We start from the raw sequence: 60,948 nt of genomic DNA, 5'->3' as shown, positions 1-60,948 counted from the left end.
CAGCCCGCTGACTGATCTCACTAAAAAGGGAGCACCAGATCTGGTCCAGAGGACGGAGCAATGCCAGCGGGCTTTCTCTAAGGTAAAGGCTGCACTGTGTGGGGGGGCCACTGTTACACTCCCCTGACTTTTCTCTCCCCTTTGTTTTGCAGACGGACATGTCAGACAGAGGGCTGGGGGCTGTTCTGTCCCAGGAGGTGGAGGGGGAGGACCGTCCAGTGCTGTACATCAGCCGGAAGCTGTTGGTGCGTGAGGGCAGGTACAGCAACGTAGAAAAAGAGTGCCTTGCCATCAAGTGGGTGGTCCTCGCCCTCTGCTACTACCTGCTGGGGTGCCCTTTCACCCTCTGTTTGGACTATGTGCCCCTGCAGTGTCTCCACTGCATGAAGGATGCCAACGCGTGGATCACCCATTGGTATCTGGCACTCCAGCCATTTAAGTTCAAGGTGGTCCACAGGCCGGGGCGCAGATGGTCGTGGCAGATTTCCTCTCCCGTCAGGGGGGGAGTCAGCTGCAGGCCAGACGGCTCCCCGGCCTGAGTCAGGCGGTGGGGGTATGTGGCAGCGGGGGCGTGGCCAAGCGTCGGTCTGTGAATGGAGGGCGGAGTCGGGGAAGGTAAGTGGTGTAATCATTGCACCTGATGGGAATTAACTTGTGTTTGTGTGTCTTCCCCAGTGACCGCGCCCTTTAAAAGGAGAGAGAGAGAGCAGGGAAAGGGAGCTCTCCCCCAACCAGAACACTTGTGTGTGTGCATGCGTGCCTGGGAGAGTGAATGTAAAAGCTGAAAAGCTACAATAAAAGAGGTTTTTGAGAACTCAGTTCTGGCCTGCTGTGCTTCTGTGCTCCACCCACCTGGTCTGATTCTACAATGGCATAGTGATTTTAAGTTACTACTTTTGGTGAGGTAGTGACCTTGACCCTGAGGCTTTCCGTTTAGATCAAAACACACGATTGTATTGGTTTTGGGTACGCGGAAAATGGAGTTACGATGGTGATCAAATATTTTGCATGATGTTTTATTACGGTTCTGATTATTCTGTGAGTGCACCAATCCTTAAGTGTAAAAAGTTACAACTTAAAATACTATTAGCGATAACTGTAGACTTTTCAGTGGACTACAACCTTTTTAAGGGAATGCGATGTAGTCAACCATTTATCATGTCCCAGATCAAGCCGCCATTTTTCCACGAATTTGCAGAATTTTTGCCAAATTCTGAATAGAGTATTCACATCAAAGATTTAGTTTTATCTGTATTATTTCTTTCATAATTTTATTTCAAATTAAAACCAACATGACCATTCAAAACCGTATAGTTTATTGACTGTGAGTATATTTAGCGGGCTATCCCCACAGTACCCAGTTTCTGAGACAGACCCATATATATATATATATATATATATATATATATATATATATATATATATATAAAATACATTTTAAGCTGGGGTTTTATCAACTGGGGTTTAATTTTACCACATATTAAGAATATATATTTTTTTTATTTAAAAATAAATTATCACGGTTAAACCTGTTTATTCAACCAAAACGCTCGACTCTGTTTGACCTGACAGCTACACTTATCGAGACAACGTCGTCTATCCAATGGTGACGTCATCCTCGGGATGTCGTTCTGAGTCTGGCGAAATCCACTGAGCTCTGTATAAAATGTGGAGAGCTCAGAGCCCATTCCTCCATCTTACCACTCACATCGCGTGTATTTGGCTTGTTAAACCATTGTATCTGATCAAACTTGGCCCAAGAAAAGTATCTCCTGACTTTTTCCTCCCTTTCATTACCTCCTCTTATTTTCTCCACTTTACCTCCATTTCTTACATATCTTTATAGCGCTCCCCTTCACCGTTACTGTTTTTTTCTTTCCAGTCGGGTCTCTGATCATTTTTTAAATGGCCCTTTTACTAGTCTACTATAATTATTTCATCGGAAATTATTTTAGTTTTTCTCTCATATAGTGTATCTTTCTTTTTCATATATTTCTTCCTTTCTATCTATTAATTAATTAATTATACCAACACAGAGGCTATACAATACTTACTTTCAATTTAGGAGAGTTTTTGAAAAAGGATTATTTTTTCATATTATTTGCCATTTTCACTTCATTCTCACAGTCATGTCTTAACAGTATTTATTGGTCATATTGGTCGCAAGCTGCATGAATATTGTGACAGTGAATTATGTGACCAATAAATACCATTAAGACATGACTGTGAGAATGAAATGAAAATGGCAAAGAACATGAGAAAATAATCCTGTTTCAATAACTGTCCTAAATAGAAAGGAAGTATTGTACAGCTTATCTCATCTCATTATCTCTAGCCGCTTTATCCTGTTCTACAGGGTCGCAGGCAAGCTGGAGCCTCTCCCAGCTGACTACAGGTGAAAGGCGGGGTACACCCTGGGCAAGTCGCCAGGTCATCACAGAGCTGATACATAGACACAGACAACCATTCACACCTCCGGTCAATTTAGAGTCACCAGTTAACCTAACCTGCATGTCTTTGGGCTGTGGGGGAAACCGGAGCACCCAGAGGAAACCCACGCGGACACGGGGAGAACATGGAAACTCCGCAAAGAAAGGCCCTTGCTGGCCACGGGGCTCAAACCTGGACCTTCTTGCTGTGAGGCGACAGCGCTAACCACTGAACACTGTACACCGTGCCGCCTGTACAGCCCTTGTGTTGGAATAATAATAATAATGGGCGGCACGGTGGTATAGTGGTTAGCACTGTTGCCTCACAGCAAGAAGGTCCTGGGTTCGAGCCCAGTGGCTGGCAAGGGCCTTTCTGTGTGGAGTTTGTATGTTCTCCCTGTGTCTGCGTATGTTTCCTCCGGATGCTCCAGTTTACCCCACGGTCCAAACACATGCTCTGGGTGTGTGTGCGTGTGTTCACTGCTTCAGATGGGTTAAATGCAGAGGATGAATTTCACTGTGCTTGAAGTGTGTATGTGACAAAGGTTTCTTCTTCTTCTGAATCGAGCATAGGCGTGAGTGTGAATGGTTGTCTGTGTCTATATGTCAGCCCTGCGATGACCTGGCGACTTGTCCAGGGTGTACACCGCCTTTTGCCCAAAGTCAGCTGGAATAGGCTCCAGCTTGCCTGCGACCCTGTAGAACAGGATAAAGCGGCTAGAGATGATGAGATGAGATAATAATAATAATAATGGGCTGCATGGTGGTAGTGGTTAGCACTGTTGCCTCACAGCAAGAAGGTCCTGGGTTCGAGCCCAGTGGCTGGCGAGGGCCTTTCTGTGTGGAGTTTGCATGTTCTCCCCGTGTCTGCGTGGGTTTCCTCTGGGTGCTCCGGTTCAAGACATGCAGGTTAGGCTAATTGGTGGCTCTAAATTGACCATAGGTGTGAGTGTGAATGGTTGTTTGTCTCTATGTGTCAGCCCTGTGATAACCTGGTGACTTGTCCAGGGTGTACCCCACCTCTCGCCCATAGTCAGCTGAGATAGGTTCCAGCTTGCCTGTGACCTTGTAGAACAGGCTAAGTGGCTACAGATAATGGATAGATTGATCGATCGATAGATAGATAGGAAGACAAACGATACAAAAAAGAAAGATACACTGTATAAGAAAAACTGAAACAATCTCCCGAAAAATAATTATAGTAGTAAAAGAGCCGTTCAAAAAAAATTATTGATGAAGACGGAAGTTACACCGTCGAAACATGTCAGGTAAAGGTAAAAAGCTTTTACATGTCTGAAACAAAAGAAAACTAATTATTTTTATTTAAAGAAGAAGACATAATGAACGTAATATATTTATTTAAAAAAATTATTAGAGACTGAACTGGAAAAGGAAAAAACAATAACAGTGAAGGGAAGTGTAATAAAGATATGTAAGGAATGTGGGTAAACTTGAGAAAATAAGAGGTGATGAAAGGGGGAAAAATGTCAGGAGATGCTTTTCTTGGGGCAAATTTGATCAGATATGATGGTTTAACACACAAGCCAAATACACGCGATGCGAGTGGTAAGATGGCGGCCAGAGGGCTTCACTCTGACGAACCTATGAGCTCTCCAGGTTTTAACCAGAACTCAGGGGCGAAATCGCAGTCAGGGAAGAAGAAGAAGCGCCAAGATTTTGTCGAGGACCCAGGTGAGGTGTCTGACTTTAACATAAACATATTTTTATTTCACAGAATTACAAAAGTATAATTAAATCCCGTCGAGTTAAAAAAAAATAGTTTGTGATTAAATATACTGCTTTTTCTTGTCACAGTGCACTATATAGTATATGTGCCCTGTGTAGTGCACTATTTAAACAATGGCACTCCATTTTGTATTGAGCCTTGAAGAACATGTGGTGCATTGAGTTACAGTTCATTAAATCAATGATTAAAACTATAGCGAGTTTATTTCTTTTAAATTCTAATATATTTGAGTTTTGACTGTTGGGTTCAGTGGATTGCTTGTAATTATTAACATAAGTATTGTCACTAATTTTGCAGGACACTATTGTCCTCGTCTGCTGATTTTTTCCCCAGACAAAACATTAGAGTGAAGTTTGTTAGGTTAATGTATTTATTTTATACCATATAGTCCATTTTCTTGTGTGTTATTACTAGAGGATGAAATGATGTGATGAATGCTAAAATATAGAAGTGTTGATGATACAGCAAACACAACACTTCTCATTTAGACCAAAAAATTCTATTCTGGTCTCATCCATCTACAAAACATTTTCCCAGTATCTATCTATCTATCTATCTATCTATCTATCTATCTGGTCTCACCCGTCTACAAAACATTTTCCCAGTATCTCTATCTATCTATCTATCTATCTATCTATCTATCTATCTATCTATCTATCTGGTCTCACCCGTCTACAAAACATTTTCCCAGTATCTCTATCTATCTATCTATCTATCTATCTATCTATCTATCTATCTATCTATCTGGTCTCATCCGTCTACAAAACATTTTCCCAGTATCTATCTATCTATCTATCTATCTATCTATCTATCTATCTATCTATCTGGTCTCATCCGTCTACAAAACATTTTCCCAGTATCTCTATCTATCTATCTATCTATCTATCTATCTGGTCTCATCCGTCTACAAAACATTTTCCCAGTATCTATCTATCTATCTATCTATCTATCTATCTATCTATCTATCTATCTATCTATCTATCTATCTATCTATCCTCATCTATCTACAGAACATTTTCCCAGTATCCATTCATTCAGTCCACCTGATCTTTGGCAAACTGTAGATGGACAGTCATGTTCTTTTTGGAGAGCAGTGGCTTTCTCTTTGCAATCCTGCCATGCACACCATTGTTCAGTTGTCTCAAAAAAGTTTGTGATTAAATATACTGCTTTTTCTTGTCACAGTGCACTATATAGTATATGTGTCCTGTGTAGTGCACTATTTAAACAATAGCACTCCATTTTGTATTGAGCCTTGAAAAACATGTGGTGCATTGAGTTACAGTTCATTAAATCAATGATTAAAACTATAGCGAGTTTATTTCTTTTAAATTCTAATATATTTGAGTTTTGACTGTTGGGTTCAGTGGATTGCTTGCAATTATTAACATAAGTATTGTCACTAATTTTGCAGGACACTATTGTCCTCACCTGCTGATTTTTTTTTCTCAGACAAAACATTAGAGTGAAGTTTGTTAGGTTAGTATATTTATTTTATACCATATAGTCCATTTTCTTGTGTGTTATTACAAGAGGATGGAATGATGTGATGAAATGAATGCTAAAATGTAGAAAAGCTGATGATACAGCAAACACAACACTTTTCTCATTTAGATCAAAAAAGTTCCCAATATCTGTTTCTGTGAATACTGAGAAATTTGTGTCCCAGTGCCACCTCTAGGCCTGTGTAATGTGGAGAGATCTAAAACCTGTATATACAACAAGAATTCCCTGGGGCAGACTGTGAAAAATTCAGCAGACCTCTCTGACGTTTCTCAGTTGTTGGAAAAAATCGAAATAAGTGTGAAAATGGCCAACTTGGCTTGTCCCACCTGCAACCTTGGTTTGAACTAACAGTGTTATTTCTCCACTGAAAAATTACCCTCTGTGCATGTCATGGATAGGAATGTGTTTAAAGAAAATACAACTAAACTTGATGCAGCTTTTAATCATTTTGACTGCAGCTCAGCCAAAGTAGGTGTCCCACGAACTTGTGGTCAACTATGTGACGGGGCTGAATTCAGCACCAGTGTTGCCACGGTTACTCCACTTGGGCAACGGGCAGGTGCGTTACACGGTTACGTGGTGGTTAAGGTTCACCTGCCTTATGTTATCTGGCAGGGCAACAGAACAACACCCCGCACACACGATCGTATGTACTGCTTTTGTTATGTTTTTTGCGTGGAATTGAGTATGTAAAAATTTAAGTGTACCTTTTTTGCGTGTCAACTATGCCACGCTTATAACCTTAGTTGTCAAGCAAGTTCTGCTTACTTAAAAGTGACTGACATTGTCAGTGTGACAATCTTCCCCTTTAATTTATCCTGTTAATTTGGGAAAGTTTTGTTAATAAATAAACACATGAAGTGAGCAATTCCAGCGTTATGGACGTGACACTTGAACTCAAAATGACAACAAATGACCCAGTGCATGTTTTATTGTCTCCCAGTATTTAAACAGGTGTTGCATATTTTAAGGCTGTACCATACTGGAGAAGTGATTGAACAAGAACAATTCCCATAGTACATCTAGGGCATGCCAGAAAATGCCAATAAAAGATGCGTTATGGATGTGACAGAAAAAGTATCACTTTTCTTGGGTGACTGTACATTTTTGTCAAACTCTTTGAAATTGTAAACCTAATGTCAAAATGGAGAGATCCATTTGATAGAGGGGTCCAAGGTGAATATTAAAAAATCTTTGTTTAAAATATTTTGTATTTCATGCAGAGTTTCGGAAGGAAAAATCAGCGTTATGGATGTGACGAAATTCCGTTATGGATGTGACGCGTCTGAAATAGACATGGCATATGTTTAGAAAATCAGCAATTTAATCACCATAACCCTTTGAGAAACACTCTAAATATCAGCTAAAACTATCAAAGCTCTTAAATAATATTTAGGATGGCTATTGTTTTGCTGTTTTGTGGATTTTAGCATACATTTCTGTGGCTTGTGGCAATAATATAGAATTGTACATGATCAAAGTTGATTTTAGCTTGGGTTTTACATTATAAGAAAGACAGACTGACAGTGACATATTAGGTTGGTTACAAATTGGTTCAACTTATTCACATCTGTAAAATACAGGCCTAGGTGATATCTCTGGGAGTGGTTTTGATGTATTACATGTTGCTTTATTTTTGCATGGTGAGGTTGACATTTACATGGAATTGCCCAAATGGCCATTTTGAGGGTGCATGAATTTGTATCGCATTATGCAATTTACAACTGATAGGAGAAATATGGTCTAAATCAGTCCATAGCTCTGCTGTTTGAGGTCACAAAGAGCTGTCAGTAAGAAAAAGAATTGAGTAAAATTTTCTACAGCATACACCAAATACAGAATCAGCAGCCAACTAATGAAATGGGGCACAGTAGCTCATTTTCTATGCCCCATTCAGTTAATGTTAGCTGCCAGTTCGATATTCGGCCTAGGTTGTATCAGATTTTCTAGTTCTTTTTCCCACAGGCAGAACTCGGTGACCTCAAACAAACAAAGGGCTATGGATTGAATCACACGAGATTTCTCCTTTAATGGTACTGGAAAAACTGGAAAATTGACCTTGAAAGTCCTTAAAAAGTGCTTGAATTTGATTGTAAAAAATGTGTACGAACCCTGTTTTTATTTTCAGCTTTTCAGCTTATTTAAACACACTCAGAAACACGCACACACATCAGCCGTCTGGTTCGGGAGAGAGCCCCTCTGCTCTCGCTCTCCCTCCTTAAGTAGGGTGTGGTCACTGGGAAGACACACAAACACAGGTTAATTGCTCTCAGGTGTAGTGATTCTGCCACTTACCTTCCCTGACTCCGCCCTCCTGTCACAGACCGGCGCTTGACCATGCCCCCGCTGCCACATACCCCCACCGCCCAACTCAGGCCGGGCGGCCGTCCGGCCTGCAGCCGACTCCCCCCTCCCTTGACGGGAGAGGAAGTCCGCCACGACCATCTGCGCCCCCGGCCTGTGGACCACCTTGAAATTAAAGGGTTGGAGTGCCAGATACCAACGGGTGATCCGCACGTTGGCATCCTTCATGCGGTGCAGCCACTGGAGGGGCGCGTGGTCCGAACAGAGGGTGAAAGGGCGCCCCAGCAGGTAGTACCGGAGGGCAAGGACCGCCCACTTGATGGCCAGACACTCTTTCTCTATGGTGCTGTAGCGCCCTTCACGCACCGACAGCTTCCTGCTGATGTACAGGACAGGGCGGTCCTCCCCCTCCACCTTCTGGGACAAAACCGCCCCCAGCCCTCTGTCCGACGCATCGGTCTGCAACATAAAAGGGAGAGAAAAGTCAGGGGAGTGTAAAAGTGGCCCCCCACACAGTGCAGCCTTTACCTCAGAAAAAGCCCGCTGGCATTGCTCCGTCCACTGGACTGGATCTGCTGCCCCCTTTTTAGTGAGATCAGTCAGCGGGCTGGTGATGTCCGAATAATTAGGTATAAACCTACGATAATAGCCAGCCAGCCCCAGGAACTGTCTCACCCCCTTTTTGGTCTTGGGCCTCGGGCAGGCCGCAATTGCTGCGGTCTTGTAAATTTGGGGACGCACCTGCCCGTTGCCCAAGTGGAAGCCCAGATACCGTACTTCCACCTGCCCAATTGCACACTTCTTCGGGGTGGCTGTGAGACCCGCTCGCCTCAGCGACCTAAGGACAGCCCTTAGGTGTTCAAGGTGCCTCGGCCAGTCATTACTATATACGATGATGTCGTCGAGGTAGGCGGCCGCATAGGTGGCATGGGGGCGGAGGACCCTGTCCATCAGCTGCTGAAACGTAGCGGGCGCCCCAAACAGCCCAAACGGAAGTGTGACGAATTGGTGTAAACCAAACGGTGTGGAAAAGGCCGTTTTTTCTCGGGATAGTGGAGTCAAGGGGATCTGCCAATATTCCTTCGTAAAATCCAGTGTCGAATAAAAGCGAGCCGTGCCGAGTCGATCGAGCAGCTCATCAATACGAGGCATTGGATACGCGTCGAATTTAGACACCGCGTTGACTTTTCTATAGTCTACACAGAACCGGACCGACCCGTCGGCCTTGGGTACCAAGACCACCGGGCTGCTCCAGTCACTGTGGGACTCCTCGACGATGCCCATTTCGAGCATGGTCTCAAGTTCTTCCCGAACCACCTTTTTTTTTGTGTTCGGGTAGCCTGTAAGGGCGGCTACACACTACCACCCCCGGGGGCGTCTCTATGTGGTGCTCTATGAGGTTAGTACGACCAGGCAGGGGCGAGAACACATCCGAAGACTCGGTCTGCAACTGGGCAACCTCCATGAGTTGGGTCGGGGAGAGGTGGTCTCCACAGGGGACCGGAGAGGTACGTGATGCCAATGCCCCTTTTTGAACCTCCGGCCCCAGCTCCGCCTTCTCCGGAACCACCAACACCACGGGGACCTCCTCATTCCAGAGTTTAAGCAGATTGAGGTGGTAAATCTGTAGCGCCCCACCCCTGTCCGTTCGCCTCACCTCATAGTCGACGTCCTTGACTCGCCGTGTGACCTCAAAGGGTCCTTGCCACTTGGCGATCAATTTGGAGCTCGACGTGGGCAACAGTACGAGTGCCTTATCTCCCGGTGTGAACTCCCTAAGGCGCGTACCCTTGTTGTACAGGCGGGCTTGCCGTTCTTGGGCCTGCCGCAAATTCTCCTGGGTTAGGTGGGTGAGGGTGTGGAGTTTTGTGCGCAGGTCCATAACGTTTTGAATTTCATTTTTGCTTTGTGAAGGTCCCTCCTCCCAATTTTCCTGCAGCACATCTAGAATGCCGCGCGGCTTACGCCCATATAATAATTCGAACGGGGAGAACCCCGTGGAGGCTTGGGGGACTTCTCGCACTGCAAACAGCAAGGGCTCGAGCCACTTATCCCAATTACGTGCGTCCTCACTTACGAATTTTTAAATTATATTCTTGAGGGTGCGATTGAACCGTTCCACTAAACCGTCCGTTTGTGGGTGATACATGCTGGTGCGGATTGGCTTAATCCCTAATAACCCATACAGTTCGCGCAGTGTCTGTGACATAAACGTGGTGCCTTGATCAGTCAGAATCTCTTTCGGGATTCCGACTTGGGAGATAACGCGGAAGAGCGCCTCCGCAATACTGCGTGCTGAGATATTGCGCAGAGGCACTGCTTCCGGGTATCGTGTTGCATAGTCCACCAGAACTAATATAAAGCGGTACCCTCGTGCTGGCCGATCTAATGGCCCGACGAGATCCATCCCAACTCTTTCAAACGGGGTCTCGATTAAGGAAGAGGGCGCAAAGGCGCTTTTGGAATGGCCGCTGGATTCACTAACTGGCATTCGCGGCACGCCATACACCACCTACGGACATCCCCGCGAATCCCCAGCCAATAGAATCGGGCCATTATTCGGGCTAGTGTCTTATCCTGCCCTAGGTGTCCAGCCATGGGATTAAAGTGAGCCGCCTGGAATACCAATTCGCAGTGGCTCTTTGGAATTAAAAGCTGCGTGACTCGCTCTTTAGTTTGAGTGTCCTGCGTCACTCGGTATAATCTATCCTTCATAAACGCGAAGTAGGGGAAGGACGAGGTGGCGTTCGGCTGGAGCGTTTGACCATCGATTACTCTCACTTGGTCAAACGCATGTCGCAGAGTCTCGTCTCGCGACTGCTCTAATGGGAAATCTGCGAGGGATTCCCCAATAAAGAGAGGAGGTGCCGGCAGCTCCTCACTCTGACGCGGAGATGACGTAGACGGCTCTGTGACAGCTGCTCCCGCCAAAGTGACACCGGGACCTCCCCCTATTAAATGGCAGGACCCACTCTCTACTAAGCGTGTCATTAAACCCCGAAATCCCGGCCAATCAGTCCCCAAAATTAAAGAGTGGGTAAGGCGAGGATTAACTGCCGCCTTCACTATAAATTTTTCCCCTCGGAAAAAAATGTGGACTTACACCAAAGGGTAGCTGTGAACGTCCCCGTGCACACACAACACCTTCACCCCCTGTGCACCCCCCAATGCCTCATGTTGCACCAGGCTTTGGTGAATGGAGGTCTGATTACAACCAGAATCCACCAACGCCTGATATGTATCCCCTTAGATACTCACCGGTATGCGATACGCTCCGGCCCACTCGAGGGCGGCTTCTGGCACGTCAGGGATCCGAACCACCGCGCCCACCTCCATTGCCATGCACTGCTGTTGGAGGTGGCCTGGTTCCCTACAGCGCCAGCAAACCGGCCCGGGCTTCCTCTCTGCACCGGTGTTCTGGGGCTCACTCACCTGAGGGGGGGGAGAGACAGACACAGAAGGGCGAAACGGCAGGGCACCGCAGGTGCGGCGGGCCGGGGTGGTGCCGGCCCCCGCCTCCGCGGTGGGGGAATGGGGCGAGGACGGGACACAGAAGGAGGGGGAGAGAGAGAAGAGGAGAGAAGAGACTGTCTGCTGTCCTGCCGCTGTCGCCGGAACAGCCGCCAAATGGTCCTCCGCCAGCTCAATGGCCTGATCCAGCGATGCCTGGCGGTGGCACTGGACCCACTTCGCGGTTCCTGTGGGCAAGCGCGCGATGAACTGCTCCAGCACCACCTGATCGACGATCTCCTCGGTGTCGCAGTTGTTGGCCCTCAGCCACCGCCAGCAGGCGTCCTGGAGTTGCTGGCCAAACGCGAACGGGCGGCCGACTTCTTCCAAGCGCAGAGCGTGGAAGCGCTGGCGCTGCTGTTCGGCGGTGCGCCCCACATGCTGGAGGATGGCCCGGCGAAGGTCCGCGTAGGCCGGTCGGCGGGGAGCTGTAGTGTGGCCAGGTGCGCCTCCCTCGTTAGCAGGGGGAGGAGGCGTGCCACGCGCTGATCCATCGGCCACCCCGAGGTCTCCGCGCAGGGCTCGAAATTAACTTTTTTTCTTTGTGTCCCCCAGTGGTCCCGAATTCTGTGTTGTATTGTCCCGAATGGAAGCAATAGTGTCCCCATTTTTTTCCTCTCTGAAATAACCAGTGGTTAATATTATCAAATCTCAAATCAAATCAAGTTTATTTGTACAGCGCTTTTAACAATAAACATTGTCGCAAAGCAGCTTTACAGAATTTGAACGACTTAAAACATGAGCTAATTTTATCCCTAATCTATCCCCAATTATCATATGAAGTTACTATTATATTTGTAACTATGTGATTTTGAACCCTTTATATCATTTTTACAATAAGTCACAAGCAATGCCGGGGTGGCCCTATATTTAGCCGGGACCATCCCCGGCCCAAACCATCAATGGTGGCCTGCTTGGAGCATGGGGAAAATAATTTTCACTAATTTTGGTCACTGATCTTATTCTTGCATTAATCATCAATTCAACTGCACTCTGCATTTTCACATGGCAGCCCAGACGCCGACAGCATCGCAGCAGATTAAATAGGCGCTACCAAATAAGGAAATTCTCCCCTCCCCTCTATTGCAGTTGGTTTGGTCCAAGACTCCTCCTCTGTATTGCGGGGAACTTGAACAACATTGGCGCGAAACAGCGCGCGTCAGTGATGGAGGGCAGAAAGAGGCCAGGTGGAACCGAAAGGGCGAAGCTTAAAAAAAGGAAGGAGGTGGGAGCAAAATGTGCCAAATTGACAGATATGTTCTCAAGACCAGCTGGTAGGTTACGAAAGATATGGAGTATGATAACCCTGTTTGTCGATTTTATCAGTCTATGCTAGGCCTATAATGTGTCGATAGTTTGCGATGTCAATTCAGCTTTTTGCTGTCATGTGAAATCTCGCAATTTACACGGTATAGATGTGGTGTATGTCTTAATTCTAAGAAGAACCGGACATTGCTTTAGATCCCAGTTATTAACAATTTTAGATGAACAGGTCCCAAATGTGCTGTTGCACGTTATTTCCTCATCCAGCCTATTTCATCTCGCTGTCACACCGTGCATTTCCACAGGCGTGCGCACATTGTGGTTATGAACACATAGGCCTAGAAGTCATATTTGATGTTAAATAATTGTTGTTAAATATATAACTTAGAAGAGGTGTATGCGTATGCCAATATTCTAAGCAGAATCAAACACTTGCTTTAGCCTACATTTCATTTAACCATTTTTGAGTTGCCTAATGCGCCCTCACGCTTTATCTGCCGGTTGCTGAGTACCCAGCATTGTTGATTTGCCATTATTTTCGAGGCGTATGCGGCATGTAATGCACAAGCATTGGTTCAAATGCACGCGAGATGGGTGCTTTCGTTATTTTAAGACTATGTGACTAAAAATGTGTTGTGTAATTCATCTTAAATAACGTGAAACAATCAGCCATACTCGCTGCTTTGCTATTTGGAGTGGCAGTCAGCTGGATTTCGCCCCCGACGTAAAAGTTCATTCCCACACCCGGGCCGAAGATGCCGATTTCTGAAGGTGCATGTCCTTTGGATGTGTTTTCAAATATTTTCACTAAGGAACTTTGGGACATGTTGGTGACACAGATAAATGTATATGCGGATTAGACACGCGGCCACACACCATCCAATTTTAAGTGGAGCCCCGTCTCATACTAGATGAAATCGTTCGTCGGTCTCTGCATTACGTTTGTGGTCATTAAACTACCGCGTAATGGAAGTTTTATTAACCCTAAAGTAATGCAGAGAACGACGAACAACATACATTGTCACTACCTGAATTTAAACCAAATAAAAAGCATTGTGAAAGAACAGTTATTTGTTTTATCTTTTTTAATGTACTCAAATTCCTCCTCCATTTCAAAGTGGCCTGAATGTGAATTAAACTCCCGGACTGAAAACAGGGCCCACTCCGGCCCTGGTCACAAGACACAAGCGACACATGTCCTATACATCATCTACTTCAAAATTACAGTTATTGCATTTTCAGTTTATTAAACTTTGGCGATCTCGCTGTATGAATAGATACCTGTTTATTTAAAGGGGCCAACTACCATTCAGAAAATGTTTCAACTCCCTACATCTGCAGTACACTTTAGTTGAAAATAAGACCCCTTTTACTGTATGTTCATTTCATCTACTTATACCTTGAATATCTGTTGGCACTTATAAGGCCAACTTATAATTTTCACCATTACCGTTATCCATTTTTATGAACTTTCCGTTATCCATTACTGTTATCCATTTTTATGAACTTTCCGTTATCCATTACCGTTATCCATTTTTATGAACTTTCCGTTATCCATTTTTATGAACTTTCGCTGCCGGGTGCAAATGTTAGCAACATCAGCATAGTGCCAGGTCCGAGCCTAGTTGTGCTGCTGACTGACTAAACTTTCTGAACTAGAAAGACACCAAGAAAACTCACTTATTCTGTTGAACGGTATCTTCCGGCAATATCATCCACATCATTCCTGTTGTATTTTATAACGTGTCTAACAGTGTTCATTAAGTTCATTCAGTTGCTAGCGTTGCCTGCAGACCAGGCGAGGACACTTTGGATCCTGAAGGTCCCGGAGACGTTATGTCTGGGCTTTCAGTTTCTTCCCCGCGGTCGGTCCGCTTCAACCACTTAAGCATTTTTGTTCTGGCAAGAGTCGGCGCAGCGTGTGCGGTAGCAATTCCATTCCAAGTCCATATAATGCGGACTCCGGCCGAAGATTCTAGAACAGAATGCGCTGCTCTGTAGCCTACGGATGCAGGTGCATCGAAAGTGTAGCTACTATGTATTTTTCGCTGTTAACGTTTTAAAATTAAAATTGACAAATTAGGTGAATGTCTACGCATGTGTTACGGCTTTGTAAATAATATTAATGTAGAACTTTTTTTCTAGATCTATTTTTTTCCATTGTCCCGGGATTGTCCCAGATATGATAATTTTGTGTCCCGATGACATTTTTTATGGTCCCCGGGACATCGGGACACCGTTAGTTTCGAGTGCTGTCTCTGCGACTTGCTCAAAGAGCGTGATGAAAGTCTCAGGGTCATCCTGCGGGCCCATCTTGGTTAGGGTGAGGGGGGACGGGCCCGCGGTGGAAACATCGATTGTCCCCGCCGATGCGAGGAGGTGCCGGAACGCCTGTCGGTCCTCTTGCTGGGCCAACACCAGGGCCTCGAAGCACTGCTCCTGCTCCTTACAGAGCGTGACAAGCGCCTGGTGCTGGCTTTGCTGGGCCGTGGCGAGGGTGTGGACCAGGTCGGCGAATGGGGAAGACTCCATGGGGCAGTTCGGCGTTCTGCGCTCCAGATCCCAGGTTTCAGCACCACTGTGGCAGTTCCTATGTATGGGTGGAGCACAGAAGATGGCAGGCCGGAACTGAGTTCACAAAACTCTTTTTTTATTTTCAGCTTTTCAGCTTATTTAAACACTCTCACACACTCAGACACACGCACACACATCAGCCGTCTGGTTCGGGAGAGAGCCCCTCTGCGCTCGCTCTCCCTCCTTAAGTAGGGCGCGGTCACTGGGAAGACACACAAACACAGGTTAATTGCTCTCAGGTGTAGTGATTCTGCCACTTACCTTCCCTGACTCTGCCCTCCTGTCACAGACCGGCGCTTGACCACGCCCCCGCTGCCACAGTGGAAAATCAAAAATTGTCCACCTGATCTTTGGCAAACTGTAGATGGACAGTCATGTTCTTTTTGGAAAGCAGTGGCTTTCTCTTTGCAACCCCGATATGCACACCATTGTTCAGTGGACTCATGAGCTTTAAAGGTCATAGGCAAAGGTCGGAGGTGGAACGTAGAATATCAACTTTATTTTCTAGAAGAATGACCCAAAAAGCAAATTCAATCTTTCTGGTGTCTAATTTGCACCCTAAAATTGAATAAAACGGTTAATATATACTGGTTTGCGCAACTTCTGAAGGTTTGTTTACATCTCACTTATGTGCACTTTTACCGCCAGGGGACCGTCATCGTGACGTCATTCAAGGCAAACAGACTGGGAGCAGCTCTGTGTTTACTTGCTAACCGAGCACACGTGTACGGACTTTGGTCATGAGAGGTTGTGTAAAATGTCTGATAGCGATTTTGAAGTAGGAACTCTCCAAATTGAATATTGAGAGGTGAAACCATATATGTATGAACCTATGGCTGTTGCGAAGCAATCAGTGAATGTGGCTCACTGGTTTGACTGTGCAGCCTTGGAATCAGACAGCGACTTGTCCGACTCTGATCGCGGTGACCCCGGACCTCAACAAGACTAGAATAGAATGCCTTTATTGTCACTATACACATGTACAATGAGATTAAAACATCTCCAATAACAGTGCAAAACAGCGTGTAGAGTGAGAGAGAGGGGGAGGGAATGTGTAAGGGGGGTAAGGTGCACAGTTCTGAGGTGTATGTGTTGTGTGACACATTATGGAGTGAGGTATTGCTCATTGCACATATAAATTATTGCACAGAGAGAGTCACATTATAAATTATTGCACAAGAGATTCACATTATAAAATAAAATATTACACATTTATGAAGTATTGCAAGTGCACAGACTTGAGGTGTGTGTGCTGTGTGTAAGGTACACAGTCCTGAGGTGTGTGTGCTGTGTGTAAGGTGCACAGTCCTGAGGTGCATGTGCTGTATGTAAGGTGCACAGTCCTGAGGTGAGGTGAATGTGTTGTGTTTCACATTATGGAGTGAGGTATTGCACATTATAAAAGTATTGCCCAGAGAAAGTCCCTTATAAATTATTGCACGAGGAGAGTCACATAGTAAAATAAATAGACTATAAAGTCAGAGCATATCGAAGTTCAGGGCGGTTATGGCTTTTGGAAAGAAGCTGTTTTTGAATCGGTTTGTCTTTGTCCTGATGCACCTGTAGCACCTCCCTCAGGGCAACAGGTCAAACAGATCAAAGCCAGGGTGGGAGCTGTCTTTGATAATGTTTTTAGCTCTGCTAAGGCAGCGGGAGGTGTAAATGTCCATCACGGAGGGGAGAGGGCAGCCAATGATCTGTGCTGCCTTAACTACCCTCTGGAGCCTCTCCCTGTCTACAGCAGTGCAGCTGTCGTACCATACTGTAATACAGTACGTCAGCAGGCTCTTGATGTTTGAGCGGTAGAAGGTCAGCAGCAGGTTGGAGTTTAGGTTGTACTTCCTGAGGGCTCTCAGGAAGTGTAGCCACTGCTGAGCCTTCTTAATGACTGCTGTGATGTTTACTGACCAGGAAATGTCGGCGGAGATGGGGACGCCGAGAAACCGGAAGGTGTGGACCTTCTCCACATACACATTTTTGATGTAGAGGGGGGCTAGGTCGGTGCTGTGCTTCCTGAAGTCAACAATGAGCTCTTTGGTTTTCTTGGTGTTCAGAGCGAGGTTATTTTCTGAACACTAGGCTGCCAATTTCAGGACCACCTCTCTGTAGGCTGCCTCGTCTCCCTTTGAGATGAGTCCGACCACTGTGGTGTCATCAGCAAACTTGACGACGAGGTTATTGTTGTGGGTCGAACTACAGTCATGGGTGTAGAGGCAGTACAGGAGGGGGCTCAGCACACAGCCCTGTGGAGAGTCGGTGCTCAACGTGCGGGTGGAGGAGAAGTGGGGGCCAAGTCTCACAGTCTGGGGCCGGTTAGTAAGAAAGTCCTTTAACCAGGCACATGTGAGAGGGGGGAGGCCGAGAGTGTCCAATTTTCTAATAAGGATATCCAGGATTATTGTATTAAAAGCTGAACTGTAATCCACAAAGAGTATGCGGACATAACTCTGCTGCTGCTCCAGGTGATTTAGCGCAGAGTGGAGAGCTACGGCAATGGCGTCCTCTGTGGATCTGTTTGTGCGATATGCGAACTGGTAGGGGTCGAAGTCTGGGGGGAGGTGGTCCTTGATGTGCTGAAGAACTAGTCTCTCGAAGCACTTCATGATCACCGGGGTGAGGGCCACAGGACGGTAATCATTCAGGCTGGTGACGGGAGACTTCTTTGGCACTGGGATTATTGTTGCAGATTTTAGGCAGGGCGGGATGACTGCCTGAGCCAGGGAGAGGTTAAAGATCCTGGTGAAGGTAGGGGCGAGCTGGTGGGCGCACGCTCTGAGCACCTTACCAGGTACACCATCTGGGCTGGCAGCTTTCTTGGGGTTCACTGCCAGGAGCACCCGTCTGACATCGTGCTCCTGTACAGTGAATGGAGTGGTGTAGGAACTGTGTGGTGGTGGGGGCAGGGCAGGAGCAGATGAGTGCTGCTGAGATGTTTCAAAGCGAGCAAAGAAGCGATTTAGCTCCTCTGCTAGCGGCGCACTCCAGTCTCCTGTTGGCGCATCACAGTCTCTGAAGTTTTTGATGTCCTGAAATGCCCTGCCACACCTCCCGTGTGTTGTTGCTGGACAGGTGGGATTCTATGTGCAGCCTGTGGTCCACCTTGGCTTTATTTATTCCTCTTTCCAGATCAGCTCAAGCAGCTCTGTACAGAGCTCTATCACCTGACCTGAAGGCAGCATCGCGAACCCTGAGGAGTGAGCGGACCTGGCTGGTCATCCAGGGTTTCTGGTTTGGGAAGACCCGGATGTTTTTATCCACCATCACATTCCCGATGCAGAACTTGATATAGTCCAGCACCGTTCCTGTGAATGTCTCCAGCTCCTGGTGCTCAAATAAGTCCCAATCTGTCTGTTTAAAGCAGTCCTGTAGTTTGGAGAGTGCATTGTCAGGCCAGGTTGTGATAGTCCTTGTGGTGGGCCTGGCTCTGCATCTGAGGGGGGTGTAGGCTGGGGAGAGCAGGAGGGAAAGATGGTCTGACTGGCTGAGGTGGGGGAGGGGTATGGCTCTGTACGCATGCTTGATGTTGGAGTAAACATGATCCAGAGTGTTCTCCCCTCTAGTAGAACACTTAACATGTTGGTAAAACTTCGGCAGTACAGTCTTCAAGTTGGCCTTATTAAAGTCTCCTGCTATTATGTGAACATTGTCAGGGTGGGCCCACTGCTGTTTGTTAACGGTGTTCAGCAGGAGAGAGAGTGCTGTGTTTACACTGGCATCAGGTGGAATGTACACAGCTGTGACAATCACCACAGTTAGCTCTCTCGGTAGAAAAAAAAGGCCGGCATCTTACAGACATGTACTCGAGGTCTGGGGAACAGTGTTTATCTATAATTGTTCTGTTGTTACACCAATTGTCATGCACGTAAATACAGAGCCCCCCTCCTCTACTCTTACCGGAGTTCTCATTTCTATCCCAGCGGAGCAGAGTGCGGCCTGTTAGCTGCAAGCTAGCATCGGGTATTTCCGGATGAAGCCAGGTTTCTGTGATGATTAAAACACAGCAGTCCCGAACATAGTGATTTCCAGTGAGTTGTAATTCCAGATCATCCATTTTATGTAGCATTGGAGAGATACAGGCTCGGTAGAGGTGGCTTATGTGGTTGTTTTCTTAGCCTTAGCATAGCACCGGACCTGCAGCCCCGCTTCTGCTTCCTCTCCCTCCTCCGTCTGCGCTGCCTCCTAGACCTGACAACAATCCATGGAGAGTCTGGCGGTCTCGCTATGTCATCTGGGATGTTATGCGTGAAGAGAAAGTCGTTCGAAACAGATATCTGGTGTTGGTCACCGATGGCTAAAAGTGTCTGGCGAGTGTACTGGATGTTTGCAGAACTGATGGTGCACAAACAAGCAAGAAAGAAATACAAAAACAAAAAAAGAGCACTGACTCGCGCCCAAACGATTTATCCTGGTAGTTATGATAAATTCTTACTTTCGTCGTAATACTAAATAGAGCCCTTTTGAAGAATAATTAAACCACACGGGCACACACAATCCCTATAATATAACGTGGATTCGTTTATATTGCTAATATAATATATTGCTAATAGTAATACAAGCATTATACTATTTATAGCCTACTCTAAGTGAGGAAATATCCCTTTTGTCTCATTTCCACAATGATTGTACAGGATCCCTCAGGATTCTTGACTTGTCAATTGCAAGCAAAGGTAAAAATGTTTACCTCCAATCTTCTCCTTTTTGCTTGAGCGTTGCTGCTCTGTTTCTTCTTTTGATTGCTTGATTTTTGCGTTCGAATTTTGTCAGAACAACATCAGGTTTGAGCCTTCTCTGTCCGACACTGATACCTAAACTCTCCAACAGATGGGGATTCTTCAAAAATGAATCAATGCTCCCCTCTGGAAGTGATCGGAGCACAGCGTGGCATATTTACCCGGCAGCCAACCCACTCGCTTCACGCCCACAATCCACTCTCTCCGCCTCTTCTCCTCTCTTGGAAAAAGGTAAAAACTTCTTCCTGAACCGGTCCCGTTGTTACAGTTTACTGTACAACAATAAGGCATGGTTTTTCTTTGGAAATTCCCGAACGCACGTCTGCACTCAAGCCGACCTGCAATGCAAATAAACTGAAGTGGACTCAACTCAAGCGATTTGTTTGCCTTGAATGACGTCATGCGTCAAGTGGTCACGAAAATCGCCAAGCAGAAATTCTCCGCGATCCGCGCTAACTTATTCTAACTTATTTTAATTATTACTTATTAACAATACTTCTTGGGACCAGAAGAAAATTACAAAGGTTTTTTTTAACATATAAAATTTTAAATGTGCATAAATTGAAAACCTTTGCCTATGAGCTTTAAAGGGGCCTACTCTGTTTCCCAGAATCCAGTCTGTTACCTCGCCTATGATGGAGTAAGCGGGGTGAGGGATTGTAATCAGTGCGGTTTGTGTGTTTGTTAACAATCTAGTGTCTAAATGGTTGCACCGATTGACTTCAGATTTTCAGGGTAGGTAGGCAATGGTCCGTAGATTACCTGATTAAATTTTGGGGGTAATCAGGTTAAGGTCACCAGAAAGGTAAACTTTTCGGTCAAAATAACATATTTTCCATTATAACTCAAAGACTTGGACAACCTTTATTGTCATTCATTATGCAACAAGTGTACACAGGAAGAAATTTCGTTGCAATTAGGCTCAGGACGGAATTAAATATGAAGAGTGTTAAATTAAATTACAGTGGTGCTTGAAAGTTTGTGAACCCTGTAGAATTTTCTATATTTCTGCATAAATATAACCTAAAACATCATCAGATTTTCACACAAGTTCTAAAAGTAGATAAAGAGAACCCAGTTAAACAAATGAGACAAAAATATTATACTTGCTCATTTATTTATTGAGGAAAATGATCCAATATTGCATATCTGTGACTGGCAAAAGTATGTGAACCTCTAGGATTAGCAGTTAATTTGAAGGTGAAATTAGAGTCAGGTGTTTTCAATCAATGGAATGACAATCAGGTGTGAGTGGGCACCCTGTTTTATTTAAAGAACAGGGATCTATCAAAGTCTGATCTTAACAACACATGTTTGTGGAAGTGCATCATGGCACGAACAAAGGAGATTTCTGAGGACCTCAGAAAAAGCGTTGTTGATGCTCATCAGGCTGGAAAAGGTTACAAAACCATCTCTAAAGTATTTGGACTCCACCAATCCACAGTCAGATTTTGTACAAATGGAGGAAATTCAAGACCATTGTTACCCTCCCCAAGAGTGGTCGACCAACAAAGCTCACTCCAAGAGCAAGTATAAAAATGGGTGTCCGGTGATGGACAGGGTAAAGGACTGTATAAGAGGGACACTGGATCAGGTATACAGCAAGCTACACAGGCTGTCCGGTTAGAACAGGAATTAATGGATGTCCAATCATGAGCAACAGTGTAAACCGTGGTTTTACTAGAAAACAGAATAAAATACAATTACAACAAGACATGAGCAATAATATACACACAAGCAATAATGTAAATAATAACAATGATATAAATACAAATACACATCGCATTAAGTATATATTAACACAAATGAATAATAATTATATACAATGTAATACAAATGTAAAACACACAAATGAATACTATATAAGTAAAACAATGTAAAGCCCAATGAATGCTACTTACACCCCATAATAAATAACACAACACACTAGATACTGACTATATACACGATATGTACCCAATATGTACAATGTGTACAACGTACACGGGGGATGAGGATAGCTGCCTACAGCAGCTATCATTACCAAGGTGCGTGGTGCAACTGCTTACAGCGAGTCACACCCGCATGAAGACACAGAGTGTGTCGGCTGAATGAAGGGGAGCGTGGCTCCTTCAAGCGCTGCCCTGCACTGTATTGCGCATAGAAGGTTAGAATATGTGGCGCGGTTATGAACTGTGCATACCACCACTACACTCCCAACACGGCAATGGCTAATAATGAAATGTGCTCCCGTAACAAACCGTGGTCGAGAAAACAAGCGCTATCATTACATGGCTACTGAACAGAACAGAACAAACACATAAGAAAATAGACAGACACAGGATGAGAGAAAAGGAGAAGAAATACTCGCTAGCATTACCGCTACATGTAACAGTTACAGATAGCGAGTACACACATAACACAGTAGCTACGCAACAATAAACAACTTACATTCAAGGACGCACGGAATGCACACACGGCACGAATGATGGACGTTGGATCCTGACACGTCCGCGATAGAAGGATAGAAAGCAAGAAAGAAATGAAACAGAGAGAAAGAGAGAAACGGATCCAAATATTCACTGATGAGAAGCAGGTGTTGCATGGAGTCCCCGTCTGTTGTGTGCCGTGTTTTCCTCGATGTTTGTGCGCATCTTATATAGTCCACGCAGCACAGTGTGATGGACAGTGGCTCCAGGGTGTCTGAAGTTGGCGTGTTGTAAGATGCCCTGTCCACGCGCACAGCGTGTGCACAAACAACGGGTGATTGGTCAGTCCACGTGCACAGCGCGTGCACAACAACAGGGAGGAGGTCGGTTGCCCTGTCAACTAACGAGTTGGGAGCCACTATGTCTGACAAGGGTGCCTGTTTACTACTTTTAAAGGTCAAAATAATTAAGACCTGGCACCGCAATTCTGAACAGCAAGGCATGTAATCGTCAGCGAGGTCACAAAGGACCTCAGGGTAACTTCTAAGCAATTGAAGGCCTCTCTCACATTGGCTAATGTTAATGTTCATGAGTCCACCATCAAGAGAACACTGAACAACAATAGTGTGCATGGCATGGTTGCAAGGAGAAAGCCACTGCTCACCAAAAAGAACATTGCTGCTCATCTGCAGTTTGCTAAAGATCACGTGAACAAGCCAGAAGGCTGTTGAAAAAAAGTTTTGTGGATGAATGAGACCAAAATAGAACTTTTTGGTTTAAATAAGAAGCGTTATGTTTGGAGAAAGGAAAACATTGCATTTCAGCATAAGAACCTTATCTCATCTGTGAAACATGGTGGTGGTAGTATCATGGTTTGGGCCTGTTTTGCTGCATCTGGGCCAGGACGGCTTGCCATCATTGATGGAGCAATGAATTCTGAATTATACCAGTGAATTCTAAAGGAAAATGTCAGGACATCTGTCCATGAACTGAATCTCAAGAGAAGGTGGGTCATGCAGCAAGACAACGACCCTAAGCACACAAGTCGTTCTACCAAAGAATGGTTAAAGAAGAATAAAGTTAATGTTTTGGAATGGCCAAGTCAAAGTCCTGACCTTAATCCAATCAAAATGTTGTGACAAAAATATTATACTTGGTCATTTATTTATTGAGGAATATGATCCAATATGTAATATTGGATCATATTCCTCAATAAATAAATGACCAAGTATAATATTTTTGTCTCATTTGTTTAACCAGGTTCTCTTTATCTACTTTTAAGACTTGTGTGAAAATCTGATGATGTTTTAGGTCATATTTATGCAGAAATATAGAAAATTTTAAAGGGTTCACAAACTTTCAAGCACCACTGTATGAAGCAGCAAAAATATTATAAAATGCACTAGTATAAAGTGACCTGTGGAATTAGGAATTGTTCAAGTTATCAATAGAAGTTTGGATTTGGAGTTCAGGAGTCTGGTGACCTGGGGGAAAAAAGCTGTTATAGAACCTGGTGGTCCTGCACCGAATGCTGCGAAACCTCTTTCCAGAGGCCAGAGAGGAGAACAGTCCATAGTGAGGGTGGTGAGGGGTCACTGATGATGTTTCTGGCTCAAGACATGCCGCGCCTTGGTGCAATGTCCTGAATGGAGGGAAGAGAAGTCCCAATGATTTTCTCCGCTGTCCTCACCACTCTCCTCACAGTCTTCCAGTCAGAGGCACTGCAGCCTCCAGACCACACAGAGATGCAGCTGGTTAGAACGCTCTCTATGGTGCTTCTGTAGAATGTAGTGAGGATGGGCGGGGGCAGGTAGGCTCTTCTCATCCTACGCAGGAAGTGCAGACGCTGCTGTGCCTTCTTGACCAGTGACGCTGTGTTCACAGACCAGGTGAAGTTGTCTGTGATGTGCACCCCCAGGAACTTCATGCTATTGACCACCTCCACAGCCGTGTTGTTGATGAGAAGTGGAGCGTGGCTGGGTTGTTTTTTTCTGAAGTCAACAATGATCTCTTTAGTTTTGTCCATGTCTATCGGTTGCCGATAGACAGATGCTTACTCTTATAAGCATATAGGAACTCCCATATGGCCTTTCACTTGGCACCATGATCTTTGTCCTTGAGTGACTTTGAAAGGTCAAACTCAAGGTCATGGATATTCAGAGGGCTGACACTTGAAAAAAGTTGATGGTAGACAGATATTTACCATTATCAAGTGGTAGGAAGTGCCATATGGGCTTTCATTTGGCACCATGACCTTTGACATTGACTGACCTTGAAAGGTCAAACTGAAGGTTGTGGGTTTTCAAAGAGCTATAACTTTACACCGATTGACTTCAAATTTTCAGGGTAGATGGGCAATGGTCCATAGATTACCTGATTTAAATTTTGGGGGTGATCGGGTTAAGATCACCGGAAAGGTCAAAATCGTTTTTTTGTGATAACTTCCTTCAAATTCATAATTTTGACTTCAAACCAAAATGTGCATCTTTCAATTCTGCTTCCAACCATATGCTGCATGATGGGGTAGCTTGGACAGTCTCCATAGCAGTTGGGGGTTAAAGGTCGGGGGGTTAAGGTCATCGGTCAAAATAACATATTTTCCATTATAACTGAAAAGTAGTTGCTGATAGACAGATGTTTACTATTATGAGCATATAGGAACTCCCATATAGGCTTTCATTTGGCACCATGATCTTTGACCTTGAGTGACCTTGAAAAGTCAAACTCAAGGTCATTGGTTTTCATAGGACTATAACCTGACAGCTGATGATTGAGAAATATTACCATTATCAACATATAGGAATAAAATAAGTGCTGCCGGGCAAGGTTTGTTTTGCTTGGCAACACTTGTTTTTGCTTTGAAAGCATGTGTTTGCTACTCTGTTATCTTTCTGTGCAGCAAAGCCTCTGCAAATTCACTGCAAATTTTCCTTCGAAATCCATCTTGAACCTTTTCTTTATCTACATGGCATACATGGAAGTTTTGAATAGAATATTTCCTTTCCTTCGTGGCCACTCATGAGATGACTGAGGCCGGTTCTTTGTCTGTCTCATTACAACAGAAGAACCATACAACAATGGAATGGATCAATCAAAAGAATTTAAAATTTAATTACTTTGACAAAATATCTTCAATTTCACGTGACAATTTATGATTTCTTGTTTAAGATTTTGTCAAGTGGTTACGGATTGTTTTTAAAACTGTGGTATATCCATGGATGCGAAAATGGTGTCTCATGATGTGGCGCAGAGGCTTCTGGGAAAGGTGAGCCAACCCTTTTCATATTAGCTAATATGAGACAGGCCGTCTTTGCTCAGAAGTTACCTTGGATTACTTTGCAAGGTTTTATGTCATGAAAATCCTGCAATTATTCCAACAGGGCCAACAATTCCCCACTCAACCTACTTCATATGAATTGAGGTTAAGAAATAATATTCATTTAACTGGGCTGTAGAAATAATATTGATTTACGGCAACATTATCAACATCTGTGTTCTTTGTAGGCTACTGGTTGCTAATTGAGAAAGAAATGTAGCTTGTGTACAACATCATACTTGATACATTTATTTACTGTAGTATGTTTGCCTAAGTGCCCACTAGATGGCAGACACAAATGGCAACCTGTTAAATTTTGTGCAGATTTGGAGGAAAAAGAAAGAATTTGGTGTTCTCAAGTCATTGATTTTGATATAAACCTGTTAAGATCCTTTCTGATGAATGGCAACAGTTTTTGTGCAGGCAAGGGGTATTTTTTTTTATTTTTAACATGGTGGTGTGAATTTTATATTTTGCATTTTGACTGTTAGATAGATTGATAGGTAAATAGATAGACTTTTTATTGATACCAAGCTGAGAAATTGTTACAGCAGCAAGTTATTAGAAATGTGAAAAGGACACACTGTACAACATAAAAAAGAATCTAGAGAAAAAAATGCAATTAAAATATTAATATTTTGTAGTCTTGAAATATTATTAAAGTCAAACTGAGATTGATGAGGGTAAGAATACCAGGGTTAACCAATCTGAGGCAGAGCAGGGTGGGTCATGCCTTTTTTTTTTAAATTGAATGCACATGACAGAATATGCAAGAACTCATAGAGCCGACATACTGTACATCCAACCCCAATTCCAAAAAATTGGCACACTGTAAAACATAAACAGAATACAGTGATTTGCAAATCATGGGAACCTGATATTTTATTGAAAGAAATACAAAGACAACATATGAAATGTTGAAAAGAATTTATTTATTTATTTAATTATTAAAATCCATGCTCATTTTGAATTTGAAGTCAGCAACACATTTCAAAAAGTTGGGACATGGGCATGTTTACCACTGTGTTGCATCACATCTACTTTTAACAACACCCTGTAAATGCTTGGGAAGTGAGGAGACCAATTGCTTTAGTTTTGAAAGTGAAATGTTTTCATTCTTGCCTGATGTACAATTTTATTTGCTCAACAGTTTGGGGTCCCTTTTGTCGTATATTTGTGCTTCATAATGCACCAAATGTTTTCAGTGGGAGACAGGTCTGGACTTCACACAGGCCAGTTTAGCACCCAGACTCTTCTGCTACAGAGCCATACAGCAGACATGCCAACCATTACGGTTTGCTCGTAATCATTACGGTTTCGGTGGTCCAATTACGCTATTACGACTTTGAAGTCGATTATTACGGTTTTTGCTCATAATTGATATTTTCAAATTTGCCACCAGAATTCCCACACTTGCGATTTCCCAGTCTCCCGGCAGAGGGTGCTATTACTAGAATGTCAGCCAATGCTTTAGGGGTGTCCAAACTGATCCATGAAGGGCCGTGTGGCTGCAGGTGTTCATTCCAGCCATGCAGCAGCACCCTGATTTGGCTTATTCAATCAACTGACACACCCACCCTTTAATCAAGGGTGGGTGTGGCTGCAAGTATTTGACTGTGTGAAGACAGTTCAGTTGATTGAATGAGCCAAGTCAGGTGTGCTGCTGCATGGCTGGAATGAAAACCTGCAGCCACATGGCCCTTCATGGATCAATTTGGACACCCCTGCTTTAGAAACACGGTCTCCATGGACGGATCTACCGGGGTGGCATAGGAGAAAGCCTTGCCACCCCTGCTGCCACCCCAGTTGGCAGCGACGAATTCAAAGAAAAATTACGGCCAATTTGACATTTACGTGCGCGAATTTCCAGTGTCCGACTGCGGAGAATGCAGCCAGAGATTGGTTGTTTTGGAAAATTGAGAGGCGCTAAGCGAGGGAGCCAGGAGTCGCGAGGAAAGGAGACACGGGAGGACAGAGGTAAAAGCTGATTAACTATCTATCAAGAAATGAAATTATAATGAATGAACAGTGCTAGCATAGTTGCGATGCTGATTTTGAGAGGATAAAAATCAGGTTGGAGAACGTTATTTAGCTAACTAATCATGTAAGGCCAAAAAAAAAAAAAAAAAGTGTGTTTCCGGTAACCTGACTGATTGAGAATTTCCGCGTCGAAATTGCCGACCGTAAAGTTTTTATTACAAATTTCCCTCCATATTTTAGTGTAAGCGGCGTTAGTTTGTCATTTTTTGTTTCAACGCATTCAAGTTGTGAAAGAAACGATAAAAAGTAAAATGTTTCGCCACTTCTATCAGCCCTCCTGCATAAACATGGAAGCGCACTTGTATACTGAAGGAGGAAGGGAAAACTGAGCCGAGGCGCCATTTTGAATCCTCATTCAAGGCTGTAATGCAAATTGCTTCTTCTTCAGTATACAAGTGCACTTCCATGGCAGGAAAAACACTACGTTTTGCCGCCTATGTAGTCCCCTATTTATACAAATAGGAGTCATTCAGGATTCAGCCATGTTTTTGCTCGGTGTTTTTGCTCAACCCAAGTTCTACAGTAGGCTAGGCTAGGCCGTCTGCTTTTAATGGAAGTAGCCTAGCCTAGGACGTTATTTTCATGTTATTTCTTGATAAGGTGTTTTCACGTTATTACATGAAAATATCATGAAATAACGTCATGAAATTACGTGATATGTTATTACATGATATATTGTAAAAACGTGATAACTTTGTTAACAATATTTTTTCACGTAATTACTTGATTCTAAGCCAATTTTTTTTGTGTGTGGCAGCAATACGCTTCCGTAGCTCATAACTCGAACTCTCGCGATATTTTTTATTTTATTCGTTTAAAGATTTAAAACACTTTTATTTTATTATGATGTGTGGTATAAAGGATTCTGTGCCAAAATACTATTTTGTAAGATGTTTACGTGTGTTAATTTTTTCGAACAAAATAAAAAAAATTAAGAAAAAAAACCTTTTTCCTACCTACCGACCTTATTTTAGTATTTCATGTTACCTGAAACACACTTTTTTTTTTTTTTTTTGGCCTAATGTTAGCTAGGTCTGACATTAGTTTTGTGTAAAGTCGGCCACAAAAGTTAATATTGATTCAGTGTCTGTCAAGGAAAACATTGCTATTGGCTGAAGCTTATGATTCAAATATTGAGGATCTTAAACATGAGTTACATCAGACGAGGAGAGTACTAGACAGAAAAAAGGGGGAACAGGAGAGTCCTACCACTCTCATGGAGTTCACTCAGTTTTTGGACCCATACCAAGATGTTTTTTTTGAGTTGTTCAGGTTGTGTAAAATAGCGGTTGTCTTGCCTGTGAGCAGTGCATCCTGTGAACAAAGTTTTTCATCTCTCAGGCTCATAAAGACTTATTTGCGGTCGACTATGACAGAAAAGAGACTATCAAGTTTGGCTGTACTCAGCATTGAATCAAAGCGCACAAAAACATTAGATCTTGATAAATTTGTGAAGTGTTTTGCTGAGCAACATGGAAATCGCCGCATTCAGCTGTTGTAGGCATGACAAGTTCATGTTATGCTCACTGGTGAGCCTTTACAAAGCATGAGAAAAAAATAACTATAAAATGTGACACTGGTGTAAATGGTTTAAATCATGCTGAACTTGAAGCAGTGTTATTGTTGTTGTTTATTAGTTTCTGTTCCTTTGCATATACAGTATAAAACTGTCCAGAAACGGTATAGACCTCATCTGAGAATGCGCGTTCTTCATGAACAATAAAAGTATGAGATTAAGTTTGTCTGTATGAGTTTGTAAATGGCAGCCCGTGCCCTTTTGTAGTGTGTACATACTATTTGTCATCAAACTGCGATAACTGTGATTAAATTCAGTATATATACGTCTGTAATACGTTGCCACCCCTCAAAAATTCCCGCCCCCCTCTTGCCACCCCATAAATATTTTTCTAGATCCGCCCCGACGGTCTCTGATTGGTTAACCTCAGCAATTTTATCAAATTTCGACCAATAAGAGCCCCGCGCACATTTTGTACTTTAGAAGAAGCAAAAAATGGCTGACAGTTCAGCTGATCCGTCTGACCCGCCGCCGAAAAAAGCAAGAAAAACGATCGGCAAAACTAAGACCGTGTACCAAAAATTTAAAGAGGAATACAGTACCTTGTATCCAGTTATCACAAAATTAGGAAAATCCGCGAGTCATGCGTTGTGCACTGTATGTAATGTCCATTTCTCTGTAGCACATTCCGGTGTTTACAATGTCAGACAACACATGAGTTCTGTCTCGCATCAAACTTTGGCCAAATCTGGAAGTGCTAACCGGACGATCACCTGGATGTTCGTTGATCGATCCTCGATTGACAGCGTGACAAAAGCTGAAGTTTTATTCACAAATTTTCTCGTGGAACACAACCTGCCAGTCGCCGCAGCTGATCACAGTGGGCCTCTCTTTAAAGCCATGTTTCCCGACTCCAAAATCGCTTCAAAGGTAAGTCTGTAGATCTCTAGTCTATTATGTGATCAAGTTATGCAATAGTAAATCAGTTGTAGCGACTTGTATTTTCGTTGCTTTAGCAAAATTCTTAGTATTTGCCTACAACTTACAAGATGTATGAATATTAAAGAAACGTTGATAAAATCATGTTTTTAATTTTTTTCTTTTGTGTAAATTGTTGAGAATTAATCAAAACTCTCTCTCTACATACATACATACAGTTGTGCTCATAAGTTTACATACCCTGGCAGAATCTATGATTCTTTGACCATTTTTCAGAGAATATGAATGATAACACAAAAACATCTTTTCCACTCATGCTTAGTGGTTGGGTGAAACCATTTATTGTCAAACGACTGTGTTTTCTCTTTTTAAGTCATAATGACAACAGAAACTACCCATATGACCCTGATCAAAAGTTCACATACCCTGGTGATTTTGGCCTGATAACATGCACAGAAGTTGACACAAATGGGTTTGAATGGCTACTAAAGGCAACGTCCTCATTTGTGATCTGTTTGCTTGTAATCAGTGTGTGTGCATAAAAGCTGAGTGAGTTTCTGGGATCCAGACAGACTCTTGCATCTTTCATCCAGCCACTGACATTTCTGGATTCTGAGTCATGGGGAACGCAAAAGAATTGTCAATGGATCTACGGGAAAAGGTAGTTGAACTGTATAAAACAGGAAAGGGATACAAAAAGATATCCAAGGAATTGATGATGCCAGTCAGCAGTGTTCAAACTGTGATTAACAAATGGAAAATCAGGGGCTCTGTTAAAACCAAGCAAATGCCACAAAGTATCTCGCCTACAATACGCCAAACAGCACAGAGACAAGCCTCAAAACTTCTGGAACAAGGTAATTTGGAGTGATGAGACCAAAATTGAACTTTTTGGCCACAACCATAAACATTACATTTGGAGAGGTGTCAACAAGGCCTATGATGAAAGGAACACCATTCCTACTGTAAAGCACGGAGGTGGATCGCTGATGTTTTGGGGAAGCGTGAGCTACAAAGGCACAGGAAACTTGGTCAAAGTTGAAGGAAAGATGAATGCAGCATGTTATCAGCAAATACTGCAGGCAAATTTGCACTCATCAGCCCGGAAGCTGCGCATGGGACATACTTGGACATTCCAACATGACAACGATCCAAAACACAAGGCCAAGTCGACCTGTCATTGGCTACAGCAGAACAAAGTGAAGGTTCTGGAGTGGCCATCTCAGTCTCCTGACCTCAATATCATTGAGCCACTCTGGGGAGATCTCAAGCGCGCAGTTCATGCAAGACAGCCCAGGAATTTACAGGAACTGGAGGCTTTTTGCCAAGAAGAATGGGCAGCTTTACCATCTGAGAAAATAAAGAGCCTCATCCACAACTACCACAAAAGACTTCAGGCTGTCATTGATGTTAGAGGGGACAATACACGGTATTAAGAACTGGGTTATGTACAGTGGTGCTTGAAAGTTTGTGAACCCTTTAGAATTTTCTATATTTCTGCATAAATATGACCTAAAACATCATCAGATTTTCACAAAAGTCCTAAAAGTAGATAAAGAGAACCCAGTTAAACAAAGGAGACAAAAATATTATACTTGGTTATTTATTTATTGAGGAAAATGATCCAATATTACATATCTGTGAGTGGCAAAAGTATGTGAACCTCTAGGATAAGCAGTTAATTTGAAGGTGAAATTAGAGTCGGGTGTTTTCAATCAATGGGATGACAATCAGGTGTGAGTGGGCACCCTGTTTTATTTAAAGAACAGGGATCTATCAAAGTCTGATCTTCACAACACATGTTTGTGGAAGTGTACCATGGCACGAACAAAGGAGATTTCTGAGGACCACAGAAAAAGCGTTGTTGATGCTCATGAGGCTGGAAAAGGTTTCAAAACCATCTCTAAAGAGTTTGGACTCCACCAATCCACAGTCAGACAGATTGTGTACAAATGGAGGCAATTCAAGACCATTGTTATCCTCCCCAGGAGTGGTCGACCAACAAAGATCACTCTAAGAGCAAGGCGTGTAATAGTTGGTGAGGTCACAAAGGACCCCAGGGTAACTTCTAAGCAACTGAAGGCCTCTCTCACATTAACATTAACCAATGTTCATGAGTCCACCATCAGGAGAACACTGAACAACAATGGTGTGCATGGCAGGGTTGCAAGGAGAAAACCACTGCTCTCCAAAAAGAACATTGCTGCTCGTCTGCAGTTTGCTAAAGATCACATGGGCAAGCCAGAAGGCTATTGGAAAAATGTTTTGTGGATGGATGAGACCAAAATAGAACTTTTTGGTTCAAAGGAGAAGCGTTATGTTTTGGAGAAAGGAAAACACTGCATTCCAGCATAAGACCCTTATCCCATCTGTGAAACATGGTGGTGGTAGTATCATGGTTTGGGCCTGTTTTGCTGCATCTGGGCCAGGACAGCTTGCCATCATTGATGGAACAATGAATTCTGAATTATACCAGTGAATTCTAAAGGAAAATGTCAGGACATCTGTCCATGAACTGAATCTCAAGAGAAGGTGGGTCATGCAGCAAGACAACGACCCTAAGCACACAAGTCGTTCTACCAAAGAATGGTTAAAGAAGAATAAAATTAATGTTTTGCAATGGGCAAGTCAAAGTCCTGACCTTAATCCAATCAAAATGTTGTGGAAGGACCTGAAGCGAGCAGTTCATGTGAGGAAACCCACCAACATCCCAGAGTTGAAGCTGTTCTGTACGGAGGAACGGGCTAAAATTCCTCCAAGCCAGTGTGCAGGACTGATCAACAGTTACCGCAAACATTTAGTTGCAGTTATTGCTGCACAAGGGGGTCACACCAGATACTGAAAGCAAAGGTTCACATACTTTTGCCACTCACAGATATGTAATATTGGATCATTTTCCTCAGTAAATAAATGACCAAGTATAATATTTTTGTCTCATTTGTTTAACTGGGTTCTCTTTATCTCCTTTTAGGACTTGTGTGAAAATCTGATGATGTTTTAGGTCATATTTATGCAGAAATATAGAAAATTCTAAAGGGTTCACAAACTTTCAAGCACCACTGTAAACTTTTGATCAGGGTCATTTGGATGTTTTTTGTTGTCATTATGATTTAAAAATAGAAAACACAGTTGTTTATCAATAAATGGCTTCACCCAACCACTAACCATGAGTGGGGAAAAAAGTTTTTGTGTTATCATTCATATTCTCTGAAAAAAGGCCAAGAAAGCAAAAATTCTGCCAGGGTATGTAAACTTATGAGCACAACTGTACATACACACACACACACACACACACACACACATTTTATTTATATATATATATATATATATATATATATATATATATATAAAGGCGCACCCCCCCTTTGGAACCCCCCCATGCACGCTCTGCGTGCATTATATCTGTCGTTGGCAGATATGGACAAATATCTCAAAACAACCATTACAGTTTGCTATCATACAGGGTTGGCATGTCTGATGCAGTTGTAATATGTGCAGAATGCAGTTTGGCATTGTCTTGCTGAAATTAGCAAGGCCTTCCCTGAAAAAGATGTCGTCTGGATGGCAGCATGTTGCTGCAAAACCTGTATACATCATTCAGCGTTAATGATGCCTTCCCAGATGTGCGAGTTACTCATGCCATGTGCACTAACACACTCCCAGACCATCACAGATGCTGGCTTTTGAGCTGTGTGCTGATAACATGCCAGATGGTCCCTTTCCTGTTTAGGAGACATGGTGTCCACGGTTTCCAAAAATAATTTCAAACTTTGATTCATCAGGCTCCAGGACAGTTTCCACTTCGCTTCAGTCCATCGTAAATGCTCTCGGGCCCAATGAAGGCGGGAGTGCTTCTGGATATTGTTTATATATGGTTTTAACTGGCAGTTTTGGATGCAGTGATGAACCATGTTCACAGACGATGGTTTTCAGAAGTGCTCCTGGACCCATGCAGTGATTCCACTCCAGAATTGGTTCTGTTTTTGATGCAATGTTGCCTGAGGGCCTAAAGATCACAGGCATCCAGTGTTAGTTTTTGGGGTTGTCTTTCGTGTGCAGAGATTTCACCAGATTCTCTGGCTCTTTTCATGATATTATGTACTGTAGATGATGTGATCCCCAAATTCTTTGCAATTTTACACTGAGGAATGTTATTCTTAAAACATCTGGTCTGATCAAAGCTGCTAAAATGAGCATGGTGAAGCAGCCCCTGGATTTTAGGGATTTTTTTTTTGGGGGGGGGGGATGAACCAAAATTATCTTATAAGTATCAAATTGTCACACCTCTACAATTTACAACATCATAGACAATGCTTGCGTACATCATATCTAAACAAGTTTTAATTCAGTGAAGCCCCCCCTTTTTAAATAGTGCTTTATCTTTATCAAAACAGAAAAAGTTTGATTTCAGTAAGATTTGTATGTGTACCTGGTAGAGCTATGATTTGTATGTGTACCTGGTAATGAATATTAGATCATTCTTGCTTATATTCATGGTGGTGGGTGATTTAGATATAATGCTTTACATTGGTGGCTTATAATTTAGAAAGGTGGTGGTCACTTTCAAAAGGTGATGAGTCTACATAAACAAAACCAAAACAAACCTCAAAGAACACAGATAATTGCTCTCAAGTTAAAATACTTACCTTGTCTATCTGAAAGGCATATAATCAAAATTAAAGTTATAGACTTTTTCAAAAAAAATTATCTTAACATTGGAATATATTCAAACTGCTTCACTGCTGTTAAAATGAACCATTTTAAGTACAACCCCGATTCCAAAACAGTTGGGACAAAGTACAAATTGTAAATAAAAACGGAATGCAATAATTTACAAATCTCAAAAACTGATATTGTATTCACAATAGAACATAGACAATATATCAAATGTCGAAAGTGAGACATTTTGAAATTTCGTGCCAAATATTGGCTCATTTGAAATTTCATGACAGCAACACATCTCAAAAAAGTTGGGACAGGGGCAATAAGAGGCTGGAAAAGTTAAAGGTACAAAAAAGGAACAGCTGGAGGACCAAATTGCAACTCATTAGGTCAATCATTAACATGACTGGGTATAAAAAGAGCATCTTGGAGTGGCAGCGGCTCTCAGAAGTAAAGATGGGAAGATGATCACCAATCCCCCTAATTCTGCGCCGACAAATAGTGGCGCAATATCAGAATGGAGTTTGACAATGTAAAATTGCAAAGAGTTTGAACATATCATCATCTACAGTGCTGTAGCGCGGATCAAGTGTGGGTGGAGCACAGAGGACGGCAAGACAACGTTTGGAGGCAGAGAAGGCTTATTTATTTTTCCAACTTTTCAGTCGAAGCAGCGTAAACACACACACACCCTGCATCCACTCCCGGGTCGCGCTCCTTCTGCTCTCTCTCAGCCTCCTTAAATAGGGAGCGGTTTACTGGGAAAACACACACAAAACACAGGTTAATTACCGTCAGGTGTAGCGATGCTGCCACTCACCTTCCCTGGCTCCACCCTCCTGTCACAAACCGGCGCTTGACCACGCCCCCGCTGCCACATACCCTCACCGCCCGACTCAGGCCAGGCGCCCGTCCGGCCCGCAGCCGACTCCCCCCCCCCCCCCCCCCCCCCCCCTGACGGGAGAGGAAGTCCGCCATGACCATCTGCGCCCCCGGCCTGTGGACCACCTTGAAGTTGAAGGGTTGGAGTGCCAGATACCAACGGGTGATCCGCGCGTTGGCATCCTTCATGTGGTGGAGCCACTGGAGGGGCGCGTGGTCCGAACAGAGGGTGAAAGGGCGCCCCAGCAGGTAGTAACGGAGGGCGAGGACCGCCCACTTGATCGCCAGGCACTCTTTCTCAATTGTGCTGTAGCGCCCCTCACGCACTGACAGCTTCCGGCTGATATATAGGACTGGGCGGTCCTCCCCCTCCACCTGCTGGGACAAAATGGCCCCCAGCCCTCTGTCCGACGCATCCGTCTGTAACAAAAAAGGGAGAGAGAAGTCAGGGGAGTGTAAAAGTGGCCCCCCACACAGTGCAGCCTTTACCTCAGAGAAAGCCCGCTGGCACTGCTCCGTCCACTGGACCGGATCTGGCGCCCCCTTTTTAGTGAGGTCAGTCAGCGGGCTGGTGACGTCCGAATAATTAGGTATAAACCTACGATAGTAGCCAGCCAGCCCCAGGAACTGTCTCACCCCCTTTTTGGTCTTGGGCCTCGGGCAGGCCGCAATCGCTGCTGTCTTATTAATTTGGGGACGCACCTGCCCGTTGCCCAAGTGGAAGCCCAGATACCGTACTTCCACCCGCCCAGTCGCACACTTCTTCGGGGTGGCAGTGAGTCCTGCCCGCCTCAGCGACCTAAGGACGGCCCTCAGGTGTTGCAGGTGCCGCTGCCAGTCATTACTATAAATGATAATGTCGTCTAGGTAAGCAGCCGCATAGGTGGCGTGGGGCCGGAGGATCCTGTCCATCAGCCGCTGAAACGTAGCGGGCGCCCCAAACAGCCCAAACGGAAGTGTGACGAACTGGTGTAAGCCGAACGGTGTGGAAAAGGCCGTTTTCTCCCAGGATAATGGAGTCAAGGGGATCTGCCAATATCCCTTCGTCAAATCCAGTGTCGAGTAAAAGCGAGCCGTGCCTAGTCGATCGAGCAGCTCATCAATACGAGGCATTGGGCACCCGTCGAATTTAGACACCGCGTTGACTTTTCTATAGTCCACACAGAACCGGACCGAGCCGTCGGCCTTGGGAACCAAGACCACCGGGCTGCTCCAGTCACTGTGGGACTCCTCGATGATGCCCATTTCGAGCATGGCCTGAAGTTCTTCCCGAACCACCTTTTTTTTTGTGTTCGGGTAATCTATAAGGATGGCTACGCACTACCACCCCCGGGGGCGTCTCTATGTGGTGTTCCATGAGGTTAGTGCGACCGGGCAGGGGCGAGAACACATCCGAAAACTCGGCCTGCAACTGGGCGACCTCCGTGAGTTGGGTCGGGGAGAGGTGGTCTCCACAGGGGACCGGAGAGGTACGTGATGCCAGTGTCCCTTTTTGGACCTCCGGCCCCAGCTCCGCCTTCTCCGGAACTACCGACACCAATGCCACAGGGACCTCCTCGTTCCAGAGTTTCAGCAGATTGAGGTGGTAGATCTGTAGTGCCCCCTCCCTGTCCGTTCGCCTAACCTCATAGTCGACGTCCCCGACTCGGCGTGTGACCTCAAAGGGTCCTTGCCACTTGGCGATTAATTTGGAGCTCGACGTGGGCAACAGGATGAGTACCTTATCTCCCGGAGTGAACTCTCTAAGGCGCGTGCCCTTGTTGTACAGGCGGGTTTGCCGTTCCTGGGCCTGCCGCAAATTCTCCTGAGTTAGGTGGGTGAGCGTGTGGAGTTTTGTGCGCAGGTCCATAATGTGCTGAATTTCGTTTTTGCTCTGTGAAGGTCCCTCCTCCCAGTTTTCCCGCAGTACATCTAAGATGCTGCGCGGCTTACGCCCATATAATAATTCAAATGGGGAGAACCCCGTGGAGGCTTGGGGGACCTCTCGCACTGCAAACAGCAAGGGTTCGAGCCACTTATCCCAGTTATGTGCGTCCTCACTTACGAATTTTTTGATAATATTCTTGAGGGTGCGATTGAACCGTTCAACTAAACCGTCCGTCTGTGGGTGATAAACGCTGGTGCGGATCGGCTTAATACCCAGTAACCCATACAGTTCGCTCAGTGTTCGTGACATAAACGAGGTGCCTTGGTCAGTCAGAATCTCTTTCGGGATTCCAACCCGGGAGATGACGTGGAAGAGGGCCTCTGCAATACTGTGTGCTGAGATATTGCGAAGAGGCACCGCTTCCGGGTATCGCGTTGCATAGTCCACCAGAACCAATATAAAGCGGTACCCTCGTGTTGACCGGTCTAATGGCCCGACGAGATCCATCCCAATTCTTTCGAACGGGGTCTTGATTAATGGTAGGGGGCGCAAGGGCGCTTTTGGAATGGCCGCTGGATTTACTAACTGGCATTCGCGGCACGCCGTACACCACTTACGGACGTCGCCGCGAATCCACGGCCAATAGAGTCGGGCCATTATCTGGGCGAGTGTCTTATCCTGCCCGAGGTCTCCAGCCATGGGATTAAAGTGAGCCGCCTGGAATACCAATTCCCGGCGGCTCTTTGGAATTAACAACTGGGTGACTCGCTCTTTCGTTTGAGTGTCCTAAGTCACTCGGTATAACCTATCCTTCACAATGGAAAAATAGGGGAAGGACGGGGTGGCGTTCGGCTGGAGCGTTTGACCATCGATTACTCTCACTTGGTCAAACGCGTGTCACAGAGTCTCGTCTCGCGATTGTTCCAGTGGGAAATCCGCGAGGGATTCCCCAATAGAAAGAGGAGGGGCCGGCGGCTCCTCACTCTATCGCGGAGATGACGTAGACGGCTCTGCGACCGCAGCTCCAGCCAAAGTGACACCGGGACCTTCCCCTGTCAACCGGCAGGACCCACTCTTTACTAGGTGTGCCATTAAACCCCGAAATCCCGGCCAATCAGTCCCCAAGATCAAAGAGTGGGTAAGGCGAGGATTAACCGCCGCCTTCACTATCGATTTTTCCCCTCTGAAATATATGTGGACCGACACCAACGGGTAGCTGTGAACATCCCCGTGCGCACACAACACCTTCACCCCTTGTGCTCCCCCCAGTGCCTCGTCTTGCACCAGGCTTTGGCGGATCGAGGTCTGATTGCAACCCGAATCCACCAACGCCTGATATGTAGCCCCTTGTACACTTACCGGTATGCGATACGCTCCGGCCCGATCGAGGGCAGCCTCTGGCGCATCGGGGATCTGCACCACCGCCCCCACCTCCATCGCTGCGCACTGTTGCTGCAGGTGGCCCGGTTCCCCGCAGCGCCAGCAAACCGGCCCGGGCCTTCCCTCTGCAGCTGTGTTCTGGGGCTCACTCACCTGAGGGGGGGGAGAGACAGACACAGAAGGGAGAAACGGGAGGGCACCACGGGTGCGGCGGGCCGGCTGGGGTGGAGCCGGCCCCCGCCTCTGTGGTGGGGGAATGGGGCGAGGACGGGACACGGGGTGGGGGGGGGAGAAAGAGAGAGAGAAGAGGAGAGAGAAGACGATGTCGTCAGTTGTCCTGCCACCGGAACAGCCGCCAAATGATCCTCCGCCAGTCCTACGGCCTGATCCAGCGACGCCGGGCGGTGGCACTGGACCCACTCCGCGGTCCCGGCTGGTAAGCGGGCGATGAATTGTTCCAGCGTAAACACACACACACCCATACACACACACTCTGCATCCACTCCCGGGTCGCGCTCCTTCTGCTCTCTCTCAGCCTCCTTAAATAGGGAGCGGTTTACTGGGAAAACACACACAAAACACAGGTTAATTACCGTCCGGTGTAGCGATGCTGCCACTCACCTTCCCTGGCTCCACCCTCCTGTCACAAACCGGCGCTTGACCACGCCCCCGCTGCCACAAGTGCATAATATCATCAAAAGATTCAGAGAATCTGGAAGAATCTCTGTGCGTAAGGGTCAAGGCCGGAAAACCATACTGGGTGCCTGTGATCTTTGGGCCCTTAGATGGCACTGCATCACATACAGGCATGCTTCTGTATTGGAAATCACAAAATGGGCTCAGGAATATTTCCAGAGAATATTATCTCTGAACACAATTCACCATGCCATCCGCCGTTGCCAGCTAAAACTCTAGTTCAAAAAAGAAGCCGTATCTAAACATGATCCAGAAGCGCAGATGTCTTCTCTGGGCCAAGGCTCATTTAAAATGGACTGTGGCAAAGTGGAAAACTGTTCTGTGGTCAGACGAATCAAAATTTGAAGTTCTTTATGGAAATCAGGGACACTGTGTCATTCGGACTAAAGAGGAGAAGGACGACCCAAGTTGTTCTCGGCGCTCAGTTCAGAAGCCTACATCTCTGATGGTATGAGGTTGCATTAGTGTGTGTGGCATGGGCAGCTTACACATCTGGAAAGACACCATCAATGCTGAAAGGTATATCCAGGTTCTAGAGCAACATATGCTCCCATCCAGACGACGTCTCTTTCAGGGAAGACCTTGCATTTTCCAACATGACAATGCCAAACCACATACTGCATCAATTACAGCATCATGGCTGCGTAGAAGAAGGGTCCGGGTACTGAACTGGCCAGCCTGCAGTCCAGATCTTTCACCCATAGAAAACATTTAGTGCACCATAAAACAGAAGATACGACAAAACAGACCTAAGACAGTTGAGCAACTAGAATCCTACATTAGACAAGAATGGGTTAACATTCCTATCCCTAAACTTGAGCAATTTGTCTCTTCAGTCCCCAGACGTTTACAGACTGTTGTAAAGAGAAAAGGGGATGTCTCACAGTGGTAAACATGGCCTTGTCCCAACTTTTCTGAGATGTGGTGTTGTCATGAAATTTAAAATCACCTAATTTTTATTCTCTTTAAATGATACATTTTCTCAGTTTAAACATTTGATATGTCATCTATGTTCTATTCTAAATAAAAAATGGAATTTTGAAACTTCCACATCATTGCATTCCATTTTTATTTACAATTTGTCCTTTGTCCCAACTTTTTTGGAATCGGGGTTGTATAAAATTTCAAAAATGTCCAGGGAAGAGCCCCTGTCCCTCAATAGGATATGCCTTAGCACTGTGTGCCTTGCTGTCAGGGCCTTCAACCCTCTTTTCTTTCAACTTTCCCTTCTACTCGGAAACTTATTGTGAGGGCTGGACTGAAGTCTAGATAACATTCTCCTATCTGTCACAGTTTCCCAGGAGTCAAGTTCCTCGCCTACAACAGAGCCAACTTTCTTAATCAGTTTCTTGAGTCTCTTGGTGTGTGCTACCTTCATGCTGCCACCCTGGCATGCGACAGCATAGAAAATGGCACTGGTGACCACAAACTTGTAAAACATCTGCAGCATGGTATTACAGACTCTAAATGATCGGACTATGCATAGGAGGTACAGCCTACTTTGATAAATTCAATACAAATTGCTTGAAACGGCTCTCATTGAATTCAGAATTGAATGCAGAGCAACATACTTTTTACAGAATTTAAAATGTTTATCTGTTCTTGAGATATTACAAATCAAAGATATAAAAAATGGCTTAATTTTTAGAAAACTGACATAATATTATGTATTAGGATAACATGGTCCAAAATGGGCCTCATTAACGAATGAGATTAAATGTTTTTTCTTAACTTTTTTATTTTTCAAGATATTTACATGAAAATTGGCAGGCACATAGATGGTTCGATACTGAATACAAAGTTTCCAAAATTAGTAAAAATTAATTATGGAAATTAGTATTTAATTTGTATTAATTATGCTAATTAGGTTTAAAAAAATGTTAAATTGGTACACTCAAGAAGAAAAAAATTATTTCTAATACCCTCTTTGTGCTTTGTAGGCCTTTGTATTTAAAGTAAAGTAGGGCCTACTAGTGTTTATATTAAAGAATATAAATGATAATATTCACAGCTTTCAAGGCTAACCTAAAAAAAACTGAGAGCCACATCCAATAAACAGTTCCAGTTAATTGAATTGAAATTGACACTCGCATTTCTGACTTCCAGTTTTTAGAAATATCATTCCAATTACTAAGATCTCGATATTTTTCATCAAAACAATGACAGGTATATTCTACAATAGTTATTTATTTTCATGAATCAATTTTATTTGAAAAAATAAGTCAGTAAAGCTATGAAAACTCACTTCAAAGTCTTCCATGAAGCATAATATCAAAACTAGCTGAGGGAAAATTTTGTTGAATACTTCATCAGAAACAGTGAGAGCTAGAGAACATCCCTATAGAGGTTATCTGATTGATATTCACGAGTAATCCAATTGGAAACCGATCAGAAGAGAGCCTGACTGCTTTCTCGTGACTCAAAAAGCACCGGCAGTCTCCCGATGTCACGCAAGCGGAGAGTGTACTCTGTTGTACCAACTTTAACCTGCTGTTACTCCCAAAATACTGAACAGATCTTAACAAGATGAATTTCCTTGGAAAGCAGAAATTATCATCTTTTTAATGATAGAAAATATTCAAGAGTTAAGCAATGACAGATTTGGAAACTTAGACGCACATCTGCATGCACAATTTTCACACCATGGCCAGCAAGCGTCTGATATGCCTACTTATAAGAAAGAAAGCACAACTTTATTCATCACACACTTGTGAAATTTCCTCTCTGCATTTAACCCATCCGAAGCAGTGAACACACACATGCACACACACGTGAGCAATGAGCGCGCACACACATACCCAGAGCAGTGGGCAGCCATGCTAACAGCGCCCGGGGAGCAGTTGGGAGTTAGGTGCCTTGCTCAAGGCCACTTCAGCCCAAGGCCATCCCATATTAACCTAACCTGCATGTCTTTGGATTGTGGGGGAAACCGGAGCACCTGGAGGAAACCCACGCAGACATGGAGAGAACGTGCAAACTCCATACAGAAAGGCCCTTGCCGGCCGCTGGGTTCAAACCCAGAACCTTCTTGCTGTGAGGCGACTGTGCTAACCACTACACCACTGTGCCGACCACAATATATATAGATGGCCAGTGTGTTCTTTGCCCAGTCCAGTTTGTCTAAATGCACACCAAGTTATTTGTAGTCTTGAACAATCTCCACATCCGCTCCCCTAATGGTGGACAGGAGTTAACTGGAGACCATGATCATCTCAGCTCCACCACCAGTTCTTTAGTCTTACAGATGTTGAGCTGCAGCTGATTCGGCTGACACCAGTCAACAAAATTGTCTATTACCCTCCTATATTCTGTCTCTTCCCCATGTCTGATGCATCTGAATATTACAGTCTTCTGAGAATTTTTACAGATGCCAGCCTTCTTTATTTTATGTAAAGTCAATGGTGTACATGGAGAAAGGAAAGGAGATTTTGTCCATCCCTTTGTGGCTTACTCCCTCGTGGGGTTAGCTGAAAGGTGTTAAAAGCACTAGGGAAGTTGGATCCAGCACCAACCTAACCAGGGGGCAAAAGATCTCCAGGACCAGTCTCTCAAAGACTTTAATGCTGTGTGAGGTAAGTGTTACTTGTCTGTAAGCAGATGGGGCACTAGGGCACACCTTCTTTGCCAGACGAACCAGACAATATGTTTTCTACAACACAGGCACCTTTGTTGGCTTAAGTTGAGGCTCAGGTTAAAGATCCTGAGTAGTGCTCCACAGAGTTAGGACGTGCAGATCTTGAGCACTTATGGATTGATACCATCAGGGCCAGCTGCTTTTGCCTAATGGAGTCTCCGCAGTTCTCTCCTGACTTGGTCCTCAGTGATGTTGAAGGTGGATGGCCCATAGGAATCACAGTCATGAACAGGAAGGGTTGGGCACTAGGGCTGTAACAATATGCGTATCGAAATCGAAATCACGATACACAGAGCCACGATCTGTGTCGAGATACAAGAAGGCAGAATCGCGGTACACCCTTTCAAACTTCTCCTCAGCCCAAAAACAGAGGTGTTAGTGCTTCCAAACTTCAATTTATGAATACTTTACTTTTATTTAAATTACATTTTAAACTTACTTAAATTACTTTTATTTTTTATATCTATTAGTAAGTCGTTTTTTCGCCGACCTGCGACAATCTTCTGCGAGTCACACGACGAGCTTTCAGTCATGTGACAAAAAGTTTGGCTCTACGAACAACAGCGTGAGTGAGACCTGTGCACATTGCACAATGGCTAGTTCAGACAGGCCTATAATTGCCGACCCTCCAAGGCCGTTTAGGTCTGCAGTGTGGCAGTATTTCGGCTATCCGGTGGAGAACAAGGATGGTGACCGTGTGGTTGACAAGACGCACAATTTGCCGTACGTGTTTTAAAACACTGCCGCAGGTGACGGGGAACACTACGAACATGCAGATGCACATTCAATGGCACCATCCTGAAATTAAGTGGACCTAAGAAACCCCAGCAGCGGCAGCACACTTTGCCGAATCTATTCCACTTGAAGTTGCCAGTTAACTCGGAGCGTGCTCAAAGAATAACCAGGGCAATTGGAATATTTATGGCTAAGGATATGCAGCCCTTTTCTGTGGTCGACGACGAGGGGTTCTGAAATTTAATGAAGGAACTGGAGCCCCGTTACGAAATACCAAGCCGAGCTCATTTTTCCCAGAAACTGCTCCCGAAACTTTTCCAAGAGACTAAAACGAGGATTGAGGAAGAACTGAGGTGCACGGATTTTATCACTATCACAATGGATGGGTGGACATCTCATGCTATGCACAGCTACTTAACAATAACTGCTCACTACATCACTGGCCAGTGGCAAATCGCAAACCCAGTCCTTCAAACACAGCCGGTGTACGAGAGCCATACAAGTGGCCGTCTGACAGAAATCCTGATGCAGGCGATGTCAGAATGGAAGATCAGCTCAGACCTCCCGGTGCCAGTGACCACTGACAATGCGAGGAATGTCGCAAATGCTGTTGAGGCGGCCGGATTTTCTCCGCATATCAGATGCTTTGCCCACACAGTAAATCTAGCTGCACAGAAAGGAATGGCCGTGAACCAGGTCTCCAGACTCCTTTGCAGAGTCAGGAAAATTGTCACGTTTTTTCACAAAAGCACTTCAGCCGCTGCTGTGTTAAGTGACAAACAAAAAATGCTGCAGTTGCCATCGCACAAGCTGGTGCAGGATGTTACCACAAGGTGGAATTCGAGCCACGACATGCTCGAGCGGTACCTCGAGCAGCAGGCTGCTGTTTTTGCAGCTGTCACGGATGGAACCGTGAAGAAAAATCTCAAGGACATTGTCACTCTGAAGCAGACGTGAAGCTGGCAGAGGATGTGGTTCAGGTGCTCAAACCACTGAAGACAATCACCACCCTAATGAGCACAGATCAGACGCCCACTATATCAATGATTCTGTCATTGAAACACAGAATTCTGATGTCAATGAAGCACACTGGCTCAGACTCAACAACAGTTAAAGAAATGAAGACTGCTATTACAGCTGATTTTGAGGACCGATACCCAGACACAGATGAGGCCCTAACAGACTTTCTCCATGTGAGCACTGCACTTGACCCTAGGTTCAAATCTCTACCTTTCCTGGATGAGACCACCACAACCTCAGCATTCAGTAGCCTGACAGAGAGGATTCTGGAACACTTTTCACAGACTGCTCAGGTATTTCACTTTTAGAATTGATATAAATAATTTCATTAAAATGCAAATTATCACATGATGCTTTCATTCAACTGGCTGTACTGTAAACTTTTCTTACATTATTGGATGATTTCAAATTTACTTTATGTGATCTAACACATGATGCTTCAAATGTTTTTGTTTTAGGCCCAGACTGTCAAGGAGGAGAGAGATGAGGGACCAGAGGAGGCCTCTACCAGCAGTGCCAGTGCCAGTACCAGCGCCAGTCCACCTCCAGCGAAAAGAGCACCAATAGCTGAACTGTTCGGAGACATGTTCCCAACATATCTTGGAACATCACCAAAGCCTTTCCGTCTAGAGGTGGAAGAGGAGGTACAACATTACAGATCAGTGCAAAGCCTCTCAGTGGAGTCAAATCTACTCATATGATGGCGAGACAATGAAAACCAGTTTCCCCACTTAGCCAAGCTAGCTAAGCGTTTTCTTGGAATACCTGCCACATCTGTTCCCAGTGAGAGAGTGTTCTCCACTGCTGGAGACATTGTCAGAGCACAAAGAGCAAGCCTCACACCAGACAATGTGGACATGAGGGTGTTTTTGAAAAAGAATTTCAAAATCTCTTTAGTCAGCCAATCAGGTTTAGAGCAATAGTGCAAGTCTGCTAACTCTGAAATGTTTAATTTACTCATTGGGGTAGCATTTTGTTATACAGAACAGATGTTATTTTGATATCTTAACTATTGGTTTAGCACTAGTGCAAGTATGCTACCTTAGAATAGAAGGGAGATATTTCATTTACTTTAACTCAATGGGGTTACATTTGTGACAGAAAAGAGAAATGTTATTTATTTGGTTATTTGTTTACTTTTGCAGCACTAGTGCAATTCTGCTTCCCCAGAATGAAAGGGAGATATTTCATTTATTCAGTGGAGTAGCATTTTGTTATACAGAATGAAAGTTTGTTGAATGTCTCAACAGTATTATTTTGAGAAATAAAGCAATCTTTGGATATACATTTGTTCATTTTTGCATACATATTACTCATTCTCTGCAGTGGTCTGAATTATTTGTTATTAAATTATTAAGTTAATGTAAGTAAATGTTAATAAGTCAAATTTACTACTTTAAAAAAACATTTTAAAAAAAATCGTGGGTGTATCGAATCGTGGGTCAAAAATCGTGATACGAATCGAATCGTGAGTTGGGTGTATCGTTATAGCCCTATTGGGCACCAGCGGGTAAGATTAAGGGATGAAGTGATTAAACACTCCCAATCAACCAAAAAGGGAAGTGAAAAGAAGAGCAGCATTTTGCTGGGGCACTAATGGTAGTGTCCGAAGGAGGTAGGGGAGTATTGGGTGCCATGTGGGGCTGCAAGGAAGATTGAGCTGAGGCCCACTGCCAAACTGGTTGCACAGGTTAAACTTATTGGCCTTCTCTACATCCCCATCAGTCCCCTTGCAGCTGGATTTAAGGCCAGTGATCATACCCTTCCACACTTCCCTGATGTTCTGTTGCAACCTTTGCTCCAGTTTCCTCCTGTGACTTGTCCCACCCCTCCTTTATCTTTACTGACAGCTATTTCTGTACCTTTTTCACTGCCTCGCTGTCATCTGACCTGAATGCATTATTCTTTTTATTGTGAAGGACTTGGATGTCTTTAGTGACTTGTGGCTTCTTGTTGGGCAAGCGGTATACAGATTTTAAAGGTATGGTGGTGTTGACGCAAAAGTTGATGTACTCTGTGAGCCAGTCTGTGAGATTATCACTGTCCTTACCATGCATCTCACGGATACCCCATTTCCACCAACAGGGAATGGGTTCTGTTCTGGTTTGCACACCAAATGTTGAACTGTTCAGAGCATTTCAACCAAAAATAAGTTGGTTTGGAACCTGAAACATTGGTTCCCAACTGAAACCAAAATAGAGCTGGTTTTTCCAGTGTGAACCATGGTGACACCAGAGGGCATGTCATTAGTTTGGAGAGGGAGCAGAGCTCAGCAGTGGAGAATGCAATGGAAAAGGGTACATCTTCAGGAGAAAGATGAAATGAAAACAAGTATCTGCCAAACCAGACTAAATACTTCCAGGCAGTCGATGTGCTCCTCCATCTTGCTACTGTGGCCGACTTCTGTTGTGCATTGTGCAATGCAGCTGCCTACACAATGAAAAGGACAAGAAGATTACATAATCTTGGACCTGCCTTATAAGGGATTTTTAGCATCGATAACAGTTTGTGATTTACAATAACCAATGTGATTGGACAATACTCACCACACCCCTCAAATTTAATTCAAATAGAAATGTATTAAACTATTCTGAATATTACAGAAATCCTCATGCAGGCCTACATGTGCATTAAAAACATTTTGAACTATGTACACTACAAAATTACTTTAATGAGGCTGATATAAGTCATGTAATATCAGGGAATTTTGTTTGTAGTGTGTTTTAGTTGCCATTTTGTCAAAATGACAATATTTTCCAAGCAGTATTTCACCAGTTTTAAGTAGTGAAAACTATTTTATGTACTGAAAACATCTGCGAATTAGTAAATAAAGCTCTCAAATTCATGGGTTTAAAATACTGAGGCTGTTTTTTGTCTGCTTGGCATCAAGGCAGCCTGTTTTTTTCTGTTTGTTATAGGTCATGGAAATTCAGCTTTTAGTCAGTGAAAGTAATGGAACTTGCCATTTGACTTAGGTGGGGTTTACATTAGACCGTATCAGCGGATCATCAGATTAACGTTTTTAAAACGATTAGTGTGCACACAGCAACACCAATACACGATTTGCGTGCACACAGCAACACCAATACACGGATACGCTCGGCTCCGCAGGCATCCTGCGCTCCAAATCACTCCGCCCTGAACAGCGAGTGCCCTCTGGAGGGTGCGCACTCCGGCCCTGCGCAGCTCACAGAGCGCACGAGTGTAGTGCACAAGCAGTGATTCGGGACTGAGCCGCTGTGTGTGTGATCCCAGCGCATATCACTTACCACTTGCAAGTGGAAGGATGGCAAGCCTAAAGACAATCATAACTACACAATGGGCAGTATTTGCATCAGTATTTGCAGTATTTTCATACTTTTATACTCTTTAATGAAAGGTGATACAAGGCGGAAGTCCGCGCCGTTTTTCAGCAGTCGCGTCACATGACCAACGCCAGCGAATCAGGAAGGTGGATGTCACAGTGACGTTGTCCAATGACGACGCCAGCTAGAGCTCAGCACAGCGTATCCGCGTATTCTCAATGTTTACACAGCACCAGAGCTGACACGATCTGGATTGAATACGTGGACCCTGGCGGATTCCCGTTTCCTGGCGTTTCCAGGCGGTTTAATGTAAACGGACAGTGCATCCGTGAAGAAAACGAGACAGATACGGTCTAATGTAAACTTGGCCTTAGAGTGGGAACCCTGGGACTCTTACACCAACTGTTATCTTTATTATCTCCTGGGGATGGTAACAATGGCCTTGAATTTCCTCCATTTGTTCACAATCTGTCTGTCTGTGGATGGAAGGAGTCCAACCACTTCAAAGATTGTTTTGTAACCTTTTCTAGACTGTTAACTCTCAACAACTCGGAATGAGAGGTGCTAAATTTGTTTATTAGAAATGAATCCTGACAGGGTAATGCAGGACCTGTAGTGTGCATGTGTTCAAACAGCAGGAAATTGAGTATATTTTGGAGACACCTACTGTGCCTTGAAAAAGTATTCATACCCCTTGAACTTTTTCACATTTTTCCACCTTACAACCACGAACTTAAAAGTTTTTTTATTGAGATTTTATGATAGACCAACACAGAGTAGTACATAATTGTGAAGTGAAACAAAAATGATAAATGGTCTTCAAAATTTTAAACAAATAAAAATCTGAAAAATGTGATGTGCATTAGTATTCAGCCCCCCTGCGTCAATACTTTGTAGAGCCACCTTTTGCTGCAATTACAGCTGCAAGTCTTTTGTGGTATGTCTCTACCAGCTTTGCACATCTAGACACTAAAATTTTTGCCCATTCTTCTTTGCAAAATAGCTCAAGCTCAGCCAGATTGGATGGAGAGCATCTGTGAACAGCAATTTTCAAGTCTTGCCACAGATGCTCAATGGGATTTAGGTCTGGATTTTGACTGGGCCATTCTAACACATGAATATTCTTTGATCTAAACCATTCCATTGTAGCTCTGGCTGTATGTTTAGGGTCATTGTCTTGCTGGAAGGTGAATCTCCTTCCCAGTCTCAAGTCTTTTGCAGCCTCCAACAGGTTTTCTTCCAGGATTGCCCTGTATTTAGCTCCATCCATTTTCCCATCAACTCTGACCAGCTTCCCTGTCCCTGCTGAAGAAAAGCATCCCCATAGCATGATGCTGCCACCACCATGTTTCACAGTGGGGATGGTGTGTGCAGGGTGATGAGCAGTGTTAGTTTTCCGCCACAAATAGCGCTTTGCATTTAGGCCAAAAAGTTCAACTTTGGTCTCATCTGACCAAAGCAGCTTTTTCCACATGTTTGCTGTGTCCCCTACATGGCTTCTGGCAAACTGCAAGCGGGACTTCTTATGCCTGTCTTTCAACAATGGCTTTCTTCTTGCCACTCTTCCAAAAAGGCCAGATTTGTGGAGTGTATGACTTATAGTTGTCCTGTGCACAGATTCTCCCACCTGAGTTGTGGATTTCTGCAGCTCCTCCAGAGTGATCATGGGCCTCTTGGCTGCTTCTCTGACCAGTGCTCTCCTTGCTTGCTCTGTCAGTTTAGGTGGACGGCCATGTCTTGGTAGGTTTGCAGTTGTGCCATACTTTTTCCATTTTTGAATGACAAATTGAACAGTGCTTCTTGAGATGTTCAGAGCTTGGGATATTTTTTTTATAACCTAACCCTGCTTTAAACTTCTCCAGAACTTTATCCCTGACCTGTGTGGTGAGTTCTTTGGTCTTCATGATGCTGTTTGTTCTTCAGTGTTCTCTAACAAGCCACTGAGGCCTTCACAGAACAAGTGTATTTATGCTGAGAGTAAATTACACACAGTAGGACTCTTTTAACCAATTAGATGACTTCTGAAGGCAATTGATTGCACTGGATTGTATTTAGAGGTATCAGAGTACAGGGGACTGAATACTAATGCACACCACGTTTTTCAGATTTTTATTTGTTTAAAATTTTGAAGACCATTTATCATTTTTGTTTCACTTCACAATTATGTGCTACTCTGTGTTGGTCTATCACATAAAATCTCAGTAAAAAAACTTTTAAGTTCGTGGTAGGGTGGAAAAATGTGGAAAAGTTCAAGGGGTATGAATACTTTTTCAAGGCACTGTATGTGCACATCCGCGTTGTGTGAAGCTGTATCCGTGGAACTATACTTGGGCCTTAACCAAATTCTCATGCAGAATTGACAAGAATTAAACGTGACATGGTCAGCTTTCTTGGATTGCAAAAATTCTGTTGCTTTTGACATTTTTATGTGAAAACCATACCAAGTTAATTTTTGTCTTTTTTTCTGATCTAGGAATACATGCCTAATTGCAAGTCTTCATCTGTTTGTAATTCTGCAAACATGCCAGGAGAACCCACTATGATGAACTCAGAAAAGATTAATGATGAGAATTTGGTATCTCCAAGAATCTCCACTGGTCAGCCAGCTTCATCTGGTATTCACCGCACTTGCAAACAAAGGCAAAAAACAATTTACCACTGCTCCGAGTGTGGGAAAAGCTTTAGTAATGAAGAAAATCTCAAAACACACCAACGCACCCACACAGGAGAGAAACCGTATCACTGCTCACAGTGTGGTAAGAGTTTTACTCAAAAAGGACATTTTGTGCAACACCAAAGGATTCACACAGGAGAGAAGCCGTATCACTGCTCACAGTGTGGTAAGAGTTTTCCTCAAAGAGGATATTTTGTGCAACACCAAAGGATTCACACAGGAGAGAAGCCATATCACTGCTCACAATGTGGTAAGAGTTTTACTCAAAGAGGACATTTTGTGCAACACCAGAGGATTCATACGGGAGAAAAGCCGTACCACTGCTCACAGTGTGGAAAAAGCTTTACTCTCCTAGGAACTCTCAAAACACACCAGCGCATTCACACAGGAGAGAAACCATATCACTGCTCACAGTGTGGAAAAAGCTTTAGGGAGAGAGGAAATTTCATAATACACCAGCGCCTTCACACAGGTGTGAAGCCGTATCACTGCTCACAGTGTGGTAAGAGTTTTAATCAAAGAGGACATTTTGTGCAGCACCAAAGGATTCACACAGGAGAGAAGCCGTATCACTGCTCACAGTGTGGTAAGAGTTTTAGCCGTGAGGACACCCTCAAACAACACCACCGCATTCACACAGGAGAGAAGCCATATTACTGCTCACAGTGTGGAAAAAGCTTTAGTTTCCTAGTAACTCTCAAAAACCACCAGCGCATTCACACAGGAGAGAAACCGCATCACTGCTCACAGTGTGGAAAAAGCTTTATTGATAGAGGAGCTCTCAAAAAACACCAGCACATCCACACAGGAGAGAAGCCCTATCACTGCACACAGTGTGGAAAAAGCTATAGGGATAGAGAAAGTTTCAAAACACACCAGTGGGTTCACACAGGAGAAAAGCCGTATAGCTGCTCACAGTGTGGGAAGAGTTTTTCTGAGAGAGGAAATTTCAGGAAACACCAGCGCATCCACACAGGAGAAAAGCCGTATTACTGCTCGCATTGTGGTTTGAGCTTCACTTATTCAAGCACACTTAAGAAACACAAGTGCATTACAGTGGAGCTGTCGGTATGCAACACATGAATTTGTCAAGTTAAAAAATTTAATTACTATTATGGATGTAAGAATATACTGTGGTCACAATTCGTTTTGATTCACGGTACTGGTGTCATGATTTGATTCAAATTGGTTATTTTGAACAAAATTTGAATGAAAATTGACTGAAAAGACTTTCTAAATAAAAAAAAACATGCAAAGCAATTTTTTTCTGGATAAAGCTAAAAAAATGCTATGTTTAATATATATGCTTAATAGAGGTTTAATATTGTAAACAAAATGTGCTACAGTTTCGCCATATCTTAGAAATAAATAAATACATTTATAAATTCTCTCAAAATCTGATTGAACAAACAGCGTCTCTGACTGGGGAAAATGATCTTGTGAGACGTAATAAACAACATAGTAGCATAAACAGCAATACCTGAGTCATCATTTTAATTGGAAATGGAGCTCCAAAGTCAGCTAAAATGCCTGTATGTTGCAAACATGATTTGTGAACGATGCCTTTCATATAGCTCCAGATTGTGACTTGATATATTGAAAAAGACTGAATGCACCAGCAATTCATCATGAAAAAATCTCTGGTACATTACAAGTTCCGATTTTCTCCTCTATGCCTTTTGCTGTAGTTTGTATTGTAATGGAAAATGTTTAAGTGTTTAAGAAGATTTTATTCAGTCATCTAAGCAGAAAATTTTTTTGTGTGTGTACATGACTGTGTGCATTCATTTGGTGTCTGTTATGATAATGCTTGCATGTAAACCCAGCTTCAAGTTTTTCACATATTCCCACTATAAAGGGAGCATGAAAGAGATGAGATGTGCTCTTCACTGAAGTAGAGAGTCCTATCTTGCAGGATTGAATAAAACCTATTTCTTCTGTGGCTTCAGGTTTCAGCGTGTTAATTCCTTTTTCCGCCACAGTATTACTTTACATTAGTGGCATTTTGCAGACGCTCTTATCCAGAGCAACATACCTGGGGGAGCAGTTGGGGGTTAGATTTCCTGCTGGTCCAGGGAATCGAACTGGTGACCTTTCAGTCCCAAAGCTGTTTCTTTAACCATGAGGTCATAGCTTACATTACAGTATTTGGAAACAAATATTTATAATTAATAAGCCTCATTTAAACTAGTTCATTTTGAGTTAAATGGGATCTGCAAACCACTTTCAAAAACATTTCATTCTACAACTGGTGGAGGTTTTTGTATATTCCTGAAAATGCTTGTCCAAATAATAAATTGAGACTTTTCTGATACCTTTTGGATAGTGTTGAATTAAAGGTTAATTTCTTGTTGTTGAGTAAAAATGCAGCTTTGACCACAAAGATGACTATTCAGTTAAAAATTATAATTGAAAAGTTGCTTGACTTCGACTATACTAATGACACCAAAGAGCTGAAGGAATTCTCATATTAACAATGTAACAGGTTTGAGAAAAGGTAAAATTTGTGATGAAACATCTACTTTTCAGTGGAAATCTACAATTTCCACAGAATGTGTGTAATAGCATTAAGTCTGGGATCTTTTTGTGGATCATTTACAGTACCAGTCAAAAGTTTGGACACACCTTCTAATTCAGTGTTTTTTCTTTATTATAACTTAAAAGATGCTTCATGTCTTAAAGTAATGATGGATGTTGTTTCTCTTTACATAGTTGAGAATTTCTTGATATAATATGGATGACTACAGTTGTGGAATAGAGCCATTTACTGTATTTTTATTATTTTACTATTTATTGTTTGATCTCAAACGCATTAAGAAGGCAAGAAGTTCCATGAGTTAACTTTTGACAAGACCCACCTGTTATTTGAAAAGCATTCCAGGTGACTACCTCATGAAGTTGGTTAAGATAATGCCAGTAGTGTACAAAGCTGTCAAGGTAAACTATGGCTACTTTGAAGAATCTAAAATATTAAATATTGGTTTTTTCATGCTTTTTTGTTTACCACATAATTTTATATATGTTCCATATGTTATTTCATAGTTCTGATGCCTTCAGTATTGTTCTACAATATAGAAAATAGTCTAAATACAGAAAAACCTACTGTATGAATGAGTAGGTGTGTGTCCAAACTTTGGACTGGTGCTAGATGTCCTGGTAAACGGCATGAATATGAAGGATGGCTTGTGTAATAACAGATTTTTTAGGCATATGATTCATTGCCCTGCAATTTCTTGTAGCAAACACTATTGGAAAAACCATTTTGGAAACATTAATTGGGAATTGATTTGGACTTAATTTTTTTTTCTGAACAATAGTTAGTGAAGTGTATTTTAAAATTGTACATTTATTGTATCCAATGAAATGTTTTCTAAAAAAATAAATAGAAATTATCTTTCTGAGTCCTGTTTTTTTGTAATACTAGAAGAAAAACCTTTATGCATTTATTTTTAATGATTTATAAATAAATAAATAGAGCATCCTTTTTTCCAAGGCATTGGGTTTTAGAGAGAGTTTCAGGAATGTAATCAAATACTTTTATCATGACACTAATTCAATATCTTTGTCAGGTGGCAGTTTCCCTTGTTTCATAATGAAGAGAGGTATAAAATAAGGATGCCCAATTTTACGATCACTCTTCTTAGTTTCAGTGGAGACGCTCTCAATTCTTTTCCAAAATTCGGATATTAAGCAATTGAGTGTCTTTGAGAACCAAATAGTCATAAGTCAACTGACAGATATTTCTGGAAAAAATTGAGCAGGTTCCAAAGGTTATTCAGATTATAGATTTATTTTCCAAAGCATCTGATTTTCAACTGAACTTGGAAAGTCTGAATAAGTGGCTATACATTATGTCCACCTTGTTTCAGCATGGTGTCCCCATTAAAACTATGGTCCAATTCTTTGGTGTGCATCTAACCAAGAATAAGTGAAACTTTGAAAACATGGAACAAAATGGATGAATGCAAATCAAGTTTAGACAGATGGTCAAATGGAGTTATTGTATTTATATAACAAAGATGGAAAGCCTTTCAAGGTGCATTTATCTAGCTTGTTCTTTTTCCGTATTGAACAAAGTGGTAAAGGCCATCACCAAGTTTAACTTTGACTACATTTGGAAGAGAAAACCCCTTTATTTATATGATGAAGATGGTGGTCTACAGGCCATTGACTTGACTATATTAATAGAAGCTGAAATATCAAATGGTGAAGATCCTTTCTAGGAAATAACAGCCTTTAGTGTTGTGGTCCCAGGAACATTTTCAAAAAGATTGGTGTTATTGACTTTCTTGTCCGTTATGACTTTTCTGTTCAAAAATTACCTGTAAGATTATCGTCATTCCATTCCCAAGTACTCTTATGTTGGAAACACTTGTACAAACCAAATTTCACACCACACAATGTTCTGAGGTGGCACGGTGGTGTAGTGGTTAGTGCTGTCGCCTCACAGCAAGAAGGTCCTGGGTTTGAGCCCCGGAGCCGGTGAGGGCCTTTCTGTGTGGAGTTTGCATGTTGTCCGCGTGGGTTTCCTCCGGGTGCTCCGGTTTCCCCCACAGTCCAAAGACATGCAGGTTAGGTTAACTGGTGACTCTAAATTGACTGTGAATGTGAATGGTTGTCTATGTGTCAGCCCTGTGATGACCTGGCTACTTGTCCAGGGTGTACCCCGCCTTTCGCCTGTAGTCAGCTGGGATAGGCTCCAGCTTGCCTGTGACCCTGTAGAAGGATAAAGCGGCTTGAGATAATGAGATGAGACAATGTTCTGATTTGGAATTGCAGGTTCATTCTTTTTAGAAACAGGTCGTTATTTTTCATTGACTGGATGGAGAAAAATATATGGCCTGTCACCCGTTTATTAAATGAACCTAGCAAAATCTTTCCTTTTGAGGTATTCTGTATGAAATTTAATTTCCAGCCAAACTATGTACAATATGATAGTGCATTTTTAGCTTTTTCAAACCTATCTAATATGGTTGCCCTCCTCCCATTCCCCTTCACCAATGGTTGATGGACATGATTTCCCAAGTACAGTACATTTCTGCCAACCAAAGTGATAGGTAGAATCTTTTTCTCGCTTTTAATTTACCTCAGTTTAAGTTTAGTGGTACCAGATAAACCTTTCTGTGTAAAGGTAAATCACACTCAGCCAAAGCACAAGAAATAGTACCTTAAAGAGTTACAGAAGAACAGGAAATATGCTCTTACCTCAGCGCAGAGCTGCTTTGAAGGGATATCGGTGGGGTCTTGATATTCAGTGAAGTCTTCAGATCAAATAATTGACTCAAAAACTCAGCTTTGTCTTTTAATAAATCACCAGAAGGTTTCGGTTTATTAAAAGTGTAAATCTCTTAGCATATAATGTTTGAGTATAAATTGATCTGAAATAATAATGAAAATAAAATAAAAGTATCTAAAATATGCAATTCTATCTACAGTAAACCAGGCTTGCAGTACTCGAGTCCAGGACTCAGACTCGAGTCCGACTCATGCCCTAATTTTAAGGACTGGTGACTTGACTTGGACTTGAGCACTGATGACTCTGACTTGGACTCGGACTACTGCATTAACTGCATTCGGACTCGTAAATTGGAGATGAGGACTCTGATTTTTTATTTATTTTTTGTAACATGCCATAATTTGGCATAAGATATTTATATCTATATTAATTTTTATACTAATTTCGTGCAAGAGAATGCACATTCACCTGTTCATATTTCATATTCTGAAAAAACTAACATTAATTGCGCTAAAATGCCTGGAGAGAATGCCCCTAGGATTGTCCACTTTGCCTCTACAGACTTCTCGTGCAGTGGAAAATAAAAAACGCACTGCTATGTGTTCCATATGTAGAACAATTATCAAGGAGACAACGGGGACTACCTCGAACTTCAATCATCATTTGGCAAGACTACACCCACAGAAGTAAGTGACCTGCTGGACTCGGACTCAAGGTTTAGTGACTCAACTACAACACTGCAGTAAACCCATGATATATTAAGCATAATATCTGAGAGCAAATAAAAGATTGACAGAGAAACTGTCATTCAAAAGGCTTCTACATAATGCCTTTAAATGAGGATTATAAGACCTCAGGTTGAAGCATCCTAGTTTGTCACTTAACTTGGGTTTACTGACATCTTTTATCATTAAAACAGCCAAGTAAAATTATATCAAGCTTTGATTGGATATGCATAAATTTCCAGCAAGTGCAAATATAAACTCTTGCCATTTTCATATCTGCAATGTTGGGGACATTTTTGTGCAATGGTTTGTACATTGTTAGCCACATTGCATAATGTCTCATGCAAGCAAGCTCCATAAGTCTGGTTCTTAAAACCACAAACACCTGAGCTTGTTTACTGAGGTGCAGGCACCTCTTCCAGGAATTTAACTCTTCTAGGAAGGGGAAACCGGGGCGGCATGGTGGTGTAGTGGTTAGCGCTGTCGCCTCACAGCAAGAAGGTCCTGGGTTCGAGCCCCATGGCCGGCGAGGGCCTTTCTGTGTGGAGTTTGCATGTTCTCCCCGTGTCCGTGTGGGTTTCCTCTGGGTGCTCCGGTTTCCCCCACAGTCCAAAGACATGCAGGTTAGGTTAACTGGTGACTCTAAATTGACCGTAGGTGTGAATGTGAGTGTGAATGGTTGTCTGTGTCTATGTGTCAGCCCTGTGATGACCTGGCGACTTGTCCAGGGTGTACCCCGCCTTTCGCCCATAGTCAGCTGGGATAGGCTCCAGCTTGCCTGCGACCCTGTAAAGGATAAAGCGGCTAGAGATAATGAGATGAGATGAGGAAGGGGAAACCCAGAGGGTTCAGTATGACCTGGATAATCCAATTGTTTCAGCCTTTTTTTTTTTTCAAAACGTTAATCTCCCTTGCCAACATCAGGAGCTGTGAACACGGGAGCATCCACTCTAGTATTCACCTTATTTCTTCAACTTTTTGGATGTTTTCTTCACAGAGGCACTTGAAAGTGCTTTCTCTTCTGCTTCTGCCTCTAGGAGATTGGTGACACTTCATACCTCCTCCCTGCAGCTTGGGTCTTTTGTACTTGCTTTGGTGTCCAAATGCACAGATTCTATGACACCATGGTCTCTTTGCAAGTGTTTTATATCTGATGCAATTCAGCAGAAACTCAGATTCTCATATTTTCTGTTGGCCCACCTTAAAGAAATTATGCATTAACATCTTAACCTTACCTTTATCCCCAAAAGCAAAAGAGTTTCACTTCAAAGTATTTAATGATATCCTTCAGGAGAACTCCTGAGACAAAGGTTCTACTTTGATCACAATAACTATCTATTCTGTGATGAAGAAACAGAAATTATGGATCACTTATTTTTCTTCTGTCTTTATTGCAATACTTTCTGGCATGACATATATGATTGGTTAGAATCAAAAATATGTTCTCTCTCCCATTTTAGCAGAAATATTATATTTGGAGACATAATGGAGGATAAGAGCACTGAATTTCAGTTGAATCCTTTAGGTAATTTTTTTTTTATCTGTAAATGTACTAAAACAACCCATTCTGGTCTGATGGTCTTTGTGACAGAATTAGCACTGTACTCCAAATCACTGAAGTACAGTACCAGCCAAAAGTTTGGACACAACTATTCATTCAAAGTTTTTTTTTCCTGTATTTTGACTATTTTTTATATTGTAGAACAATACTGATGATACTGAAACTATAAAATAACGTATGGAATATATATGGAATTATGTAGTAAATAAAAACGTGAACTGGATTACTGGAATGGCAACATGTGTCCTTTTGGCATGCAAATTAGGCCACCATTTTGTTGAGATGATTCAGTGTAATGCCAAAGGCAGGATGAAAGAAAATGGGTTTGGAACCCAAACAACTGAAGAAAGGCACTGGGGAGATAGCCATGGAAGCTGAGATTAGCTCAAGATGGTTGAGGTTGACAGGAGCCTGCAGTTGAAACCCTGCTGCAGGTGAAGGCTAATAACCTTTGCTGTCCCACTCAGGTGAGGTGCACAAAGCAAAACCCTTGTGATTCTGAGATACTTGCAGAAGATGTCATAGGTCTCCCAATAATGCCCCCACCCTGCCACCAAAGAATATCATCAAGAGAAAGAACTTGGAATATCATATCATATACACGGGTCCAGAATGTTCTGCTTGTAGCAATGCATCTCTGATGTTTATTTCACTGAGGCGATTTTATTTATTTATTTATTTATTTATTTTTATATGGACAGAAAAATGAAAGTCAATCACATTATTCAATATGAGGCTAAAAAGCTCTTTTCTTTATTTATAGATATTTCTTACACTTTTATGTTTAGGTAAAATAACAAAAACAAAAATTATGAAAATATACAGTTGATTGATGCTAACTTAAAATAGGATCAGTTCTGTGACATTAGCTACATTTACATGCACACAATGAATTGATTCTTATTGGTGATTCTGAATATACCATTTACTGTATATGCAAAAGAGTTGTGAATGTTCATGTGCCCCATGCGCACAATCAGAATAGAATTTCTGACATGCACACAGTCCCACATAGTAACTGGCTTACTCTGCTCCGTAAAGATGGACATGGTGAGTATTTTAGCTGATTTTATCTTGTTCTTGATCAAAATATATGTTTGACATGTTTGAAACTGGTACAGGCTGTTGACCAGTAATGTCTTTCTTCTTTCATAAGATTCTGATGGGTGATGTAATGTCTTTTTGCTTTTGTGAAGGAGTGTAGTCTAAACCAGGGGTGTAATGCTTCATCACCCATTTACATTACCTTGTCATATATAGATAACTTGGCTTCAGCAATCACATCATCATCATCCAATCCTATTGCTACAGCACACTCTTGAATGTGAATATATACTCATGTTTGTCCTACAATAAACTGAGAAACATCTCTGAACAGCTGTGTCTGCATCAGTGACTGTTCCTCCCAGATCCGTGAGGCAGAATCTCTTAGGCGTCAGAGATCCACATTTCTAGATCATACTTTGTCAATTGGGGCGGCACGGTGGTGTAGTGGTTAGCGCTGTCGCCTCACAGCAAGAAGGTCCGGGTTCGAGCCCCGTGGCCGGCGAGGGCCTTTCTGTGCGGAGTTTGCATGTTCTCCCCGTGTCCGCATGGGTTTCCTCCGGGTGCTCCAGTTTCCTCCACAGTCCAAAGACATGCAGGTTAGGTTAACTGGTGACTCTAAATTGACCGTAGGTGTGAATGTGAGTGTGAATGGTTGTCTGTGTCTATGTGTCAGCCCTGTGATGACCTGGTGACTTGTCCAGGGTGTACCCCGCCTTTCGCCTGTAGTCAGCTGGGATAGGCTCCAGCTTGCCTGCGACCCTGTGGAACAGGATAAAGCGGCTAGAGATAATGAGATGAGATGAGACTTTGTCAATTCAACCTCTTTCAGTACAGATACATCAAAACCTATCAGTTTTCTGGGGGCTCATGTCCAGGATCTCCAGGTGGAAGGTAGTACATTGGGTTCTCTCCTTCCATTTGGAGATCTGAAATCTGGTTTATCCCAATCGCACACATGCATTGATCATACGAGTAGTCCTATGGTGTTTCCCCAGGCCGACTGGACAAAGTAGTTTTTGCTTATCCCAGTCACACACTTTGATTGTATGAATAGTCCTATGGTGTTTCCTCAGGCCGACTGGACAAAGTACTTTTTGCTTATCCCAATCGCACACGTGTTGATCGTATGAATAGTCCTCTAAATTTCCTCAGGCCAATTGGACGAAGTAGTTTTTGCTTATCTCAGTTGCACACATGCATTGATTGTATGAGTAGTCCTATCGTGTTCCCTCGGGCCAATTG

The 60,948-nt window shown here is 43.3% G+C and overlaps 1 protein-coding gene across 2 annotated transcripts; it reads left to right on the top strand.

The window, feature by feature from the left end:
- Positions 1-4,065: 4,065 nt before the first annotated feature.
- On the top strand, positions 4,066-53,079 carry LOC132885416 (zinc finger protein OZF-like). Of its 2 annotated transcripts, XM_060920075.1 has the most exons (3): positions 4,074-4,121; positions 45,617-45,802; positions 50,937-53,079. In XM_060920075.1, exons 2-3 carry the CDS (start codon positions 45,743-45,745, stop codon positions 52,218-52,220), a joined length of 1,344 nt encoding a protein of 447 aa, XP_060776058.1. In that variant the 5' UTR covers positions 4,074-4,121; positions 45,617-45,742; the 3' UTR covers positions 52,221-53,079. The 2 variants fall into 2 exon arrangements, with proteins under 2 accessions (XP_060776059.1, XP_060776058.1); XM_060920076.1 differs by lacking the exon at positions 45,617-45,802 and having other exon boundaries at positions 4,066-4,121.
- The last annotated feature ends 7,869 nt before the right edge of the window (positions 53,080-60,948 follow it).

This window comes from Neoarius graeffei, chromosome 4 (assembly GCF_027579695.1).
Source record: "Neoarius graeffei isolate fNeoGra1 chromosome 4, fNeoGra1.pri, whole genome shotgun sequence".
NCBI classification, from domain to species: domain Eukaryota; kingdom Metazoa; phylum Chordata; class Actinopteri; order Siluriformes; family Ariidae; genus Neoarius; species Neoarius graeffei.
The sequence above is the reverse complement of the archived record's forward strand: the minus strand, read 5'-3'. Positions and strand labels throughout refer to the sequence as shown.

What these genes read in the sequence shown, in the direction of transcription:
- LOC132885416 (XM_060920075.1), top strand. Translation starts at nt 45,743, where the DNA reads ATGTTCCCAACATATCTTGGAACATCACCAAAGCCTTTCCGTCTAGAG. An exon ending in GTCTAGAGGTGGAAGAGGAG is followed by an intron (nt 45,803 to 50,936) that starts GTACAACATTAC and finishes TTTCTGATCTAG; the next exon opens with GAATACATGCCTAATTGCAA.